General features: G+C 35.9%; 3 protein-coding genes across 3 annotated transcripts; all 3 read left to right on the forward strand.

The window, feature by feature from the left end:
* The first annotated feature begins 7,936 nt into the window (after positions 1–7,936).
* LOC114362867 (carboxypeptidase O) lies at positions 7,937–12,590 on the forward strand. Its single transcript, XM_028318431.1, has 10 exons — positions 7,937–7,991; positions 8,200–8,227; positions 8,449–8,583; positions 9,426–9,578; positions 10,132–10,176; positions 10,259–10,325; positions 10,412–10,777; positions 11,021–11,266; positions 11,484–11,672; positions 12,429–12,590. Exons 1-10 carry the CDS (start codon positions 7,937–7,939, stop codon positions 12,588–12,590), a joined length of 1,446 nt encoding a protein of 481 aa, XP_028174232.1.
* Positions 12,591–17,031: 4,441 nt separating this feature from the next.
* Positions 17,032–25,575, forward strand: LOC114362873 (carboxypeptidase B). The gene is made up of 7 exons (XM_028318441.1): positions 17,032–17,164; positions 21,439–21,493; positions 21,835–22,050; positions 23,788–23,869; positions 24,026–24,176; positions 24,623–24,786; positions 24,914–25,575. Exons 1-7 carry the CDS (start codon positions 17,137–17,139, stop codon positions 25,538–25,540), a joined length of 1,323 nt encoding a protein of 440 aa, XP_028174242.1. The 5' UTR covers positions 17,032–17,136; the 3' UTR covers positions 25,541–25,575.
* A 231-nt stretch (positions 25,576–25,806) lies between these two features.
* On the forward strand, positions 25,807–29,255 carry LOC114362868 (zinc carboxypeptidase A 1). Its single transcript, XM_028318432.1, has 6 exons — positions 25,807–25,814; positions 26,010–26,109; positions 26,187–26,282; positions 26,399–26,614; positions 27,089–27,675; positions 29,216–29,255. The coding sequence occupies exons 1-6, from the start codon at positions 25,807–25,809 to the stop codon at positions 29,253–29,255; spliced, it is 1,047 nt and encodes a 348-aa protein (XP_028174233.1).
* The last annotated feature ends 42,834 nt before the right edge of the window (positions 29,256–72,089 follow it).

Here is a 72,089-nt window from a genome sequence, read left to right on the forward strand (position 1 = left end):
TGGATGTAGATGGAAATAGAAAAGTATGTAGGATGGAAATCTTTCTGAAGAAGGGCTTAGAGTCTGCTATAAACTGTAGGCGTAGGTATTACCGTTTTAAGCACTTACTTAGTACAGTCAGCATGAAAAGCAGAGGGGAAAATTTTATTACAGATGAAGTACATGATACAAGGACAGTTGATAAATTATTGAAAAATCCTGAAGATATTACAGCGTTATATATAAATAACAAGCCTGTATTTATATAGCAATCAGATTTGGATGGATGGAAATGGACATTATGCTCTGTCACTTATACCATTGAATAGATTGTAAACTTTCTATCCCCATCCGGCGCTATGAACTATGGGAATAAGCGAAGTATTTTTAGTTTTTACCATTTGCTATTTTTGCGTTCGGTTCATTCGGTTTTATAGAAACAAAGCATTTGCTGTTTGTATTGGAAAAGGATTAATGTTTAAAATTAGACTAAAGTGGGTTATGATGATTTTTTTGAAGCTAAAGTAACCTAATTTGAATAAAGGTGATAAGTCTACTTACCTAAGTTATCACCAAGTGTAGTTTCTAACAAAAAAACTAAAAATTTTAATTTAACAGAAACTTGACCTGGATTTTCCCAAATCCTGGTTTCCCTACTTGATCATGTGACCGCTGAGGCCATCACGTGTGAGGCCCACGTGACGAGTGACGTCACGGCTCTCACAGGGAGGTCATCCCTCTGGCACTGCGTTACTAAATGAATTTAACGAGGGTTTATTCACATAATCGAGGGTTGGGTTACTGGCCGGTGAAAAGAAGTTTGAAATAAATTGACGCAAAATTGTAAAGAAGTTTAGATAAAGTTCAGTTTGGTAATTTGTTATAAATAGTATTGAATTCGTTTGAAACAATAGATCTATGCCTTGTCTCAGTTTAAAACCTTGGGTAATCGACGGAAGACTCCTATTATGTCATATTGAAAAGTTGAAATAGGTAAATAAAAAAAAGAAATATTACCAACCTAACAATCAGGTACAAGGGCCAAAGCCTTTTTAATTTGACTATTTTGATGATCGATATGTTTATTGTCATCATTTTAATTGTTTATTTCAAAGCTGAACTTAATCAAATCATAATCGAGAACTCGCTGGACTAAGACTAAACGGAGTCGATGGGGCAAGACTTTACAATCGCTGTCATTATCATAAGCGAGGGCAACATCCCTCGGTCCATCGTGGTCGAAGGGGTTTTATTTTAGCTGTCAATTACATTAGAAATCTTACTCCTGCGGGAGATACATTTACATACTCGTTGTAGAGTTGGTTCCGTTGCAATCGAGTGAAATTGGTGATGCAAAATCGTGATGTGTGTGAAGTGCGAATCCAATGGAACGAAAGAGATGCTCGTTTGTTTGAAGTCAAAGTCAAAATTTCTTTATTTGTAAAGACTATTTAAATCCTACTTACAAAATCGCTATTATTATGCTCATAAGGAGCCTACATGTCTCTTAATCTTTTTACCCTACCAGAGCTTCGAGACCAATATATTTTGGCAAGAGCTGAGAAGAAGCAGAGTGGATAATTTGGGATAAAATAAGTCAAATGGTCCAAGAATCCGGTGTGATGTGAGTGCACTGCAGCACTGTGGGGATTCAAAGGAGTGGACAAGTGAACAGAACTATTTAGGTTGATTTGGATTGATGGTGACTGGCTTTCTAGTTAAGGTTTCAAAACTTATGTTTAGTGGCTTAAACATAATAAACAAACAGTAAGCTCGTTTCTGAATTAAATTCACCGAACTAATCGAGTAGGTAATTCGATTTACATACGACATTAAATCGATTACAATTCGATTCAAAAGCCTTTCAACATCACTATTCTCTCAGATACTTGTATCGTACCTATATACCATTGGCGATAAGCGTTTAGCAATGAGATTACATTGGCACTCGGCTGATTACTCAGAGGAGGTCCTGTGCAGGCCCTCGCCCTCACAGCACGAGGTAACAACGTTGGGAAATGCACTCCGCGTGTTTAGAGAAAGGTTGTGTAAGTCCTCCTTTGAGGATACTGATAGAATGTAATGGATTCTTTAGCCCTTAGATCTTACTAACCTATGAAAATATTTATGTGGAGTGAAACATTAAATGTGGTTTTGAATTGATCTATCGAACGCATTGGCGATCCGCCTTACTATGGAATCTCTCCTTGACTTATGAAAAATAAGGCGATACAGTAGCGTCCTAGAAAACTTTACTGAACCGTAAGCATGACAGATTGAATATTCTTCTTCTGCATCGCCTAATCCTATTGCGCGGGGTCAGTTTTTCCAATCATGATGCATGACATGACAGGTTAGATGTAAGCGCAAAAATTGATTTACTTACCTACTCACATAGCATTCGTATTTGGAAGTAGGTACCTACCATTTATGACGTGACACTACCTCTGTACAAGCCTGCATACAAAAAGTACACGATTCTTTCCCTTTTTCCAGCCCACTTGAATCAAAAGTCAATCACTCCATGTCCAGAGACAAAAGCCGGCCGCACTATAAACGCTGCTCAATGAAGTGATGGCGAATGGTTCGCGGAGTCGGTTTTTATGGTCTGCCTGCCATCCAATCTACTAATACGGTCGAACTAAATCTCCTGAGGACGTTTTCGATGGAGTTTCGGCTTTGGAATTAAGTTTTTGATTCATAATATTGGGCGATGAGAAATGACCACGTTGGTGACATTTATTAAGTACAAAAGGAAGGAAACTATGTATTAGAATATCACTTTATTTGATTTTTAACATCACTTGTTCAAATAGGTACCTCATACCAGTTACTTACTCTTATATAGGATCAAGTTTTAAGAATTAATTGCTATTCGCTTAATATTTACTAGCATTTGCCCGCGGCTTCACCCGCGTCAAATTTAGTTTGTCACAGATCGTCATAAATTATAGCCTATATGTTATTCTGGGTTATAAACAATAATACTGTAAAGTTTCATCAAAATCTGTTCAGTAGTTTTTGCGTGAAAGAGTAGGTAACAAACTTCCAGACATCCAAACTTTCGCATTTATAATATTATAGATAGATTAGATAGATTAGTAGGACAAAAGGAAGGAAATTATGCATTTCATATCACTTTATTTGATTTTTAACATCACTTGATCAAATAAGTACCTCATACCAGTTACTTACTCATAGACTGTGGATCAAGTTAAGAATTGCTATTCGTTTAGTATTTATAAATGAAAAAAAATCACACAAATGAGGGCAGCGAGACAGAAAGGTCCAGAAGGTACTAGATTCATCAGTAATTTCTTTTCAGTAGTCATGACAAGGCCCAATGATTTGGTTAGAGATAGGCTACTATCAAATGCGAATTTTAGTACCTACTTACTTACGAGTTCCGTAATCTATGTTCGTGAATCATCTAAATTCCTCTTTAACAGTGATCTTGAGCTGAATAAACATTCGTAATTAGTAAACGAGCAATTCGGGCTAATTATTGTAGTGTCGGACAATAAACTGGGCCGGGCAGTGTAATAAAAACAAACGACACGTGCCTTATCGGCGCATTCTGATCGTGGCCCAAACTGTAATTAATGAATAGGAATGTAAACGTGTTCATTAATAACTTTAAGAAACAGACAAAAATGTAACTATTACACTAGGTACTAGCTTTTGCCTGCGATTTTACCCGCGTGAAATTTAGTTTGTTACATATCGTCATAAATTATAGCATATACCTAATATGATATCATCAAAATCCGTTCAGTAATTTTTGCGTGAAAAAGTAACAAACATGTTAACATCCATACATCTAAACATCCATACAAACTTTCGCATTAAAATTTATAATATAAGTAGGATTAATGTACTGAATCGATTGTTTTTCCTTTTATCTATCTTATTACTACCACGACCACAGATTACTAACGCCCGTATTCACAAACATTACTATGAGGTCTCACAGTGCGCGTGGACGCACACGAACCAATAACAAAGCTCTATTCAACGCTCTGTGCGTTCGATTTGCTGCTTCACTTAAGCAAGCATCGTTTGTGAAAACGGGTGTAATTTTAGTTACTACGTCTACGACAGTTTGCTACGAAGTGTAGAGTCGTAGCTAATCAGCAAGCATTAATTGTTTCGGAGCCTAGCGGTGGGTGGATAATAATTTGTATAATATAGGATTATTTTATCTTATCATTCCTCTATGGTCATAATACATAATTCTTGTATTACCGCGGACATTGTAAATAACGTCTTGTTGAAAAAAACTTGTCTCTCAGATAGTGACTGTCAGTTATGACTACGACGAGTATAATGACGTCACTGGTAGGTGAGCTTATAGCAAAAGAACCAAAGTAGAGTTACTAATGTATGATATCAATCCATTTTGTTAAGTGTAAGTATTTATTTACTTCTTTCGTTACTCAAAAAATTAAAACGTTCATTACGAGATGAAAACATCCAACCAAATCATCCAAAACGTACTGGAATGCGCAAAAGGGTGAACTCACCCCCACTTACTTTATTATTACAATGAGTCGACATTTATTATCAGTTATGAAAATAAATTCTTCCTCGTGAAATAAAGGGAAAAAATGAATTAAGCCGAGTCGACCGAAAAGGGACGAGTTTAACACTTAATTGCGTGATGTATTCAAAGTTAGGGACGTCCTCTACTACTCGTATATCATACTATGCTAAGCTATAAACTAGTACTTACATTGTACATACTTAAATTAGACACTTTATTGTACACCACACAAGACAAGAAAAGAAAAAAAGAAATAAATACAAAAGGGACGGCACAATTTAGGCGGTCTTTTCGTTATGAAACGATTTCTTCTAGACAACCTAGAGGACTTTTCAGAAACTTTGTAATTTGACAATGTGTTACTTGTAGCTAGTGTAATAAGATGCTGTAAATGCTTTATCGCTAAGAGTCAGTTTTTTGATCCATAACTTAAGTAACTCTACTAATTTTGCAAATATGTCGGAGTATGTATTGATGTGCTGTCGCCTGTAGGTACCATATCTTCTTCCAACCCAAAGACTTCAAGGTACGAGTGAATTAAACTTCTTATGGGCTCGCTTCACCATAGACGCATCTGTACCTCTAGTAGGGCGGCTATAATATAGGGGGCGCTGTTTAATTTTTCATACAAAATTTTTCGATGACACTTTGAATACGCAACGAAACGAACTCGAAAGTTTTTCCTACTAGAGGTACTGCACTCAAAAGCTTTCGTTATAAAAAGTTTTTTACCTTGTAGACAGTCGGACTAAAGTCCAACGTTTTGTTGCAGTTTTATGATAATAATTTGTGTCAACGCCCTCGTTTGTAGGGCCATTTGAGCTTAACGATTTGTTTTATTGTACGAACAATTTGATGTTAATGTACTTCTCTGGCTATAGAGGTCTTAATCTACTGCCCTATTAGATATAGGGAAGCGTCACTATTACGTCATACTGACGACGTCATATTATGCTAAACACTGGCGTCTTATGACGTTGAAATAGGTGTAATTTTGCAACAAAAAATATTTTTTAGTGTGCTGGTGACTGTACATTAATTCGTTTTAAATGATGTCATCTTCTTTTACGCTTCTGTTATGAACTTTTAGGTTCTATTTCGTTCCTGCAAAGCAATATCATAGTAACATCATTGACGTCACTTCATGATTCTGTTTTTCAAAAAAGTACCGATACACATGCTCATCATTACTAGCACGAAAGCATGCAACTATTGAGCGCATGTGTATCAAAACATTGCTAATAATAAGCATGCTCATTTCGAGTTTTCGAGCACAGTTTTAAGCATGCTATAATTGCAAATTGACTCGTATTACGGTGGATGTTATTTTATTATCTCTAACTGTTGCTTGCACCCGATGTTAACAAATTCAGTCTAGAGCCATACCTGCCCTATACCATAAATCTAGCAACCTTTTCCCAAAAATTACGAAAATTAATTAAAACAGTGTTATAAAAGTGTTTTAAAACTAGTCCAAATATGATTCCGTGACTGCCAGGCCGTGGTCGGGCTTAACACCTTGTAAATAACGTCATAAAGCAACAGTGTTGCCACACTTCGGACAGCCGGTGTTTACACTATTGCACTTTTGTTTCGTTAGGAAACGAACATTTTATTGGTGTAGGTACAATTTGTTTTATTTGGAGTTAGCCTCTTGTTGCAATGTGTGAAATTAATGAATTACAGTTTTCAGACATGGGAACAGTGGATCTTTAAAAATATGGTAATTTAGTTTATCTATTTTAGCAATTTTTCGATAGCTTTATTGGAGAACAACTCCCAATTGATTTTTGTTAATACAACTAAATGTAGAGTTTTTATAACTTGTTTGCCGTTATTCGTACGAAAATGTTTGTTTTCTTTTTATTTTCCAGGACACTAAACAGTTAAGGATAATGCCATGTTCTAAATGGTAAGTTTAATACGGCGTTTTAAAGGCCAGGCCGATTTACAGCCTGCCTTCGGATAGAGATTGAGTCGGGCCCTAACAGTTTTTTTGTGTAGGTGTAAATCTTGAGGCGCCTTTACGAGGGTGTTCTGTTTGGTATAAAACACAAGATAAAGCGGTAAAAACTGACATTTTGGTAAGTTATCCCTTTGAAACTTCATGTTTGAGGTGAAATAAAAAGAAACAATGCAATTTTTATGTCATCGTCATGATCTAAAGAGTTGAGTCTCCAGTGCAAAGAGCACGATCTGTCCTAATTTGTCAGCTAACCAGCTGCTAGCAGCTTTGTCTGCTGGCCTACGCTCCTCACACTGGATAGACTGGGGAAGCCTGACATTGGCATTTTTGTCCCTTAGTCGCCTTTTACAACATCCACAATCCACATCATATTAAACTCTGCTGACACCCGTGTGCACGAGTAATAATTACACACGATGGATATGTTTTATAACTTCTAATATTCTTTGCGTGCACTTGACATGTGGCGTAAAGTGCACCGTAGTAAACGGATGTCTCTTATCACATTAAAAGGAAAAACTAACTTTTTCTATGTTTGTTTATTTTGTTTATTAGGCTATCTTCCTACACCTTGCGCCACGTCCCTCCCCGCCAAAGCCAGACCTTTGCCATAACAGCCATGAACAGTAAAACAACACTTTTAAGGGGTCGTGAAATTTTTAATGTCCACACGGTCAAGATTTAAGGGTCAGTTCGGCGACGTTCTTTCATGTTTGTTTATTAATTTTTAAATAAATAAATTTTAATAAATTACATTCTAGTTAAATAAGCGAATAGTCATAAAGTGGGTCCAGGACTACTTAGAACCTTAAATACGGACGATGACCTTTATTATTTCAGCTACAGGATGTCCACTGCTGAAACTATGTTCAGCTGAGGCCTATGCCTCCTCCAATGATTTTGTTAGTGACCGATCGGTCAAATCACCTTATTGATTTTCCAAAAAATAGTTTAAATCACAAAGAGTGCACGAACTTTGGACTTTACCTGCCTAGCGCTCACATATCTATAAATAATATTTTCCTGTAATAAGTAAGCGATCTTTCTTTCTAGTTTCTGCCACTTAGAATTAGCTATTTAAAGCAGGAGACAAAAGTGACCCATCCAACTTTAGNTTTTGATTTTTTGATTTTGACTGTTTCTTGGCACCAGCCGATATGTTTCTTCTTCTAACATCCGAAATTTTACTGAGTGTGTGAAATCTTAAGTCGAAAATCAGTTTTGTACGCTGTCAGTTTTTTTAAGATGTACCTTACTAGGTGCGTGAGATTGACTGATGAATGTCTAGTTTCAAAAATAATTTGATGATTGATTTATATTGCTGTGGCCATTATTTCGCAATCTGTACATTGCCATTAAAATAAATACGATTTATGTCGGTTCTTTGATACGGGTCCGATAAGAGGCTGACGTATTTGCAAATCACATTTCGAAACAAATAACAAATAATGTTCGTACACATTTTGCTAGTGATTTATGTGTTTAGCCGTGAAATAGAATTAGGTACTAAACCGTGTGCTGTTAATTAAAAACAATGGGTCATAGTTTTCTTTGTAGCTTATTAAAATTTTGTAACTCTATACTGTAACCGACGGAAATTATTTTATTATTCTGGTTAATCATTTATTTTGATATACAAATATTTTTTATTTTTTATATTTAGTCAGTCATAAAGGGATATGTTATTGACAGGCATTTTTAATATTTTCAGTGAAATCAGCAGATAAATTGGAGTTTTGGTAAGTTACATTTTGATACCTGTGTGAAAAATTACTCAAAAAATATTTTAGAATATTATAGCCAATAAATCAACAAATTAATTATTTGTTATACATTATTTTATAAAATTAAGTGATATATTTTTTTATTATAATTAATTTAAACCAGGCTCAACGTAAAGTTCAGCTTAGGATCTTTTTGCTTTTTGATTAAAAAATTATATAAACTTTCTTATTTTCAGGGAACGAGATCCTCAGTTCGATGCAAGACGAGCAATCGAAGACCCAAAGTACAAGAATCATCCGAATCACGACAGCAGCAAGCCGCCGACTCGATTTACCAAAGTGAAATCGAAAGATAAAGCTCCAATAAAAAGGTAATAATAAATGCTCTTTCGAAATAACTGAACATTTTAATGGACTGATCCTTGCGCATTACTTTCTTCGAGAAAGTTGAGGTTGTCCCAGAAAACCCCAGAAATAATGTACAGATACCATGCAGTAATACGAGTTCCAATCATAATTTTTATTTCAAAATAAAGGTGTTTCTTTACCTTATCTAACTTAAAATACTTCTTATCTTACATAACTTTGACTTAAAATATACTATTTGTCTCTAACCAGATCTGGGCAGAATGGGGAGTGTATGTAAAGTCTTCCATTTTGCCATTGCCGGTGGTTGATTTAAGAGGGTCATGTATATGCAGTAGATACTAAATTAAGTCATCACTATGGTGTCTATGGGCGACGGTAATCACTTACCATCATTAAAAAAAAACAAAGATGACAAATCACTGTCATCATTACCATCAGGTAATGATTATACTTAGTTTAGCGTCGCCACTGAGCGACTATCTAAGTTTATTTTAATACTAACTGACCTGGCGAACTTTGTAGCGCCTATGTTCATTAGAAAATAATCTAATAATAAAAATAATCAGTCCAGTAGTTTGGGAGCTTTTTTAATACAAACAAACAATAAAATCTCTCTTCATAATATTAATGTGACCACGAGCCGGAAGACGTAATGTGGGCAGGTCTCCCACTAGGTAGACCGACGATCTGGTGAAGGTCGCGGGAGGTGCTTGGATGCGGGCGGCGCAGGACCGGTCTTTGTGGAAAACCTTGGGGAAGGCCTTTGTCCAGCAGTGGATGTCTTTCGGGTGAAACGAACGAACGAATTAATATTAGTGTATTGATGATTAAACTATGTTATAAGGACGACAACGGACTACATTACTTCTGAAAAAGAGAAGAAGCCAGCTCCCACAGTCGCGAGGAGTCGCAATCGAGGCCGTAGCGAAGAGACCACAAAATGGCCGAAACTACAGCAGCATCGGTACAAACAGAAACAGAGAAAGGATGAACTTCGGTATATCTATAAACTATTCATAATAGGGATGTTTCCTGGGTAAAAAAGCAACAGTTTTAATTAGTCCCTCAGTTAGCTTATCAAAAACTACTCGACACCTGTTTTTCACTTTTTGAAACTAATGAAAATGTAAAGAGATAAAGCGTGCCAAAGTTCTAAAGAAAAGGCCCGTGACGTCAGTGAGTGCGTAAAAGTGCAGCACTTTGTGACGTCGCGTGGAACTTCAACGCACTATAACTTTATGATTATTTGTTTCATTGACAGTTAAAAATATACGTGTTCAATATTTTTTTATATTAAAATTGGCTGACTAAGAAATTTTTTTAGGAAACAAGCCTAAGCAGTAGGTACAGTCAGCCTCAAATAGTTGGTGGCCAAAAAGTTGATAACACAACAACGTGCGAACTTTTTGGCTACTTTGGGCATTACTAACTATTGGACGCTGACAGTACAATACAGATACGCCAAAATCTTTATTTTATTACACAAGTGATTTACGTCCATGTTTTAGTTCTTTTTAGGAACAGAGTAACTAAATGTTTCATTATTTTAGCTCAACAAGAATCTCGGAGTTGCATTTGCTGCAACAACCAGAAGAGTAAGTTAATGTAATTTAATAAACAAAGATAATAATATGAGGTTTTTTGTGCTGCAGTAAGAGAGTCTTGTATTATTCACAGAGATAGTACCTCCAAATATCAGAAGCTGGAAGAAAACGATAAAGACACTGTCTTAAGTCCCTATAGTGTAAGTCTAAAGTTAAAATACAAATAATTTTACTGCTTGTTAGCGCGGATAAAAACATAATAAATTTGGGGTACATTAAATTCCAGATAAAGCAACAGTTGACTGACTTCGCCAGTAACTTTCAGGAAGCAAATATAACAGTCGAAGTAATCGGTCGCACTGTAGAATACAACGACATCGTCATGCTGAAAGTGACAGAACGGAAAAGTGAACTCGGAAAATATTTCCGAGCCGACGAGAGCAAATACGTGGACGAAGTTCCAGAGAAGAAAATCATATTTATTGTGCACGGCCTAAGTGTTATGGGAATCTCGAATATTCCATGTTTATACTCGATTGCCGATTTGAAAGTTTTGCTCTCCTTTTATTTTGCCCATTTGGACAAGTTTGACATATTTTTGATTCCTATGGCCAATCCTGACGGCTTCGTCTTGAGGGAAAAGGGGGGAAGGGTGCGTGACGATTCAAGTAATATAAATATGTTATAAATTCATTTTATTATCATTCATATTGCATTACATAAATATCTCTAATATTATAAAGAGAAAAGCTCCTAAACTAATGGATCGATTCGAAAATATATTTCACCATTAGAATCCAAAATTATGCCGCACTAGTGTTTTTTTTTAATTGTCAAAAAACTTTCTAAATTAATAAATAACCAGAACCTAAAACGTTTAAAATTCCCAATTCAGAAAAACCTGTGGAACAAAAACATGTCACCACAAGGAGCTTGTCCCGGAGTGGCCCTGGACCGCAACTTCGACGTGTCCTGGAACTCCACTGCATCCGTCAGTTCCTGCAGCCAGCATTTCCCAGGAGTCTCCCCCTTCTCCGAGGCAGAAACAAGGGCAATCCGGGACGTGCTACACCACTACAGCCATAAGATCAATGGCTATATGCATGTGCATTCTGGATCTTATGACTATCAAAGTTTTAAGGTACATATTTGATGGAATCAAATATTCATAAGTACGTAAGAACAGATATTGGAGACTCCAGGATAAGCTTTCTTATTAGATAAGGATTCTCTTCATTTTGCGGCCCTCACCAGAGGCAAATTGAGGATTTGGCTTACTCCATATGCTGGTCAGACAGGTTGAGGAGAATAAACAGTGTTTAAGATTCTTCTTCTTGACTTAATTTTTTTTGGTACAGGGTGACGCAATTCTCTACCCAAAAGGCTACACTGACGTTCAATCAGACGACGACAAATACATAGACTTAAGGGGGGAGATCGACGAAGCGATGAAGAACGCCAGTTTCCAGGTCATATCTGTCACAGTGGACACCCTCCACAATTGGTATGGGAAGATCTCCGGTTCTAGCGTGGACTACGCATCTACAGTGAGTTATTTAAACAAAGAACATAGGCTGAATTGCACCACCCAACTTTGACCGTAACTTTAACGATAACCGTTGTATTTTGAATGGAGTTTGACAGATTTTTGACGTTATCAAAGTTAAAGTAAGATGGTGCAACCCAGCCATAGATAATGTCAGTTTAACAATGACTACATAAGATCAGTGTGCCTACCATGAGTTTACGTTAGGTGAGCTCGCTAGCGACTGCGTAAAAAAATGACATTTAAATGTATGACATATTGTGCAGCGCCCCTAGCGGCTACTTTCAAGAAACAAAATCTTCATAGAGATTTTTGACGTACTCGCTAGCGAGCACACCTGACGTAAACTCATGGTAGGTACACAGTAAAGCACGTTGTGTATATACTAAGTACACATGTATTTGATAATGGGAGTGATGTCGTTTTTGGCAGGCATCGCTAGTTCGAACCCTGTCGAACTCCCAAAAGCCCACTCCTGACTTAAGCTAAAATAGATATTTAGCTCAGCTATAGGACTTAGCAAGAATATCGCTTGCATAAGTTACAAGAATATTATTACTTTAAAAAGGTGTCTACGAATATGGCTCCACGTCTTTTTAATTTTCTTCGGAGCCAGGGCCTTAGATACTTACACTCAGCGTGTTGGGAAGTTTTTGGGTACTTTGTGTGTTACCACAGAATATTAATAAGTAGTGTTAGGAACTATTTGACGCTGATTGTACACATTGTTAAAATTATGCATTGATATTATTTTCAGATATACGGAATTCCATACGCCATGGAGCTGGTAATGCAGCCTTTTCAGGATATGGGCTCGAAGGAAAACTACAGCTGGAATGCACTAAACGAAATCTGGAGGAGGGTCATTGACGTCATCTTCAACAACATCTGGCGGAATACCAAGAACAGCGATACTTAACTTTAACTTAACTTTGCTAATGTTTCCTTAAGTCGGTTTGATTAAAAGTATTCCAAAGAAAAGAAAATAAGACTTTTACTTTGATATGTATTAGTTCGGCTTTGATAAACATTTGTGAAAAATGTATTTATGATACAAATGTGTATCAATACAAGAGTACATGCATAGCATCTGTGGATCAAGAAGTTGTCGTCGTAGTAGAACATGATCACGTAAGTGAAAGATGAAACTTTCAAAATAATCCAATGAGAAAATATGCTATGATAAAAATCCAAATTCTATACAAATTGACATACTAAGGGTAATTTTCTTCGATGAAGATGAGTAATTGATTGTGAAACCAATCAAACGCTATTGGTGCTCCGCAGGAGGCAGCAATATAACTTCAAGTGCTTCTTAATTTAACGGTTGCTCGATGATGCCATCAAGCCTCGAATTGGAGGGAATTGAAAGACATGTAATTATAGACATTGTTTATTTATGTTCATTCTGTAACAATGTAGGTAAATTACGACAGTTCTGATGAAAATATACCTAAGAGTATCTCTAGAGTAAAACATTGATTTTATTTTTTACTAGGTGAAAATCAAGTTCAGAAAGATAAAAGATTTTTAGAATCAAAGTATTAAATCAACTGTAAAAGCAAATAATTTATGTACAAAGTTATTATGAATGCAAAATATAAATATTTGTGAACATTTTTTCTTTTTGAAACTTATGCGAATGAACGTATTTACGAGCATATTATTAGATTCGTTAAATTTTTCTTTACTGCATAACATGTTTATGTCAATTGAAATATTTTAAGTTTAAGTAATAATTGTTTTTGTTTAACAAATAGACACAAATACGCAATACATTCCGATGAAAGATCAAAATAACAAACAAATATTATGGTCACTTTCACCAGGTTTATGACATATGCGTCACAAGCTACCGTATGATATTCCTTGACGCTACATGCGTTTATTTTCCTTAGTTCGCAGTCGATTACTCATTGATCAAAGTCCACAGAGCAGTAGCCTATTCATAAGCGGCAATGTATGCAAATAAATTCGATATTACAGCTGCGCAAGAGTGGCTCCTAAGTGTGTCAGCCCCGTGCCTCCAGTAACGACCGCGCATACAAAGGAAGTTATTAGGAGCGAAGAAAGTGATCGTTTTTGTGGTTTGTTTTAAATTTCCAGACGCATTTTGGGTTATCCTGATTTCTCTGAAGTATTCGGAACAGACCCTTTCATATTTGCTGCACATTCAATAATTATTTACTTTCATAAATGATCTCTTAATCTTTACCTATTGATACAGAGAATAATAATAACGCCCGTGCTCACAAACGATCGTTGCTTATTAAGTGAAGCAGCAAATCGAACGCACAGCGTTGAATAGAGCTAAGTGATTGGTTCGTGTGATACCATTTGCGACCACGCGCACTGTGATACCTCATAGTAATGTTTGTGAATAAGGCGTAAGTCAGGGTGAACAAAAGTTTAAGTTTCCGTAAGTTTAGTGTGAAAGTGACTCCAGCATCGAATATTGTTCGTATGACGAAATAAAATTATGGATGTTCTGACCCCAAAATGTCCCGTAAAGGAATCTAGATTAGCCAGCAGCTTAGCCGTTCGTTACCATAATGACAATGGCAAACAGTCCGTTATGGCGCGTGGGTGGCGCCAGCGCATCTGTGGCTTATGAGAGAACCACTCGATAAGTTTCCACTGCTTCATATTTATTGGTTTTAAATATAATTGGAAAATGAAGCCATCCAAGTCAAAAAGTAATTGGTCACAACATCTAAGAAGAATATTAAGTCTCCTACGTGATTTATTTCAAAGAGCGTTCAGAGATTTAAATCTACCAATCAAGAAACACGAGTGGGCATTTGTGGAAATTTTTACATTGGTAAAAAATATTTCATGTTGCTCTTTGAGCTAGGGCTTCTTCAATCGTGGGTCTTAAGTATGTAAAGCCGATCAGACTTCTATGAATCACTGTGGCCCACTGTGGGCGTCTAAGATGGCTCAATTGGAACGTGATTTCGAGAAATAAGAAATTAGATACCTCCTCAACGATTTTAAGCAATTATATTGAAAGGAAGCTTTAATTTCGCGTGTAATTAGAGAAGACATGATCAATTTGATGTGCTCGTGTCAGAGCCTTTACTAAACAATGTAACACTATCTACGTAGGTAGGTACATAGATTTCGGTTTGAAAGTGTCGCTTAAATCTATAGCTAATAGGCATAGTAAGTGCTTACGATAATTGAGGACATAGCGAAGCCATCTTGATCTCAAATTAAATGTCTTATTTACAGGCGCAAAGCACCATATTATTATGGAACCGTACTGTCTTAATAGCTAAGTTATAGTTAAGTTTGATTACTTTAGTTAGGCTGAGACACCATTCCAGAAGAGTGATAATTACAGACCTAACAATATCTATTGATTCCCAAATTGATCCCCTTCTCCATCAATGTCACCAAGTTCGTTAACCTGAACCGTTTTTGATTGTGTTCTCAGATCACCTTTGATACCTGTACGGTACTTACGAGTATATCAATGGGATGGACTACATATGGATACGCTGCATTTGTCAGCCACTTTCGATTGTGTGTATTGTGAGAGACATGTATTATTTTTTATCAATTGTCATGCTCAAAGCTATGGTATAAAAGGCCATTGCAGTGACTCTCATGACCATTCTTTGTTGGATAAATACAAACTTTAAAAAGTGCAATTCGTTTTAAATTTACATCGTATATTGCATGCCATATCCTAGACACAAACAAAAGACACCATACCATGTCAGGTTAATGTGTGGTGTTTAATTATGTACTATTTTAAGCAACAAAATGCCTCTATTTACTATTACTACTCTCTCTACTTTTTTTCTCTTCTGTGGTGTACGATAAAGTTTTGATATTAAAAAAGAAGCACGTTCGTATTGCCCGAAGTTCGTAATGAATCGATTGTATGAAAGAGGTCTTTTATAAATCTAGGGACTACATAGCCAACAATACTTTCCACCATAGTAATTTAAAGTATCAGAAGTAATCACTAAAACTTTGTCTTTCTTATAAGTAAGGAGAGAAAGAGGATATCCAATCTTCTGTAATTACTGGTGTTCCATAATGATTAAGCGATCAGTAGTACTCGTAATATCCGATCATTGCATTAACGGGACGCATTATACCTACGCTCCGCCGACCAACGAAGTCGACTGTTATGAATTTCAAAACGAATAAAAAAAGCTATCAGAATTTAATTTTGCTAGGTCTTACGCAGAAACAAGTCTGACGCCCGTATTCACAAACGCTATATGAGGTCTCACAGTGCGCGTGGACGCACAGGGGTGACACACGAACTAATCACAGAGCTCTAATATTCAACGCTGTGCGTTCGACTTGCTGCTTCACTTAAGCAAGCATCGTTTGTGAATACGGGCGTGAATAAGATTGTATCTGCCCTAAATGAGAGAAAGCTCGAGACGCATACAAATGGTGGTGGAAATAGGGCTTTTGAATTGCCTAAAGCAGTGCTGGATAAGATACAATCACTTTAAAACTAGAGTTTCTATTCTAGAATATGCAACTTAGAAATTCAACACAGAAATGAATTGTTTCCAATGTTGGACAATTGGATGTGTCACAAAATCTTCTTCTAAATTAATTTAGGTGTGTGCCTATACCAACAGATGTTTGCTTTGAAATATCACTCACTTTTGAGAATAAAGTTGGAAAAAAACTGTTCTAATTTTTGTCGTAAATCTTTTATATGATAGATAATTATATGCATCTTACTGCCAATTAAAAATTTTAAATATTTAGTCCATGACGTAGGTAGTTTATTAAAACTATCTGGTTGTCAGATGCGTTAATCCTTTTTGGTCCGCCCTTATGTACTGCTTTACCTATAACTTATGCTCAACAGCGATAATTTTTTATCATTGGAAGTAATTAAAAATATTCTAAGGCTGGGATGCACCATCTTACTTTAACTTTGGCAAAAGTCAAAAAACTATCAAACTCCATACAAAAACACCGGTTATCATTAAAGTTACGGTCAAAGTTAGGTGGTGTAGCAACTCGGCCTAAAATTCTTGCGTTGTTTCATCTCAGCCCACATTTTCTCCCGAAGCAGTGGTGCATCAGTTAGTGTTAAAAATATTTAGGGACATGTGCTCTTAATTTAAAATATGGTCCTTATACCATTAACATAAGATCTTAATTTCTCACCGCCTAAGGGTGTATTCGACCAAACAAGAGTAAATATTAATCTCAGAATAAACTTGTCATTTGGACAATATATTTCCCATACTGAAACTGTCAATGTGCCAGTTATACCAGGAGTTATTCTCGGATAAAAGTCTGGTCGAATCGGGCCTAAGACGAGTTCGAGATGTGCAGTCCTTTTAGGCACAATATCACGGATTTAGGTCCACCGTTACTCTCCCGCGGCTGGTGGTCGCTCAGTGCGCGAACGACTACCGAGCGCGCACCACTGCGCGCGCGCATCTCGTGAACGTGTTAAGTTTCGTGATTTAAAAATGGTGTCACTGCAGTTACTCGTTTTTGGTAAGGATCACTGTTGATTATTTTTATACTTAGGTGTTAGGATTTTTTAGGCTTCTTTTCTTTTTTTTTGAGTTATAATTTATTCGTCAAAAATCTTCTGGATCTGGAAATCTTAAGTTTTATTTAATGGGTCAGAAGTTTAAAAAATAATTGACACCATTATTTTTTAATTAGTTTTAATACTTTATTATTTTATTCATGCAACATGCTTTTATTAAGCTTTTCAATAATTCTCTAGTCATTATTTTATTAATTGATTAAAAATCAATACTTATCGAGCCATTAACGATTTGCTATAAGTTTTTCTTGGTTGTCATGTTAATATTAAATAGCTTAGCAAAACACGGTTTTAATCGGTTGAGAATTTTTCATTTAATGAAATGCCTGAAAAAACTTCAGAAAGGACTAACAAAAATCTTAGAATGTTGATAAGAAATTGTGATTGATTACAAATGACACGTGTAGTCAATATACTGTGAATGAATGAATAATGTTACTACTACCACAGTTACGTTGTAGACGTATTTTACTGTTAAAATGTTATTTTAAGTGTTACCAACCAGAAAATTATTCATCAGTGATGTGACTGGTGAGTTTACTGCATGATATAACTTTCAAATATTTCTAAAAATAATAAATTCTTTGTACTTATTAATAATTTAATTTTCTATGAAAATTATTATTACGAAAATAATTAAAACAAATGTTAATAAGAAAAAAGTACAATAGAAATAACTTTAGAACTATTCTAACATTATTAGAACAGTGATAAAAATACAGGGATACCAGTGGAAGATTCTTCCAAAAACATAAATGGAATTTAGGTTAATAACACTTTTTAGTAGTTTGTCTGAATATTGGTACATCTAAAAAAATATTCTCTTATTTGTTGAAAACCATAATAGCAGAATTAAAAACTAGTACACACATCAATCAATCTACACGGAAACGGAACCGAACGATAGCAGAATGTTATGTATCAGAAAATATTTTTGTTTAAAAATAGCATTTATTACAATTACATAGAGCACGTCGTTTTACAACTTGATGTGCCGTCGTCCATTCGTGAAGAGTCAATAAAAAATGATTTCAACTTTTGACTTAAATTTTCAGGGAACATTATTGCTATCCGCTTTCGGGACAGTGATCCGAGTTCATATGATGTGAGAGCTTAAAAAAGCATTCGAAATCATTATTCTTAGTAATTAGCTCTTAATTAGTCCCAAACTAATTTTTTAACATAAACCACTGCTTCGGGACATTTATGTGGGCCAGTGCTGAGAAAAAGTAGTGTCAGAAATTCTCATCACTGTTGTCAGCTTTCTTTTCAANCTTTTCAATTTTTTACATGATTTACTTAAGTTACTAATGATGAGAGGTAGATAGTGTTAAATCCACTTTTTTCCTTACACCCTGTTTGTTTGTCATGAGAAAATGGAGGAAATAATTGGTTTTATCTTCCGTAGTTAATAAATATTGTGTAACTCTTATGATTTTCAGCGATAATTTCCTTGTAACAATTAGTGAGTGGGAAAAGCGTTTTCTATTGTACGCATTTCTTCTTAGGCTTGAGTTAGTGACAGAATTTTAATTAAATTTCTTGTGTTTATATCGATATTCAATACAATCACGATAGCATCAATACTTATTGTGATTGTAAAGTTAATAAAGGCTTACCAGTAAGTATTATGATTTATGTATTATTTTACCAACTCAAATATAAATAGGTGGTAGTTTAGGAACAAAGTAGAGATTGTGAGAGACAACTATTTACATAGATAAAGAGCAATAAATATACAGGAGTAAGGGTATTTTTTAATGCAGAAAAAATCAGGCATTTGATCGCAATCGCACCTGATGTTAAGTGAGTTGCGATTATACCTAAAGGTAATTATTATTATACCGAAAGGTAAGGTATTCTGGTTAATGTACATATTTGTTACACTATCTAATTACAAATACATATCTAATATATTAATTTTAAGAGTGACAACTTAGATTTCAGCCCATGCTCGAAGGATTTTGCTTGCTGCTGGTATATAGTCAAGAAGCCATAAAGGCAAGGCAATACGCAATCTCATTAATCAAAAAATTCTGAAAATACGTTTCAGTAGGCTTATATCATCAATTGGCCAAATCAGCAGTTAATTTATTACCTAATTCTGAGTATAGAATCCAATTTGAGTAATTGCCAAATTTCTCGGCTTAGACGCAGTACAAATGCAGACAATCAAGGCGTTTTGAACGGACCATCATCAAATGAAGCACTCAAAGAATATCCGATCAAAGAGCGTAATATGCAGCAATTTAGGCAGAAAACATTCTGATTTATTAAATTAAAATTATCAAAGGCGCCCAATGACATCGATTGCTCGATATTGGTCCGGTGAAGCCTTCCAAAGCTCAATTAGGTGAAGCCAGATACATCATGTTACAAATTAAAGAAATGTACAGCAAATAAATAATAAATGGTTAGTTCGGACGCAGACGGACGACTTGACATTTTGAACTATTATTTGATTGCAATTAAATAATCGCAAGCTAAAAGCAAATGCTTTTAGTTACGAATCGTGTGTCAAATTTTACAGTTTAATTAATATACAATACAAATCAGAAACAATCAATTATTTCGAATGAATTAAATGAATAAAATTAGCTTTATTTCAAAGTAGTCGACACAACTTTATACTCGTACCTATTTTGCTATAGTTTTTGTAAAGGAATACGACTCTATCATATTAAATTCCTTGTTCGCTAATTATTTCAAGGGGATTTTAAACATTATATTATTACACTTAATTCAAAACTAATTGGGTGTTCAAGACTAAAATAACTAATTTAGAGAACTAGGACCTTGGAAGCAGGGGTCGATCTTGAGTAAAATTTTCGTTAAGTGGTGAAATTGTATTTGTTTTAATTGACTCTCTATTGAATCTCTTATCGTTTGGGGCTTAATAATTAGGTTTTACTTTGTTCAGTGTCCATGTACAAGTACTAAAGGTACTTAATACTCAATTTTCATTCATCTAGATTCTAGGTTTTGTCGCGGTAATGGTTTAGGACAAAGTAATTTTTAATTTGTCAGTATAGATTTTATTGGCTTTAACTTTTTGGTTAGACACCTCGCAGAGTACAAACTATTAGTCGGCACAAGAAAATAGAAGAGTATTAAATGAACGTGTATGTTGGTATTGGCCGATTCTTCATACAAATTAAAAGCCGACCCAACTATAGGCCGACTAAAAGTCTACGGTCTGCGGAATGTCTAAGTCTGAAATCTGTAACTCATCAGATGAATAATATATAATCATTTCAATCACTAATAACTGCCAGTCTAAGCTCATCAAAGGGAAGGAATATTTTCAATTGAGACCTTTTATGTTAAGAATAATTTGCGTAAGATACCATAAAATGTAGCTTCTTACATTTTATTGAAATAAAAATGAGATAGCAATGGAAAATTCTAGAAAAATCCAATTAATTTCAATCATTTTTCCACTTTGTGAGCTTAGGGCGTTTTCAGCAATCATTTAATCTTATTGAAATAGTAATGTAACATCAAGTGTATGTATTAAACAGTGTGACATATTTCATCTATTATTATAGAAATTAAGGTCCTTTAAAAGACGAAACTTAGTTACACTAACTAAAGTCAAGTGAGTTTGGTCTAAATATTTAAATTCAACAATAAAGCATGACAGACATGTGGGATATATCTACTGCCTATATTACCTGATATATTATATGTAATAAACAGGTGTGGTTACATGACAATAAATCCGGTTAAAGTACGAAAACATATAAACAACGGTAAAAGCTAGTTGGTGATCAAGTAAAAGTGCGATGATTCAGTAGTAGCGGCATTTTCCACCTCTGACTCGACGAACAAAGCGAAAGTGTGTTATTATGGTATACCACTAATAGTTATGGTTTTTTCTTTTGTATAAATTACAATATTGTAGACAACTGTTAGATGTATGAGATTTTTAAATGGTTACCTCAAAAAAACGAATGTTCGTAGTTCGTAGAAGCTAGAGCTGTCACCCTGCAAGCGAAAGGTTGTGGGTTCGATTCCCATCGGAGGCAAGTCGATTTTATCAGGTTTTTAAACATTTAGGTATACACGAACCTTACATAACCTTCATACACGATGTGATTTTATAAACCCGAAATCTCTGAGACAAGAATTTCTATAACATCTGAAGGATCTACTTAAAAATAAATGAATAATCGTGTTAGTTAGAAATTACTAAAGTTCTTTTTTCTTGTTACAGGTATAACCACATTACTACTACAAGTTGGATGTGGGGAACACAACAAATATGACGAGTAAGTACCATCTAATTGAGTTGATAGAGATAGTTGATAGTTTTCTACGGAAAAATGTGATAATTACATTAATTAAGCGTATGTTTAACCTCAAACAATGAACAAAACACGGAAAAGAGAGTTTCTGAAATCATACTTATAGAATAAATGTAAAAGTGTTTGTGTACTCTTATAATTATATTTAATTATCAATACTATCATTTCAAATTAAAATTAATATATGTGTATTTCGGAGAAGTAAATTGTTTTATCCCCATGGGATTCAAACTAGCAGCCTCTAAAACGCGAACCATTAGCCTACGATTTCTATTACAATATTAATTTTGTAATAATTGTTACAGATACACCCTTATCAGTCTCTACCCTACCAACCCCCAGCAAGTAGAAGCGGCGAGGCACTTCTATGACCCTGAAAATAGAGTCGAAATTCTGAAGAGTTCTCGTGGAGTGAACGATAGCCTGGACGTACTGGTGCCTCCAGATAGAGTGGCCATCTTGCAGAAGTATGCACGGTCCAATGAACTGCAATTCCAGGTTAAGGAGACCGAGTATGGAAGGTAGGAGCAGCCATATAAATTATGTTAATGTTAAAATAGGTGTAGTTGTAATATACAGGATGTCATAAAATTAGCATGTCACACTGACATGGAAATAGATGGGCATCGGATAATCCTAACAATGTTTTTCGAAGAGTTTTGAGTTTAAATATTAGTTAAGTATAAGTATATTAAAATGGTCATATTAGACTTTAGGGCATTTAGCATCTTTAGGGCTACCAGAATCACCGAGGCTTTTGATAGGAACATACATAGGGGTGCTTCGGGCAGCCCCTGTGATACTCTACCTTTGGGCTTCGGTTTAACACATTTTTGGGACATCCTATACAGGGTGTNTAGTAAAACCTAGTTTTTGGTAGGTAAGTCTTAGGTCATTAGAAAAGGCAAACATTTGTTACCAATATTAAATAGCACCTTAAGTAATTATGAAGCGCCTCTTAAAGATTTTTGAGAACATTTTCTCTTCATAGTTTACTCGTAATTAACTAAGATTGCAGGTTTGAGATATTTCTCGTTGAATTTTATTTTATAAAAACTAAGGAATCTTTGCTATGAAGAGGTTTTTCTCTTTAATTAAGTTAGGAATTTTCTTTGTCTTCATTATAGGGTTATTCCTCATTATACCCTTATTATCAATTTTAATTTTACGAACGCGAATTGTGAAATGATATCGTATTTTTATGATAGGTACAGGANTTTTTTTTTATTATAGGTACAGGATACGGAATATTTATTAGATAGATACCCTAACGCCCGCATTCACAAACATTCATCTCACAGAGCGTGTGGACGCACAGGGTGACACACGAACCAATCACAGAGCTCTATTCAACGCTGTGTGTTCTATTTGCTGCTTCACTTAAGCAAGCATCGTTTGTGAATACGGGCGCGTTAGTCTTAGGCAAAAGCCACTTGAATATGTATTAAGATTAGGTATTAAACATAATGTTTACATACTCGTAGAAGAAAATATTTCGTTACATTGTATTGTATAATACTATGGACTTCAGGTGAATATAAGTAGGTTTAGATAGTCTACTATAGTTTGGATGGCAACTCAGCATGGTGTCGGGATTTTTTCATAAGGGATAGTTTTGTTATACTACAAATAAAAAAAACATGTTTTTAGAGTTCTTTCCATTTTTGACGACTTTCAGAATATTCTAAAACTGTTTCAAATTAGTGGTTTTAGTATTCAATAATCGATCATATCATATGTTTAGATATAACTTCGTTTACTTGTACGATACGATACGAGTATACACAGTCACGTGCGTAAGTCATAAAGAGCATGGATATAATTAATTAGCGTTGCAACCGATCGGTACGGTTAATTAAATGACATTTTGTGACTAATTGCGATGGTGATTGTTTTCAATTAACATTAGGAAAGAAAAACCTAAAAATCTTTGGTTTAAAACAATCCTAGACTGCAACTCACTTAACACCAGGTGAGATTGCGATTGCGGTTAAATACCTGCCTTGTTATGCATAAAAAAGTTTCTCAAATTCTTTGGGAAATTGTATCAAAACTGCAACAGCGACAACAATACCAAATATCATTATGGCGATTATACTGCTACCAAAACGTGGACCTCATTCGTATTAATAAGGTCGAAAACGAATGAAAATTTTCAACATCCCTACTGTGACTTACTAATATTTTATTAACCCGTTTAAATCAATATATTTTTTCCCAAGATCCTTATATTTACTAACTCCATATTTTTTTATCAGGAAATTCGAGTTTGTGGAACGAGTGCCGAGGCGTAGAGTGCTACGGCCTTTCAATGTCTACGACTACAATTCCTTTGGTTCGGTTAGTATGAATTACCCTTTATTGACAAATACATAATAACAGTAACCTTATAATTTGATCCTCTTAATATCCTTGTAAATATTACTCTTAAAATATGAGTTTACTTGCTCTAGTTTTTAAAATTATAACTCAATCAATTTACCTTTCGATACCCAGATTCAAGAATACCTAGACACCGTGGCTACGAGGCATCCAGACCTGGTCACCCTCCAAAACTTAGGCAGCAGCTACCAGGGTCGCCGGATGAAGCTGGTCAAAATCTCCGCTGATCCTAACGCCGGCAACCCTATCATTTTCATTGATGCAGGTAATTATGATGTTTACATACCTACTGTATTAATATTTAACTATAATGAATCATACGTCATTTCCACGATAGATTCCCAAAAATGGGGTGTAAAAGAACCATTAGAGTGGTGGTCTAGTGGTAGTTATAAAATTATTATCACTATCTCTAATTTATTTTAAATATGTATATGTGACTCTGTCTAATTGCATTTTCACACCTGGCTTAAACTGCTAAATAAAATATTTGTTGTAAGATAGGTTTGACCTTGGAAAAGAAGAGCCAGAAGAATCTCCTGAAATTCTAAATTAATCATTAAAAAAATATCACTTGGTGCTATGTTTTATTGGTTTTATTTAAAGCAGAATTGTAACGTGAGTGATTATAAAAATAATACCTAAATAATATCTAATCTAATCTAATAATATCTAAAATAATATCTCTTAAAATTAAAACTTTTTCACCAGGTATCCATGCTAGAGAATGGGTGGCCCCTGCAATGGCTTTGTACCTCATTCACCGTTTGACCAACGACCCCGATGCTAGACGCAACGAACTCAACGGTGTCGACTGGTACATCCTCCCAGTGGTCAACCCCGATGGATATGAATACACCCGATCTAGTAAAGCTGTAAGTACCTTTTTTAAAACCTATCTCAAACGTTAAAAACATTAATGTCATAAGTAAATTATTCTTGAGAAATGACTGCAATTAAAAAAAAATAGGGACACAAAACTGCAACAAAGATGATTTTCAGAATCGACTCTGGAGGAAAACAAGATCAAAGAGTGTGAGCAACTGCTATGGTGTCGATGGAAATAGGAACTACGGTTTCAAGTGGGCTGTCAGTGGAGTGTCAAGTAACCCATGCGATAAAGAGACTTACGCAGGTCCCAAGCCATTCTCAGAACCAGAAACGCTGATGGTCAGGAATGTGATGATGGAAAACGCGAAACGCCTGAAGCTGTACGTATCTGTTCACTCATACGGGCAGTACCTGGTGTACCCGTGGGGATTTACTGGAGATTTCTTGCCCAAGACCTGGAAAAAGTTGGATAGCTTAGCTAGATCAGTATCAGATGCAGTTCAGCGAGCAGGAGGGAAACCATTCAAGGTCATGAGTGCTGGAAAGTGGTACCCTGCTGCTGGTGGCAGCGACGATTACGCCTTTGGAGCTGTCGGTGTTCCTTACTCATACACGATGGAGCTCACAAACGGATATGAATTCATTTTTCCCAAAGATCTTCTACGCACAGTCTTACCACAATTCTACGAGGGATTCAAAGTTTTTGGAGCCCAAATCAGAAAGGAATTCAGGCCACTCGAATATAAAGCAAAGACTTACACTAGTAGTTCAGCAGAAAATTCTTCTGAAGAAGACTGACTAAAACTAAGACTTCAGTGAGTTTTGACAAACTTAGTAATAATGTAATTTAAAATAAACTTTTCTTAACTCTACAAGTGCATTTTCAGTCAGCATATCGCTGATTTTATGACTTACAATACAATAACCTATAAAACATAGCGTACACTTTTCGATAATTGTATGCAATAGGCTCGACCTAAATGTAGCTGAAATTGAATTTATATTTAATAATGATGGATTTATATTTATTAAAAACATTCATATTAGTTTCAGTATTTCATGGTATGTCAAGGTTAATACATAAAACATCAATATAAATTATTTTCCATTATGTCGTTACTTTATACGTTTCGCTTAATTTAAAATTCCAGTGTTTATCAACCAAAGTAATGCATCAAATTGTGGGTAAGTTCATTTGGTAAAAAATATGACATGTACCTAACCATCAATGTACCTACAGTTATTGAAGAAAAACATGTTCTTGTAGATGCAAAGTCCTAAGGCCTTGCTACAAAGAAATGGTAGAAACATTGAGGGATGGTGATGAAGCTGCTTGTATAGAAGATGCATCCATCGGAGCTAGTACTGTACGTGCCTAAAATTAGGACTTCTCTAGTTTAATTTTAAAGTTGACAAAAGTAACGTAATTCTAAATATTCTTTAGGTAACAATATTTTTGAAAGCAATCAAACAATTTTGTGGGAATTTAACTCAAGTTTTCAATGACAAAGTAACGTATGAAGGACGACATCTGTATGAAGTAAGTGTTTTGTTCATTACTATGATCATTGTTTTTTTTGGTCTGTCTAACGTTTAATTGTTTCTAAAGACAATTTTAGAGTATATTCCGAAGCAAAATATCCTAAACATTCGTAGGTGCATATAAGTGAACCTAGTGAAGAATACAAGGAAGAAGAGAAGCCAATAATCTTGATAGAGGCAGGTCAAGAGGCAGGCACAGAGCCGATCTCACTCGCCCTATATTTGATAGAACAGCTGGTGTCATGCCAGGAGAACCATGAAATGATCCAGAAGGCCCGATGGGTGATACTCCCGTGCACAAACCCAGATGGCCAGGAGTATTCCAGATTTGTAAGTTTTTATGTTGATGAATCTATGTGACCTTTATTGCAACTTGACCTAGATATCAAATCGATTTACTCATTATTTTATAAAAAAAATAGTTTCATTAATGTGGAAACCTTACAGTCACAACAATGTACTTAATGATAATGTCAATTAGGTTAATCGGTGTGATCTAATTTAAATATGTAACTAAATTATTTAAGATCTATAATAATGCTCGTATGTTAAACACATTTTGGATTTCAATAGGTGTATTTATATCCTTTGTCCTATCCCTTGCGTATTATTGTAATAGAAATGTGTTCTGAGAATTTATGAATGAGATATTGTACAAATTAATATTAGGTTAATGGGTTATAATCTCTAGCGATTTATCGACGTTTAAAATAATATACTCTTACATGAACTATATGATTTGTCAAGCACAACGTCATTCTAATGGAAGTAGGAAGTTAAATGCATGTTACTTAAAATTTTCAGAATCGTCTCCAATGGCGGAAAAACTTAAGACCATCTGACGACAACCTTAGCTACGGAGTGGACATTAGCAGAAACTTTGAAGGAGATTGGAAGTCATGTCCAATAGTTTCAACAGGCTTCTCATCCATATACCCCGGGCCGGCGGCGGGTTCCGAAAACGAGACGGCATTTGTACAGGGCGTTCTAAGCAAATACAGAAAGGAGATAAAAGGGTACTTGTCGATTCGGAGAGACGGCCACTCGATAAGTTACTCGTACGGTTACGACGTCGCGGGACCACCGGCCACACCGCAGCTAGAAAAAGCAGCCGCTGCCATTACCGCAAGGGTCAACCAAAGAGCTGGAGGCGTTCACCTCTTCAAGAACCAAAGCATTTTCGAACTCAATGGAAAGGCTCGATGCGGTCACAGCGTAGACTACGCTCACCAGCTCTTGACAATATTGTACTCTTTCGAGATGCGGGTGTTCCTAGGATCCGACAGCCGTATAATGGCCAAATTCCAGAACCTACCCCGCGGCTATGAGGCTACATTGCGAAGCGGGTATTACAGCGGAATCAAAGAACTTTACAACATTATAACTAAGGAGAAAACTCACAGATTTTACTAGATTTTTTTCTTCAAAAGTTATTCCTCTACAATAAAACGACGCAATACAACTCAGTTATTAAAAGTACTTCTCTGAGTTTACGTAACGATTCCAAGTAACATTAACCATTAGAGAAGTTTATCTCAGGGTGGGGGTCTATCGTTTCGAGGCTCTGCCGTTTGACTCCTAACAATGTTATGCTTCAAATCGTGCATGAAAAATCTTTGCCGAAGTCAAATTATGTACTCGAGGCAGCATCTATTACGTTACAATATTTATTTAGTATATAATGGTATATCTACGTTGGAGGAGTCACTTTTCCACTTTTCGGTAGGATTCGGTCATGCGCGGAGCTGGCGGTCTACCGCGCGTGCGCTAGGGGTGGGGCCGGTGGTCGGTCGGCCCGCTATCATTCTGTAGTCAGCCGCGGCAGTGGGCTCGCGTCTTCCCGACTAGCTCTCCCGACCTCACCGGCTCAAGAACTAAACTCTAATTCTCGAACTCTGCCGCCGCTCGCGCACAAACTCGATTTTCATTTACGTTCTTTTATTTCCGTTTGAAAATATGATTTACAGTAGAACTTTATTTGGAGTGTTCTGATTTTATTCGTTGTATTTTTTGAAAAATATAAAAAAAATGATAAAAAAATATTTTGATTGTTTTCCGTAATTACTTTTGTGGTAAAAAATGCTGCTGTTTGCTGGGGGCGATCATCGATCCAAGGTACGTTCCGTAGTATTTTTTTCAGGAGTATTTTAAGTTGGGATAGCAGTACTTTGGCCAGGCTGTGCGGTGATGGGCGGAAGGCGGTGCTAGGGCAACAGGTTGCTGGGCGCTGTCTGCGATCCGCCCGCCGACCTCATTCTATTAATTGCTAATAAACCGAGCAGCTTTCGCTCTAATTACCAACCAGGGTCTTATGAAATTTAATTTTCACTTTGTTCAGCGAAAATTCAGCTTAAAACACGTAATTTATTCACCACGAAACGAGCGCGGTGTAAATTGTACGAGACGGGTATTTAAACTCGCTAAAAACTCGTAAATTCATTATTATTAACGAAATCGGGTGAAGGTAATTTTTATTGCATCACTGGCTATGAAAATAATGTTACTTTGGACAGTAAAAACCTCGAAATTGCGTTTACAATTGACCCGTAATTATAACGAAGAAGAAAATGAGTCGTAGAACTCTTATTTTCTCTCTATTTTCTAGTTAAACATTTATTTCTTATTAAAACTTGATTATCTTGTGAGCGAAATCACCAAAAACAAAAATAAGTGATTTTCTTGTAAGAAANCGTAAAAAAAGACATTTCTAACTCGACTTTGCCGGAAAAATGATTGTATCTTGTAATGGGAACCTCAGAGGTATTTATAATACTGTTGCTGTTAATAAATCACTACCAAAAGAACAAGTAATGTAGAAAACCATCAATTTATGGGAAAACTATGTTAATTACTCATATTATGTTATTATGATACCAAAATAATATAATTTCATGAAGAACTAACTAAATAAAACGATGAAGTTCAGAAAATAAACAGGAATAAATCATTTTTGCAAACAAATCAAGAATGAATAATTTTTAGTGTTAAAATCTGGTTTTAGCACGAGAAAAGTAAGCAAAAACTTTAATATTTGATCTACATTGTTAAAAAGTAAGATAATATTGTCTACTCAAATCTAAATGAAAATGCAACTGCTGAAAACTATAAAATAATGACGGTTGCTTTTTCCTAATTAAAGAATATTAGAAGAATATTGTTTTAAAGAATATTAGAAGAATGTTGTTATAATGAATAGGAAAACATTTCCAAAGTACAAAAAATTAAGTTAATAATGATAGCTTCTGGTAAAACACTATTATATTATTAGGTTTAGGAAATAAACTGAACAATTATTTTGCTGTTGTGTGATCAGTTTAATAAGTATCATAAAACATTGCACATAAAATTAGTTTCACTGGATTATTCGTAAAATGTTAGTATTTGATACGAAGATAATTAAAATATAGTTCTGATTACGAAAATATTACTTTTAAAAGTCGCAATGATCAAGTCACGTGTTGAAACACCTACGGAATATGGAAAATTATTAAAATAGGAACATGGAAAATTATGAATACGGAAAGTTATTAAATTCTTTGTACTTTTTTAAGCATTTCAAATAAATAAATTGCTACAACTCCAAGTTTGTAAAATATAGTGTATAGACAGTTACAACCGTCATCACCGCACAGAACGTCGGCCAATCAGCACAAACTTCGACGGCGCTCCGTGAAAATGAGTTTTATCTACAGGAAAATACCTTATTTTGCATAAATATGTTTCATGTTTCTAATTTTAGGAATCGACGATATTTTTCTTGTTATTTCACTTCCATGTATTATACAAGACAATGGACGGCACTAAATGGAAATAAATCCGGAGCCTTAAAGTTTTTAAACAATCTCCATAGCAAAGTCTTCTGCAAGTTTAATCACGTAAATTGAAACGTAATTATTACTAAGTAGCTTTCCACCCGCGGCTTCGCGCGTGGACTACATTATCTACATATTTTACGGAACCCTATTTTTTTCCAAAATAAAATTTTGCCTATGTTACTCGTGGATAATGTAGCTTTCGTATGGTGAAAGAAATTTTAAAAACGGTCCAGTAGTTTTTGAGCCTAATCATTACAACCAAACAAACAAAGTTTTCCTCTTTATAATATTAAAATAATGTAGATAATGCTATAATAAATTAATTAAATCACCATGAAAATAAAAATAAGTGACATATCGAAGTAATTTTACTTATATTGTCGTTTCTGGAAAACGCAATTAGGTAAAGTTTCTGAGCTCGATAAATACTCGGAAAATGTCCAGTCGCGGACTAAGTTCGGAAAATTTAATTATTCTAAAAGCCTTTCTTGTTTTGCTAGTCGTTGATTATCTTGAAGTTTAGTTTAATATTCCTCTTTCCATATTTCGTTCAAAAATACGAAATGAGAAAGATTATTCCGGACAGAATTGAATCGAAAAGAGTTGCTGTAAGATTGTCTCATTGATCAATTTCAGTTTCGAAAAATTGTTCTATAATTTTCTGTATTTAATTCTTCCATACTATTCGAAGTTTGATTTGCGACATTAGTTTGACCGTGTGTTGCATGTATGGTACATACTCGTACATACGACAAGAAAAAGATTTCGTGCTTTCGAAGACACAGGATGAGTAGTAAAAATCTATGGTTTTCAGGTTTAAATCCCAACGATATTTGACCTAGTAAGTCATAAAAAATACTGTCATACTTCTTTCGATGTAGAAGAAGAAGAAGTCTGTTATGCTGAGATGTATTCCTTTGTCCCCAAAATTTTTTCAAACTAACGGCACTGAAAAAAAACAACAAAATAAGGGGTTACGTTCCCGGACCTAGTACATCATATCGATTGACAGATACCAAGTTCGCGTATCACCCGCGGTCCAATTCCGTTAATCTGGGGGACACTCGTAATTCTCATAACTAAGTTTTCGAGTGGTGATAACGGTATCGACCGCTCGCATTATGGAGTCGGGACGCGTGTCGGTGATAACAACATGCGGGCGCCCCCATGCGGATGGTTCTTGCACTTAGTATTTTTGAATACTAATGAATAGTAAAGGTTTGAGTCAGGGTGACTGATGCGGCATTTGCGGTATTTGGATCGGACAATTAATTGATAAGCGATACGTGGTAATGATGACGAATCAAAAATGAACTCTAACTTTAGTAGACCATGTTGGTAACTACTCAGACAAGGGGTGGGCAAAGTAGAATCCGTCCATATCATTAAGTCTATGACTCTCAAAAAAAAAATACTAGGACTTGCTGTTCAACATTTTGACGTTCCCGCCTAAAACCAACCTTACATTCTTTCTGAAGACTGTTAAAGAACATTTGAGTCAGTCAGTCTTTTGAGGAAGATCATCAGATCAGACCATGAGAGGTTATCAAGTAGACTGGTAGTGATTTTAAAATACCTAACTGAAGAACATCTAAGCCATTTATTTAATACATCGTCTTTAAGCAGAACTCGCAGGGAGACCTATTGGTCTGAAAGGTTCCCAGAAGACTGGATGAGGCACCAGCCTACCTAATTCTGGAGGCTATTGAACAATTTGATCAGGGTCTTCACGTCGTGTCTGTCATATATTAAAGATAAGTCATAGGGACTAGAGGTTACCAGTAGACTAAGACAAGAAATTAACTTATCTACTTCTGAAGACTATTGCCCAATAGTCTTTTTCAGGTAGACTCATCTTGCGGAAAGGTTAAGAGTAGACTTCAGACCAAATACCAAATTACCTAATTCTGAGGACAGTTAAACAACATCTTAGCCAGACATTTTGTCATAGTGTTCAAGTGGAACTTCTTAAAAGACAGTAATAGAGTTGGCTGGTTTCCAGTAGACCGTGGACCACTCAAGTAGACCTGCTCATTAATGAGACTTGGAATATCTTATTTAGTCATCTTGAGATAACATCGTGATCAAGAGGGACTTTTTCAGGTAGACTGTTGGCGTTGAAGAAAGTTTAGTAGACTACGGATCAGAGACCAACCTATCCAGTTCTGGAGTTAACCAACCAATCTAGCTTATCATCTTGAAATTAAGCTCAAGCGAGACTTTCTGGAAGACTTTTAGCTATTCTATTCATGAATAGAAATGAAGACATACTTTAGTTGGCGCCTAACATGGTACTAATCAAGGAAAGGATAAAAATTATCCTGATACCAGAGCTACCTGAGATTTACTGCAGAATTCGGCAGTAGCCCTAAATTAACGGAACATTTATAAAATATGAGCTTAGAAAGAGCACAAATTAATACTAACCCAATGTTAAATGTTGGTAATTAATTTCCACAACTTACAATGAATGGTTAATTTCCGATCCCTTCTCCAGGTACTTCAAAGGGTTTGGTATTTTCAATATAGGGTCGCTTGATAGATATGGCCGCAGATTGATACGCAAAATATCTGATTACTAATGAACGAGCAAAGTTTTAAAACAAATTAGGTCAAAGGTAACTTTAGTTTAGATTCCTCTCACAAAGGTATTAAAATTTGTATATTTTATTCAGTGGTCCTTTTTCCTTCCTTTTTCAATGGTGGACATTAGTTAATTTTCGAGTTTGAAAGTAGATACTTAACATTTCAGTTCACACATTTTAGACATTAATAGAACTGCCAAACTTGTGTCTGGAAGGGCCATGGGAAGGACAATCCTAGACCGTTTAAAAAAGTCGAAACTCTATACGTATTTACTTGTGACCAAAATCTAGTTAGTTTGTTGTACTTAATGAGTAATATTTGAACAAGAAATGATATAAAAATAATAAATTCATAACACATAATTAGAAAATAATCAATTTCATGCGCAACGCAATATAATATTTTAATAATCTATTTATATTATTTAATTTCGATATGCGTGTGCGTATGTTATTATAAATTATTATTTAATTTCGATATGCGTGTGCGCATGTTATTATAAATTACGTTTTAAAAATATTTCACACTAGCTTTCCGCCCGCGGCTTCGCCCGCGTGGAATTTTGTCTGTCACAGAAAAACAATATCGCGCGCGTGCCTATTTGCTCACCGTTTAGACCTACCCTGGACTACGACAAACATTTTAAAACAAAAATCAGCTCAATCGGCCCAGCCGTTCTCGAGTTTTAATCAGACTAACGAACATCAATTCATTTTTATTTATATAGAAGATTTACACACTATTTAAAGTCTCACAATAGAATGTATTGATTGACGATAGATCACATCTCTCAAAAAGATAAACTGCAAAACTGAATGAGCTAAAATATCAATCCCACATAACAATGCTCAACGAGACACAGCAATAGTAGTTTTTCTTCACATTACTTAGTCAGATTTATAGCCACTTTTAACAATAAAATTAAAATCATAAATAAGTACTTAATTAAATTTTAAAGCTTTATAAGAAATTTCTAAAAATCACATAGGTACTAAACACATTACTCCTCAAATATATAATCGACCCTACATCAATAACGCAAACCTACAACAGACTTAATATGAAAACAGTTCAAAAGCCAGACAAACACGGAGTTCATTTAAAATGAAGTTAGAGAGGATATTGGATTTCTAACTCCTCACCTACGAATTCCATACGGCCAATTTAGTATAAAGCTGGTCCGCGGCGAACCGTGCGGGGGTATTAAAATTTGAAGCGTTCAACTTGCCTCCTTTTAGTGTTCATTATGGTGGAAAGTTGGCGAAAATTCATACAAGTCCAAGTTCTAATGAACACGTAAAGTTGGCCGGTGTAGCGAGTAGCGATCGCTTACGGGCGCGCGCGTCTTTTTGCGCCCGCTTTGTTTTCTGTGGAGCGGTTAAGAATTTTAAAATTTACGCTTTTGGCGTTTTGACGCAGTTGCTGTTTTGGATAAGCACGTCTACTAACTTCATAACAGTTAAAAAGATAGTTCAGATTTAACAATTACTAAGAAAATAAGTTAGAATATAGAACTTGGTTTCTTTTATGAATCCAATCAATTACACTTAATCCTGATAGGATTAAGTTTTAGGTTACTCTATACTTATTTTGATTCTCTTACCACAAAATGTGTTTTGCCTAACGATTGACTTCGAAAGAATGCTCCCTTGAAGTCCCTTAATTATAACGGTATTTATTGAGACATTAAATTAGAACTACTCAAACTACACACAGCGTTATTACTGACACCTTAAACCCAAAGTTATAAACAAATATCTAATGACAGCAAAAGACTAGCAACCAAAAATAAAACAAAACGCACATTTGTCTTCAGCTTCATTCATACGTGCCAAACAAAACAGAGCTATGATAAGTTTCCAAGAAAACAACACGCTTCGGATGACGAATTTAAATCCAATTAAAGTCTTTTCAGACTCCACGCAAAGTTCTGAATCGACTGTGGGATGTGTGCTCGCTCCAAAACGTCTAGCACCCACGGGACAACTTGCCAACTCGGAACCACTCAAAACTAATTTCACTCAAAATCCTGGGGAGATTTCGTTTTCGGCAAACATTTCAATGAAAACTTCAAGTTTAAGATAGAGTTACTATCGCAAAAATGATTAAGTGAGAGGAAAGTTGGGTGTTAACTCAAGAGCAGATGTTCGAACTCTAATCCAGTAATAACACTTCCAACTCTTTGTGAGATCATCAAACTATTGAAACTGTTATTTACGATGAGAAATAAGAGCCTGCGATAACTTCAAATCAAACATTATCTAAGAAAATTCATCTTAGCGAATTGATCATAGGTATGAGTAGGAAAATATTCTTAGCAGTTAAATAACTTTTACAATAAACTGAGAATAAACTAACCATAAAACAAAGTAGCTTTAAATCCCAATATACGCAAAACTTGAGCACCGCAAAATTGCGTTCATAAAGTTTACCAAAAAGTGGCATTACTTTCCCCTCAGTAGGTATAAATTGGTATAAAATCCCCACGACACAAGACAATAAGAAACGGAGGTTCACCCGCGGTAGACATTAGCCCTGTTGTTATTCTAAGTGGATTAAGGCCAGCGCATTTCAGATCTGGTTAAGCCTGAATTCAACATTAAGTCTGACAGAAAGCTTACGGGAGGTGGTTGCACTTTGTAACCTCAATTGGACCGTCTTGAGATTGCTTTGGATAAGTAAGATTATGGATTGTTTATTTACAATTTAAAAAGTAGGAGCAAGTAACGTGCCTTGCGTGACACCCTAACTTTAACAAGTCAAGGGATGTCTAAGCATGTCAATAATTAATAAAGTAAAGCCAGCCGGAGTTCAACACGTAAGGATCAAAATGTATTAAAGGAAAACAGCTCGCCGTAATATTTCACTCGGTTCCACCCGATTAAGTCATCAAGAGCTGTCGAAGTATCGGACCCCACCTTGCAAACATAAGCTGGGGCGTGTTCGAAGCAAACTCATTAGATAAATGAAAGAGTTCACAAAACATGATCGGTTCGCGGGCGTCTGTCCGGCGAGGATGATTGATCGTCTCCGACACCGGGGGGAAGTTGCTCATAAGAAAATATCGCACAGGAGTGTCGAATTACCCATTTAGTCTCTTAAGTCGAGTGTGTTTGAGTTGCGACGCGATATCACCGATCGTAATAAATTAGGTAAGGAGTGCCGTGGAGTGGCGTGTAACGTTGGATTGCCGACGTTTTCCGATTTCATGAACGGGAAATTCGCGTGATAGGTTTATATTACGGGAGAGATATTGTTAAACTCTTAAAGGCGATGAAGATCTTATAATAAAACGGATCGATATTGACGATCATTTTCGTATACAACGCCATGTTGACTTTTTAAAATTATTTGTGACTTTGCCAAAATAATTTAGTTATGGAAGGTAATAAATTAATAAATCCATGTATGTACCTACGCTTCCAGATGATTCGAGTTCATATTTTTTATTATTATCAATTACTAGCTGACCCGGCGAACTTCGTACCGCCTTAGCGTAGAGATTTTCTTAATATTTTTTTCCGTAAGAACCATCCTTGGACTTCCACAAACATTTAAAAAAAAGAATTATCGAAATCGGTTCAGCCGTTCACACGTGATGCCGTGACAACGCGAAACGGGTTTCATTTTTATATATATAGATTACAAGAAAAGAATTAAACAAAATTAGTATTCATGAGCTGACGATATTTCAGCTATTCGAATATTAACATTGTCTATAATAATATGACATCCAATTTATAGATCGACCCTTTGAAAAAACACGGCCAACTTCCTGAAAACATCATTCCATATTCATATTTGTCCCTTTTTGTGTTTACGTTTAGGTACGGGCCCGAATTGTGCTTCATGTCAAATTACCTACTTCCCTACTGCCCTCAGGCTGAAGGTACCTGAGGGTTTTTCCTTTACTGGATATGAACTCCACTCAACATGGTACCATATTAGGGTCAATTCTTACATTACGAATGAGTAGTGTAGGTGAATTTCCTTAGGAGCCCGTATTATGTAGATAAGGTTAATAAAACTGTATCTATTCAATGAATGACTGGACTGATGATGAAGCAAATATTTCTAAATAGATGTTTTTTTCATTTAGCGACTTTGTAGAAGCGAATAAAAATACGAGTTGCAAAAAGCATTTTTACAAGTTCCTGAAGAAAACTAGCCAATTATTTCCGTGTTCTATCCAAATAACCTAATATGTCGTACACACAATAGTTGTAGTAAAGATGATTTTTTTTACTGAACCACATTTCTTTATTCGGTTTTTGAGAATCTTTTTATTACCATTGTAATACGAGTACCGACCCAATTATTTAAATAATGATCAGCGTATCCCTAAGACTATGAATGGGATGATTCCAATAAGGCTGGGAAAAATGTTGCGTTAAAGTAGGGTAAAACTAGTTGAAGTGCGCGACCTGGTTCTGCCCTCTCCAGCTGTATTCGCGAACTACTCAAAAGCAAAGTCAACAAGCATAAAAATCTATTTCGTGTGTTCCGTGGCCCTTTGTGGTTTTGTGTACGTGACGTATACGGGTCGCGTTTTGAGGACAAGAATAGATGATCTTATACGTAGACGACGTATCGTTAACATTGCGGGGAGTTTGCGATAGGCGCTGCAGATTTTAGAAGTCATTTTCTTTAAACATCAAAGTCTTATGAATACCTTTCCAACCAAAGTCCTTTCTCCAAAAACAAAACCTGTTAACTTTAATTTAACAGGTTGTTCAATTGACTTTGGTACTATTATAAATCTAAATAATGGACAAAGAGAAAATAGAAGAAATGGAAGAAAATATCTAAAAGATCAAAATAATAGCACCTATTACGGTAATATTATTTTACCAACAAGTAATATAAGGCTTTCTCAAATGTGATAACATTAACAATTTCCAAATGTTATTATTCGTCCTCTCCGGAAGTATTAAAAGACGATTTCAATAACCATGACGCTTGTTTGACAAATGAGAGAGCTTGTTGGTGAACAACCAACAAAAGAATGAATATTAAACCATTTTGATCTTTATGTCAAAGCCGTAAAGGAAATATAACAAGCAACTTAGGATGTTGACTGTACAAGGGACAACGGGAAATAGGGTTCGGGCGGGCGGAAATCGGAAGCTGTTCCCAACTCAGGACAAGTGTTTGAGTTTCAATATTCCACGGATTTTCTACGGAAAATAGATTTTAGCGAAGAAATAAGGATGCATTTTGTTAGAATAAATAGCTAAATCAAAACATAAAGTTTAAGTCAAATATGACCATTCCTGGAATAAGAATATATAAATTACGTGTATTTGGGGTAATACAAGTGAAGACAAATTTTAAACACAAACATTTTCCAAACATGTAACATGACAAATAAAGCAACAACGTCACTTTAGTTAGAACATACAGCAAACTTTTACTAAACGGAAAAGACTAAACGAACAATCCAAATCCCTAAGGCAAAAGCTGAACATCAGTAACAGAGAGCTTCGATTGAGACTTACTTAAAAATACACGCTTGCAGCTCATAAAAGAGCAAACGGCAATCTGCACGCCCTCACAGGAGTTTAACAGCCGTGAAATAATTCAAAAGAGCGTTAAAACAGACAGAATTTAACCGCAAGCTTTATCACCTGAACTCAGCTGGTTTATGGCAGATCCACGAGATGCGCCGGCGTCGTAAAATTCGCATTCATAAACGCGCACTTTTGCTGACATGGAAAATAGTTTACAGACACTCTATGCACGTTACAGACACTGTTTATCCCCACTTTACTGCAAGATAGCACCCGTCTCCTCTAATCTGGCAAATAAAAGTTTATATCCCATTTTTAGGGGGCGTTTTACGGTTAACAGTTTGTAGAATTAAACTTTAAATGGTTAATGAGTTGTTTGTGAAAGCTGCGATTAAAAGTTTTAAGATCTTTTTGGGACGGCGCCATTGCCCTCCGAGTCAATTAAAAAGCTTAAAACATGTTAGTCGTAAATTAATAATGCGTACGAAATTGTACAATGTTTACGAATTATCGGGGGTACCTCAGGGGTCGATAATTGGACCAGTTCTCAATAAAATTTAAAGTGTTGCTTATCTAGACAGTATTGCGAAGTCAATGCTACTTATGGCTATAATGAACTGGAAATAAGTACCCGTTGCGAGCTCACATGAGTTGAATTGCGAAGAAGCAATATCGCAGGTAAGAGTTGGTTCGCCCTCGGAACTCAATAATCGCAGTTTCTAAGTCACTTAACGTGAAAGTCTCGGATGTTGCGGTGCGCGACACTAGACTTGCTCCATCAGATTCGAACGATACCGAATAAACGTTCGATATAAGCAATATCGTCGACGTAAACGCTCCCCTGTCGCTGGAGAAACTCTTATTGTACAATAAAAATGTTATGAGGTAACTCTTTTCAATGAACTCGTCTGTTATTGAAATCGGCGTTTCGGTTAAAGTAGCCTTTCTTGTGAAACCGGGAATAATAAACAGCGGGGGTTGCGCCTGTATCGAATCCTTTATTGCCCTCTGATTGCTTCCTCCGATTTCTTTGGAACCACAATGCGCGATTACCCTTATCATACATTTTTCGGGGCGACCTTAAATATTTAGGTATTCATTTCAAATTTAGCCCACAAATGAAAATATTATTGAAATGTTAACTGGAGGATATGTTTTAAAAGATAAGCTAATTTAATAAGAACCTAATTAATGAGCAAAATAAATGCCAAGTAGGTAACTAAAAGAAAGCTATTATTGGCTCTACTACTTCAGTCTGTACAAGATTGCTAAAATGAATGAAAAATTCACAAAAGTGGAAAGCAAATGCAGAAACAGAATCAACATAACAACCTAAAATCCTCTTAGAAAAATATGGTTGGTTTCTGTTGGAGAGAAATTCAAACTGGCTGAAATTCCCTGTAGGATGCGTGCCGCTATATCCCCGTCTGTGGCGAGTCAATACGTCGCAGGAGATGAGTTATTTTCCATAATTCTGGGAGCGTGCGGAATTCCCAAATAAATAATAAATATACGTCGCTCCGGCAGCTAAAGTTGACTACAGTGAGGCTTCCATTTCTCTAGTTTTAAAGAGAAGTATGATGTGTTTCAATTTCAACAGCGTTCAGTTTTATTAAAATCATGCTGCGAAATTTCACGTTTTTAAAGTAGCAAATTCAAATTCAAATATTTATTTGCACAATCGAAGCAGTTTCAAAGTAGAAGGTTTAATATTTGCCGTGATAGTTTGTGGTACCATACACACCAATAAAGTTTAGTAATTAACCAGAGTTTCTGTTTTAATTAGTACACCATAGTATAATGAAAATAATAATGATGGGACTAGTCATTGATGGGAATATCCAGATTTTGACATTACTCGTACTTCTATTGTGTATAGTTCTGCTGGATCTTAAACTGTCGTTGACTTTAAGACCAAGAAAACAAATGACAACATTACCCGTATATTTCCCAATTTTGAATGTCACCTGTATATTATAAGCACGAGGGATTTCGAAAAGTTTGGACGAGGATCCAGTCTGATCGGCGCGTCTACCGGGACCGCGTTGCGTTCGGGAACTTCCACATTTTAAGACACTTTAGTTTCGCCGCGAACCCCACGGCGGACGTCTGTAAATTATTAAATTTCCGAACGAACTCAAACAACGTTTAATAATAGAGCAGCGTTGAATGCACTGACGTGTCGGGTACGTGCTGGTAAAATATTACGTGGGAAAGTATTGGTTTTGGGTTTGAAAGTTTGTAATTTGTTCACGAAAGGGACTATGTTTTGTCACGGAAGCTTTATGATAAACACGTCATTATTTTTAATGGCACAAGTTAATAGGGTAGTTGAAGAATACTTTTTATGAGCCGTTAACAATTGATATTGTATAGCAAATCCAACTTAAAACGTCACTTTTTCGGTAAATTCTTCACTTTTTACATTTCATTGCTACCAGTGGGTTTTCAGTTAGTGAAACTTTTGGACTGATTGGTTTATGGTGATATCTAGAGACTGTTTATATCTTTCACTGTAAAATTGTAAATTCCGTCAGATTATAATCTGACGTAGTTAAATTACAATCTAACCTAACCTAACCCACTGTTAGTTTACAATCTAACGCGTTATATTATAAACTGACAGAGTTCACAATTTCACGTTGACATATCCATATCAATAGTAGAGAAGATAATTAAAATTAAAATGATATAACCCAGAAATTTCTCTTTTACTATTAGATTATTTTTCATAATCCGAAAACTAACTATAATGATGCCTCACACGACAGACTGTTCTAACAAAAGGAATAGTTTGGCATTCATATGACCCAAAATAGCGGACAAAATTTCACGCGCGAGCATTTAATTAAACCTAGCGGGTATTCTGCGAAATGTTTTGCTGCGTGTTTAGTCCGGTCACGTGATCTAGAGTCAGGTCAGTTCAACACCATTGAAAATCAAGCTGAATTTGCCTGCATTTTGAACAGAATGAATTTTATATTTTAACTAGTGGCCGTCCGCGGCTTCGTACGCGTGGATCCCGTTTTACCTTCTTAGGGGTGGAGTAAAATTCTTTCTTAGCAGATGCCTACGTCAACATCATAACATTTACCTGCATGCTAAATATTTAGAATATATTTAGAAGATAGCGTTGATAAAACAATATGACCCAATTAAAGAAATCATACATGGCTTGTACAGGGTGAAATTGAAAATATGGCATTCTTTTCAAATATGACTACTAAGAATGTATTGTATTCTCCAAATATGAGCCAAATCTATTGAATTAAAATGGAAATAACTAAAAACTTTATGAGATCTTCTCAGGTCCTATAGAGACCTTAATGTAGCATAAATATATCGGATTTTCATTTGGACTGTCACCTACTATTTGAGGTTAAAGATTAATAGATATTTTATCTACACCACAACTGCCAACTCTAGGTAAATAATTTAAAAAATCACACTAAAACTATCACATCCAGCATCACAACCGTTGTTATATTTCAAATGTTAGTCACAATGACCTGTATACAAAGCCTCCCTGAATGGGCCGCTAAGTCGAATAAATCCCGACTAATGGTCATTGTCCGCTTTGAGTTGTACGGGTTCCGTGGTATTGTGTATCGAAATAATTTCGACCCTGGAGCTTTAGTTAAAAGTATTTTAACCATGGGTCTTAGTAACTAACTATAAGAATTTTCGTTTATAACTCAAAGGTGACTGACAGTGATCTATCAACGCACAGCCCAAACCACTGGCCATCCAGTGACGGCAATTTGGCATGCAGGTAGATGTTATGACGTAGGCATCCGCTAAGAAAGGATTTTACGAAACTTTACCCCTAAGGGGGTAAAACGGCATCCACGCGTACGAAGTCGCGGGCGGCCGCTAGTTATCCTATAAAATTGTTTCATGGACTAACGGACTAACGCTTGAAACAAATAGTAAAATAATATTAAGTCATAGCTTTACAAAAAAAACCACATAATTTTACCCTAAAACTCAATTTATTTTCAAAAAAGCTTCCATTAAATAGAGTTACCATTGCTCTATTGGATTTGATTGCATCATTACCAATCTACCGTAAGGACGAGACAAGCAATCGTCTACGGTGATTTGACCATGCATTGAATTCGAATCTCCTGAAAATAATGGCCGACTGCATGGATTCACGGTTAAAATACTCTTGTTGCAGATTTAATGATCGTACTTTCAATTGTAACGTCGTCAAGACAAGTGAAATGCATTCAAAACAAAGAACAAGTAAGCAGTGGATCACTCGTGGCATCATACGTTGCTTGAAGAATAGGGATAGTCTACACAAAAAACTAAAACAAGACCCCAACAATGAAACGTTGAAGCTAACCTACAAACGCTACAGAAATTTCTGTAAATCTATTTTAAAAAAGGCCCGGAGAGATCATGATAAGAACCTGATTGAGGCAACTACTGGAAATAAAAGGAGATTATGGGAAAGTATTAAAACTGTCGCTAATATAAAAAAAGCTCCGGACTACTCTACTTGCCTTATTTCCCCTTCGGACCCCCAAGGTAGCATCAACAAGGTCAATCACTTCTTTGCCAATGTCGGGAGGAATCTCGCAGAGAAAAACCCTAAGTCCATGAATTTACCATCATCCATAGGTATCACTGACGGTAACTCTCCCTGTAACTCCTTTGCCATGCTCCCCACTGATGAGGTTGAAATCATCCAAATAATACATGGACTAAAAACCAAGTGTGCGGTCGGCGTTGACTCAAGGTCCAGTTTTCTAGATACATAACTGCTGTCTACAAAATACAAAAAGAAATGAGATCCCATCAAAAACAATACTTGTCAAAAAAACCAAGTCTCGCAACTCAGTTGTTCTACGGTAAAAAGTTGTGAGATCCATGTAATACCAAGTCCAGGCCAGGAAATCTTTAACGTTTTACATAAATATATTGACTTGGCCATCGCATGAAAACACGTGTAAATTAAATTATTTAGTGCGATGGCCAAGTCAATAATTTATGTAAAACGTTAAAGATTTCCTGGCCTGGACTTGGTATTACATGGATCTCACAACTTTTTACCGTAGAACAACTGAGTTGCGAGACTTGGTTTTTTTGACAAGTCGTATTGTTTTTGATGGGATGATATTATACTGTACTTCTATCTGAAATCATGTTATATAAATATTTGATACACACAAATAATTTTCATAATGCTCAAATCCTCGTACTTTAACCACGAAACTTGTACAAAATCTTCCATGTCCATTGTCCCTACATAACTCTACAAAACACCCAAGGCTCTCAGAAATGTGCAAATTACGTCCGTCGGACCATTTGCTCGTAATTTGGGTTTTGTCCGACTACCCGCATTCAGCGGCCTACAATTTNTTATTTATTTATTAGAACTAGGTTGTAATTCAAATACATTTAGGTACATTAGATTTTTTTTTTAATTTGACCGATTAATCATGTTATACTGTACTTCAATCTGAAATCATGTTAAGTATTTGATACACACAAATAATTTTCACAATGCTCAAATCTTCGCACTTTAACCATGAAACTTGTACAAAATCTTCCACGTCCCTACATAACTCTACAAAACACCCAAGGCTCTCAGCAATGTGCAAATTACGTCCGTCGGACCATTTGCTCGTAATTTGGGTTTTGTCCGACTACCCGCATTCAGCGGTCTACAATTTGCGCAGTCGTGAACGAGCGGTTGGCCTGGCAACACGTGTACTTTAGCGTCGTGCGTTTTATGCTTAATAGCTGGCTCGTCTGTAGCGTTTGGTCAGTCTTTATTTTAATGGGCTGGACAGGGGTTGCAGTGTGCATTTTATTGTTAGTTTCATCCAAAATTAGGCAATGCATTTAGGCATGTGTAAGTACACATGCAGCCTTATGTAGGGCGTCTATTGGTTAAGTAGGCGTTAGGCAGTGACGTAATAAGAATTTTACTTACTTTCTGGAAACTTATTTATTTCATTTCTCGACGCATCAAAACAAGGGGTGGCCCGGAGGGAGACGTCATTTTTATTAAGAGGCGGCCTCTATCAGACGGAGGGAATTAAAGATTGTCAACAGATTTATTACTCGCTCCAGTGAACCCGCAGCCGGGTTCCCGAGGGAACCCTGCTTATTAAGCAATGGTATTCTTGTGTGTTTGAAGGACTGTTTGGAATTGTTTAGTACGGCACTCTGAAACGTAAGCAGTTGAGGTGAAAATTCCAATAAGTTTCATGATCAATGATTAAATTTAAAGAGATCCTACTTAATGAATGTTCCATACGAGTAAGTATAGTACTTTTTAACTGTTTATAATCGAAGTAACGTCAAAAATCATATGGAAATAAACAGCGACACAAAAGAGTCTTACCTCTATTAATAAATTTTAAATCACTGGTCTCTACATTCCTTTAAAGAATAATAATTTATGTCTCAATAAAAATTTTATAGATTTTTCTTTCTATTTAGCTCCTACGAAATTCCTTACGTCTACTTGTGTCTCAAATCATTCATGTCTTACAAGCATAACGTTCATTAAAATTCAAACCGATTTAGCGTAAACGTCCTAAATTCATAAGTCAAGATACACAATTCGTCTCGTTCGTCAGTCGTGTGCGTCGTAATAGGGTATTATGAAGTTCTGGTAAGAACTCAAGGGTCCTCGAGGGCCGAGGGGGGAGGGATCCGAGGTATCTCTCAAGGAGGAGATTACAGATGGCAAGATAAGCCCCGAATTAGAAACAACGAATTTTGTATGAAGTTCTAAAGATATTAAGCGTAGAATCTTTGCTTTCAGAATATAATATAAGGTGTGTTTTACATCTTCTGAAAGGTTTATTTATTGTTCTTAAATGAATACTACTTGTAATATTTACATGTGTTCTTTGATTTTAAAATGTTTTTGAAACAATAGAGATAACTTGATTTTCTACCTGCTCAGCCTAGTGGTTTGCGTACATGCTCTATAAATAAGTACTACTACTACTAAGTTCTTAGGGTGTGAGAGAGAGAGAAGAGAGATAAATACAATTGTATTATGAACAGTAATTTGTATCTTATTAAGTAGGCATATGTAGTCTACGTTTCTAGCTTTGCTTCTTTCGGTTTGGGTAGTTCGCTAAGTAGGCATCAGCACAAGTTTAGCTAAATGCCTAACTATGCTGGTTGTCTCTCCTCATTTTTATAATAGGTTGAACAACAAACTTTATTATTTTACATACTTTCAAATAAAAACAAGCCAACAAAAGTGTTCTTTTAAAAATAACATAGAAATTGTTTACGGTTCGCGTTCCACGAAGGGCTTGTGAAACAAAGCGATGTAGCTGAAAGTTGTTTGGCTCGTACCTGAGGCGGTGGGAAAGAAACCCCAAAAATGTTTCTTGAAAACAATTACGACGTTTTTATCGTGGGTTGAGCAATGACCTTTGTACTGTAGGCAATAAGTAACTGTAGTTTTTTTTAACGACACCCAAATGTCAGCGTCAATCAAATAAATAAAAATATATCTTTGGACATTTTAGACAACGTGACTCTAGCCCCAAACTATGTGAACAATGTTTTCTCTACTTCCTGAAAATATCGCTCATAAAAGTTATTTGTGACTTGACATAGAAACAATACAATATGACGTCGGATCCGACATGGGTATATTTAACTGTAATATTTCGACACAGTTTCTAAAAATGAACTAACATTTATGATGTAAAACATTCAACTGACCATGTAAGGCTAAGACGTATGTTAAAGTTAAAATAAGATGGTGCAACTCAGCCTAAGTATGTCTACATTTTCTATGGAGAACAAAGAAGTACCTACCTTCTCGTTCGACAAATCGCAAATAGTTGTCAATTTATTGGATCTTCATTAAAGTACACGACAATATTTCTGTAATTATGTATAACCTACTGACACACAGACTTCGCTTCATAAAGCATTAAACATCTGAATTATAAAGAGGCTTGCTCAATTACTGATACCGTCTCGCCAGAGGCAGCGCCGCAAAAACAACTACCCCAAGATGTTCTTAAATCTCTATTAAGGTTAAAACACTGTCTCGGGGCTTACTAAATTAAATTAATGGGACCACATATTGCGGGCTCGTCCCCAGATTAATTAGTTCTTTTTCGGTCTTTCTCTTGTTCAGGTTAAATGTTTTAGTGCGTTTATTTATTTAGAGGCGGCAGAATTACTTCTGTAATCATTATGCATTGCGGGCTTAGCGATACATTTGTAGATGTCTATTACGTGCTGGCTGCAATGAAGATGGATGCGGATTGTGACTTGGTTTTTAAGCGAGGGATAAGCGTTGGGTTCGAATTGAAAAGTTCATTAACTAAAAGACTAAAACCATGCACTTAATAAGAGATGCAACTTTAGTGCAAGTACAATCAATAAATGCACTTACGTACGTACTACTTAATAAGCTTTTTAGCTGTAGCTTAAAAATAGGAAACGGACTTATGATCTTTACGGGTCATTCCATAAAAATCTGTATATTTTGGACGTCATTTTGTCCGTAACTTTTTTAAGATGCTTTTGAATACTTTATTAGTGTAAATTATTGTTTATTAATTAATTATGTTATGTCTAAAAGGGCCAGTCACTTTATGCTTTATTTTAGGAGAAATTATAATTTTCAATTTTTTCATACTACATTACTCCTATGTGACTTCTAATAAAGTATAAAACTTTTAACCTTAACATTTATAGATAAGTTAATACACATAATGTAGTTGTTTTGTTATTATCACTATATAAAAAACATCATTCCTTAACTAGTAATTTAGTCCCAAGTGCCATTTAAAGCTAGGGCCTGACGCTCTAGGGACTGACGATTTGGAGTAAAACTTAACACAAATGCAGATTAACTTTATATTATAAGATGCTTAATACGATGTGCCGAAAATAGCCAAAAAACCACACGTAAATACTATTAAATTATATACAATTTCCTATTATAATCAATAAAGCTACTCAACTAGGGACTGACGAAGTGACTGGATTAACACATGTTTCGGTAACAACTGGCACGTTTGCACTAATTCAAAAAACGGCTACCGCAAAGCCAGTATGGTCTGAGGATAACTTCGTATCGTACTTTAAACTCAACTAAATGTCATTCACTCTAAATACATATTAAAGCGCAAAATTATAAAATCAGTGCGTGGCGAGGGAATGACGCTAAAAACTGTAGACTCTTTTTCAACTAAAGAAAATCAAATTATTGTTTATTGAAACCGCAAAATATTAATAGAATTTGGTGTAATATACATTTAAATAGATTATTCGTTAATTAAAACAAAGGATAAAGTTGATGTTTTTATAAATGTGGGTCCCAAAACACAAACTTTTGGAGTACGGACATGCCTAGGGAATGACGTTTTGGGTCATTCAAAAGGAATTTAAGATGTTTTAAAAATAGTTTCAAAAAATATAAATGGGTGATGAATAAAGCACATTGCGAGCTGTTATTTAACAATTTTGGAATAAAATATTAACAAATATTTCATGTGAAATGTGGCGCGGACTAAGAGTTGACATATTTTTGTGGAATGACCCTTACTTACTCAAGCTTTCATTTTTATAATAAAATTGCTTTATTTGCTAAAAATAAAAACCAAATCATAATATTTCTTTTGGAGTTATTAAATAAATCAGAAAATACAATTTGTACCAATACAATAATTGCAAAACAAATTAGAGTGTTTACGTAATACCGTAAGTAATAATAAGTTTTGGAAGCATCTCGGTTTAAATCAAGTTGTGAACTCTTGCTGACGTTACAAAATCACTTTATAACGCAATATACCGCGGCAGGGTTGCTACTCTATGAAATATTAATCAAAACAAATAAACTAAATAATAAAGAGTGTGAAATGCAATCGTTGTAGAGATTTTGCTTTATATGAAAGATCTTATAATGCCACACTATTTTCAGGAGGTATAGGACATTTTTGTAATAAATTATTGCTATTAATGAGGCAAGTAGGTATGATGATTATCTACTGAGAATAGTTTGAAGCCCGTGATTGATCTCATTATTGAAATTCAACTAAATTCAAGCTTGAATTACCTAATAAATCTAGTTGAGTTTATATTTAACAAAACGAGCAGGCCTACTAACTGTTCCCTAATGATGTGCCTTGAAAGGGGCCTACTTAATAAACATGTTAAAATTGAATCTGTAACTGGATCTTACAGATTCCAGTTCTTTCTGTATTTCTGGCAGCCCTGGCCCACAAGTAGCAAACTCCAACTATTTACCTAGTGTACAAGTTTCACGTGCCTCAAATGCCGCGAGCGTGTTCCCTACATTAAAATACAGGATAATCTGTGCTCCGACGCATTCCCGCCAAATCCCAGCAAGCCGGCGTTGCCATGACAACCCTCTCAACGAAATAATGACAAGTTGAAATATACGGGGGTGTCTTGGCGAAATAAAAACTATTTTTTGGGAGCTTAAGTTTCTTTCTTCGGTCTTGAGGCTGTGTTATTGTCGAGTTTGGGGTTAAGTGTATTAGAATCGACCCTGTTAGCCGGCAAGTTTAACCTACTTATCTATGGATTGCATTTGACATTTTTTCGGAACTTTTGGTTAGAAATAATATAGAACCTACCTACTTAGGAACCTCCATAGATCCTATATAGAGAACTTCCTAAAAGTTATTATAAGTTACACTGTCAAGATATTACTGAGTGGGTGACCTTTTTTGGCAACTTAGTAATATTTTTTTTTTTATGTAATGTCTTTATTGCCTGAATCTGTGGTTGTCAAAATAAAATTATTTTCTTTCTTTCTTTCTATTATGACTGTAATATTCATCTAGTCTGATCGGCTATTGATATGCCGAATTTCAATGGTATGTATTCCAGTATTTCCAGTATGGAATACTTAGTTAATATCATGCAGAGATTCGAATAGATTTGTGACACATTTCGCACATTCCAGGCGAATTCCTTGCCAATCAGATAATTATACCTAACAGATATTAATTAATATTACTACATTGATTGACGACTTAAGCTATATTTTGGGATTTGGGTTATACTTATTTGTTTTATTATCTTTAAACCCTACAATATTTTTTAGAAAAGAATACCCTAATAAAAATAATTGGACTATTTGAATCTAACGATTTTAGTGCACTAAAATATTTTAACGGATAAAGTTATTTGCTTATGAAATTACATTTAATACATTATTTTAAAAAGGACTCGATTATTTATAACGAGTAGATAAATATTCGGTTTTCATACATTTTCATAAAGAATTGCGCATTTTAAAAGCCTTATTACAGGTGTCAACGGTGATAAACGAGATAGTACAGTCTCATCCAAATATCATTGGTTAAGAATGACTTTCAAAACTATTTTTTATTACTTTTGGATATGTTTTCTAGTATTTTAGGTAGAAAATATTGGGATCGGGTCAACTCTACAAAGTTGGGTTTTTTTTCCTTTTCTCTCACGTCTCTAGCTATAATCTGATTATTCGATAAGAAGACTGATTCAGTGATTCAGAGGGAAAGTTAATCCGTATCGATTAGATTGATTCCAAATGATTCAGGTGGTAGCACCTAAAGTTTGGCTTTATGGTTGTTTGTAGCCTATTTAATGAGAGGAGGAGCCAAATAATTCTTATTTTGCCGTACTGTATGAGTTTGAGTACTTTGCATTTGATCTTGAAATTGATTGTATTGACTGATAAAGTTTCTAGTTCGTTTCGTAGCAAAAATCGACGATTCAAAAATATAATAATGCTATTTTAGTTATTAGACCAAAATTGGTCTTAAAAGACTTAAAAGATTTTGCGCAATAACTGATTTCGACCTGGAAAATTCACCCGGGATATGTTAAAGGACACTCTACCATAGAGGTCTGAGTTCAATTTGTCTCATACTTGGTAACCGCTTGGCACTTTGCGTATTTGCCACTCCACTCCACCGAAGGGTTCCAAGTAGTGCACTCCACTCAAATAACTCGGTGATACGAATTGACGTCCAAAATCGATGTTGCATCGATTTTTTGTATTCGGACTGTACAGACCTACTTCCCTGTGTCATCGATTTACATTTTGCTGAGGGATGTTTTATCTGTGACAGCATTATTTGCTATCAATATCGGACGGGCACTTTATGATAATGCGTGATCGAGTTCTCGGCTGGAATCGATTTTTGTGTTTCAAATAACAATCGTTCGTTCGTTCGTTTCAGCCGAAAGACGTCCACTGCTGGACAAAGGCCTCCCCCAAGGATTTCCACAAAGACCGGTCCTGCGCCGCTTGCATCCAGGTACTTCCCGCGACCTAATAAATAACAATAATGGAATGAAATAATATGTATTTGTATATGCTACCTAGGTTTTGAAAATGAGTCGTACTTATTCATTGTAGAGTTTTACACAGGCACTTCAAAAGAGGTAGAAGGAAAGTAAAATAAAAAACATATTTCTTATTCATTCTCAGGAGGTCCCTACAGCAAAACGATTAATTAAACAAGCATAACTCGTTTTATTCTTCTTTATAGGTTGTAAACCAGAACGCTGTGCCGTTGACAGCGCATCTTGAAAGATACATTTCTGAGTTTGTAAGAATGATTTTTATTGCGCACTCATTGGCTTACGTGCCGATATTGTGTTCGCGACAATAAATAAGACGTAAAGTTTTATTTTTACAGCTGTAAAGGACGGACGTAACGAAATTACATTCAATTATGTGGAGGCGCCCGCGGCATTCCTGCGCGGCTATAAAGGCGGTTTGCGTTCCTCTCGTATATTTTTCGGACGTAAAACTCTGTAAAAGTGAACTTAGTGAGATGTACAGCGCAATAAATGTTTATAGCGGGAGTTGCTGATAGCTGAGGGCCTGAGGTTGCGGGACTGGTAATTTGCAGCATTGTTGCAGATGCTCTGATTTTTGTCTTCTTAATTGTGGAGATAGTCGTACAACATTGTACACAAGCTGAGTAGAGGTTTCTGGATCATGGAGTTAGGTATATAAATTCTTTTTATCAAAAAAATTAACTCACTCTTTAACTTCCAAATACATCAACGATGTCTAGACGGTTGAAATCTAAAGGCGTTATTTAACTTGACTTGATCTCACTGCCCACTATAACTTATAGCTAAAATGTTGTTGAATGATTTTAGCAATGGTGGTGGTTTACTCTGGCTGATAGAAGTAATTTTGTATTGAGACAAATTCAAATTCAAACGTTTATTGCATGTCACATTACAATTTATATGTTGTTGCAAAATAGAGGTATACATTTCATTCCATGAAATATTTAATATTTTCGTCTTATTTCTTATAAATTAGACATACTTACTTACATAAATGAGATTAACTATAATGAATCCATAATGCGACAAACAAACACTGATTGTCTGCTTCAAATGATTCAACATGTTCGATTCACCCAAGAAATTCCACTGCAGCCACTCAATTAAGTTTCGGCGAAGAAAAATAAAAAGCTCTCGCAGAAGTACCTCATTCGTAGAACAAACACGAATGAGGTAAATTAAGTGGGCAAAATAAGGTTCCCTTAAATTAGGTCACGCAACCAAAGTGCGAGGCAAGGGTCCTTGCATCTTGAAGTACAGATGGCACTTCAAGCTTTACACTGTGAGGTCTTTTGTTATTGGAATAAGGTTGATTTTGCAACAAGAACGTCTGCAGGGAGAATGTGCCTATCACGGGCCGCGTAATGTAATTAAATTTTGAATTTTTAAATTTTGCGGTTGACTTTTGTTACTTGTTAAGAGCGTAACTCATTTAGGGTCCCTTTGTGAACGTTTTTCGGCTTTCGCCGAAATGCGCCGGCGAGACGCATCTTAATTATCGCGGAGAAGTTTTAATTTTACTAATTTTGCGGGTTCCGCATAGTGATATAATGGAGTGGAAGGTTGACTTTATAGGGACATTTTGTTATGTAAAATTGGAGTCGCTGTTAACTATGCAGTACAGGGAAAAGTTTTAGTCAGAGATGTTCATTAAGTTATAACTTAAAGCTTATCTATAAATAGAATCTTGCTCCTAAAAACAACTAAAGTTATAATAAGTAAATAATTTTAGACAGCCATCCATTTTCAGATAAGTTCATAGTAATATTTTGAAGCGTTTATATTACTTCTACTTAAACTCTGACATCAAATTCTCACCTCCCCACCCTAAGCACCTAAAACTTTCTTAATTACATCCAAAAATAAAACGTGTCCGGACTAATCCAATGTAATTCACATTTATCTCTGTATCCAAAATTACCCTTACATAACCAATTTTCTTACCTTTGACAAAATCACGCTTCCCGGCTGCCTATTACGTAACATTACCCAAAGGACGCACGCGGCGCGAATACCCTAAACATGTGTCGTGTCACTTTTGTGGGTTTTGAATCATATTAATATGTGCTAAAGTACATTTTCGAGTGCCGATGGGGCAGCAAGAGGCACGCGGCTAAGACGATTCATAAGGCACTCCGGGGGAATGACGTTAGGCCTATAATGGGCCCTCCGTTAAAGGGAGACTGAAAAGATACGGCGAATATTTGTCAGTTGACGCATGTATTCCAATAATCTTGGGTTTGTTACAAACATCAGTCAAAATCTTCAAATTTAAAGCATTTTTTTTTATTCATGACTAACGATTTAAGTAATTTATTGTAAAGATTATAAAAATTACTTATGTACGACCTACTGTTGCTAAACAACGTACGAAAATTACCAACGTACGAAGTAGGTACACCAAACAATACAATTTTCATGAAATGTCACTATACCTATTCAGTTTTATTGTTCGTCATATTATTATGTAAAAAAGTAAATTCATAAAAGAAGAAGAATAGTCTACTTCTAGACGATAACAAAATGCGCAATTTTAGTCTCTTCCCCAAAAATTTTCACACCTCACACTCGGATATCAAACACTCCAATGTATCTTTTAAAACACGGAAAAAACTTCAAAGGCCACGCATACCTAACCTCAGTATCCCACTTAACGTTGTACCCACGCTGCGGTTCGGAGAGCGGAGCGGAGCGAGCGAGCAAATTAGAAAATCTTTCGGCGAATAATTTAAGACGCGGAGTTAACTTTGTTCCAGGGGACTGACTGTATAGGGCGATCAAAGTCTGCTAAATGCTCATTCCTCTGTAATTTGCGGGTGCAGTCGCGTTGCAAATTGACAGGAGTTAGAAGTTTGCCGGCGGTTTCGGTTTAAGGTCAGGTATTCGTGAACTTTGTGGTTTGGGGCCTTGGGATTTTGACCACACATTTAACTGCATTTTTGAACTTTGTTCAGATGACAGCACATTAAGCTAAGCACTGCGGCGTCTTTTGCAGTTGTTTTACTAGTAGGATATTTTTGCAACAATAACTATTTTGATGTGTTGTAAAGAATAGTAAATGATTTACCAAGCACTGCATACATAGACGATAATTTATGTCACCTAATATCACTCACGATCTTATTCANTAATAACAGAGACATTAGTTTACAATCCCACAAAATTCTCCATTTAAAACAAGTACGATCTTCATATGCACATGATTCAAAGTTTCAAATTATCAATGCGTTTCAGAAACACCCTGTGCACCTGCGCCTGGGGCGTGTGTCGGCCCCAATTTCTTTGTCTTACAAAACACCCTTAACATATTTAATTAACCTCAGTCCCTGAACGCACACTCCGGAACATGTAAACACCGTGTTCAGGTGCAGGGGACTGAGATTTTAATTGCTGAAACGTCTTCGGGATTGGAAACAAATTACTAATTGAACAAATGTCATATGTGATTATTTTAACACAGTTGTATTTTGCTTATAAATAACTGTTAAAACGAAAAGATAAAAATGTATGTTAGGTATGATTAAGAAGTCATTTAGGAAGATTTTGTCTAGGATCAAAAAAAGGAAATACATAATGATAAGGTGAATAGCAAAAAACTGTTCTATGTCACCTTTCTTCATAACAATGAAGAGAAAACCATGTTAAATTTCTAGCACTTAATCTCCCGTTAACCAAGCTGCAGTACTGTAATATCTAGACATACTTACTTAGTCCAAACATAGCTTAGTTTGATACTGATGTTATCAAACTACCCGCACCTAGATAATGTCAATAATTCGGTTGGTGCAAGTTTAATCAACAAGGCTCGAGTGAATGAGCAATCTCATTTGCACCTCATAATTTCGGCTGAAATTGAAATTAAGAGCAAGTCCATCGGATATTACAAAATGATTTTCAGCTCGCCGTAACTTTAAAACTTTTCCAACGTATTTAATTTTTTCCTTAATATCATCACGGGCTTCCAGTAACGGTAGTTGAGTATCAAGAGAGTTTACGGAGATGATCGAAGGCTCGATTGCTGATGCAAATATTTATGTATAAAGAGTATGTCATATACTTATATACCTCAAACTAAGCAGAGCTTATCATTAGTAACAAGATAACTACGTGTGATAGAGCAACTAATTTTAATTCTTCAACAGAATCTTTGCAAATCTAAAAACAACTGGCAAATACTAGTGTTTAAAAATACTTATACCTACATAAAGTATTACCACGGCACTGAATCAGAACGCCTTACACGAACGCGTTAAAACAATATCATAACAAAACCAAGAGATACACAATCCCGCATCGACACTGTCTAAACATTCAAACACAGGCGAAACTCTGTCTTGGAAACTTTTCCTCGGATCGTATTTTCATATTTTTCTAAGAGAACAAGTGAGGCGCGTGCTACGTACCGAGAAATGTATTCCATAAATCACGATACACTTACTAAATTTCACCAAAAACGGGTAAAAGGAGAACAATAATACTTACTTAAGAAACTTGCTGAAGAAGACGGTTCTCGTACTCATTATGTTATAAAGAACATCCAAAACGCTTTGAATTATGCAAATTAGTTGAAGAATTCTGCGGCAGAGTCAAAAACTTTAAGAGGTTAATAAGATCTTTTAAATTCGAGACGCTGATTAATTACCCGACTAGGTACAAATGTAAAGAATTTAGTATCGAATAGAATTCAATTCAATATAAGAAACGGACACACTAATATTGCTAATAGCACAGAGTAATAATAACTCCAAGTTGGTGGTATAGTACCACTAACTTGGATTTATAATGAGACTAGTTTATGTAGCGAAATATTTATTTCCACCTAGTTTAAGTAGTATCATTAGTAGAAGGCTGTGCTAAAGAAAAAAGTGTAGATATAGGTAGCAAAGACTATTTGAAAAAAGGCATAAAGTGTAAAATTAATAAAGTTTATATCAGTTTGAGGACGCGAAGCCGTCGCGTACCCATCAGCTATCCTACTAAAATATTGACACAAATCCCTTAACTTATAAAATGTTGGTCCCCTACGAGGCAATATGGCATTTCCGTCATTTTGATGTAGGCCCCGGGCTGGGCGGGCATCCCCGGATGAGAACTGTTTGCCCAGGTAGGGACTCCAGTATTAACGGGAATTCCGGACTGGATGAGGCGAAACTTTCGCGTTGTTTGGGCAATAAGTACCGCATATTGTAGGTACTGCTTTATGTTTCAGATTTGGGCATACGATTTTTAATTAATGACTGAATTTAAAATTGTAGACACTTATCAAAAAGTAAGCTTTGTCATTTCAGTTACCGCAGTTACAAAAAAAAAGTGTTTAATTAATATAATAATTATGGTATTACATCTTTTATGATTGTAATAGGCAAAATTTTGACATGAACATTACGTGAGTAATTGTCTAAGATATATTTTATTCCACAATGATGACAAATTCGATTCGCATTGGGTCGAATTGCGAAAAAGTCAGGTTACAATACATTTTTGAAAACTAATGATAAAATGTCCCAGAGGTCTCAAAATCAATTAGCTATTAGGCGAGCAAGAAAAGTCAATTAACAGTAGTGTAGTAGTCCCACTTGAAAGAAAATAGAGGTGTCCCTACCGTATCGAGTGGACACCTGACAGGTTTTAGGGGCTCTGAGCTGTTTGCTGATCGATACACTCCTATTTTTGTGGGACAAATGGGAAATGAAAAGAAAATGAAATGTGCACTAGCCAATAAAGATTTAGATGACAGGATATTTTATTATTAGACAATGGGATAGTCATTTTCAGAAGCAATCAAGTGTTAGTAGAGAATACTTCCCAAAAAAATTAGTAATCGTATCTTAAGTAATTAATGTGTTTATTGCAATTAGGCTTAAAAAGTACTTGTGCAGTTCCTATTAATATCACAGCTTTAGAACAAATACATTAAAAAATTAAAAAACCCCCGATACAAAAAATAAACTGTAAGAACTAACAAATAAAACGGTCCTCAGTATTATTGACATACAGAAATAAATATCTAAACAAAAAAGACAAAGCCACTCCACAAATCGACACTACTTATCGTACACCGATACATCGCAAAAAACGTTCACCCAGACGTACAAATTGCCATAAGTCCATTCGTAACCGAACTAAACCGTACCAATAACCATCAAAAAACCTTCCAGGGCTTTGGGCACATTGCTCTTAATCCTCCATTTGCAGGGGCGAGTGGAAATGGAAAATGGAAAAATATTTGTCTGGCATCTGCCGCAGGGGTGACAATAGTGCAACTTACGGTAAACCTGATTTAGGGCACACATGCTTCGCAGGGGCAGGAGATTTGTGTGAGAATACAGTCGGATTTTGCTGCGATATTCAGTAAGATCTCATGATCTTTTGTGAAGGATAGGAAATTCTGAAATATGAAAGATAGTCTTATTCATTATTTGTAAATCGAGAGCGGCACTGGTATATTAAAATATATATTAATGGTAAATTAAGATATGTACCATCCTAGACTACATCTCACTTAATATCAGGTGCGATTGCGGTCAAATACCTGCCTTGTTTTGCATAAAAAAAAACGATTTTATTGTATTCATGAAGGGTATTTAGGCTATAAACTTTTCTTCGATCTTACGAACTGTGAGAGCTCCTAGCATCAGACTCTAATAGATACCAGAAAATAATGTTTATAGAAGCATGCTACATCGTTATCAAACCACTATACTCTATACTAATATTTGTTTCTTGGCCCACATAGGAATCAAACCATTTGCCTCACGATAATAGCAGAGGAAATTTCAAAACCAATAGGTATTTATTGCCAAAACAATTCTCATTGGACAATTGGACAACCCTGATATTAGGTAGGTCTAGCGCAGACAATGGCACGTGCCCGCTCGCAAGACAACTGCTGTCGGCGCCACTGCTCTATTTATTTGCACGTCTCGTTTACGTGACAACTGCCACTACACTTAAACTGGCTGAATTGGACCAACTTCGTTCGTTCGTTTCAGCCAAATGACGTCCACTGCTGGACAAAGGCCTCCCCCAAGGTTTTCCATAAAGGTAAGGAATGAACGGGGTCCTGCGCTGCCCGCATCCAGGCTCTTCCCGCTACCAACTACTTTAACCGTAATTACATTTTTTTAAATTAAAAAGGTTTATATGATCAGTACTTTTTTATGGACTAGGCAGATTTTTGACGTTGGTTAAAGTTCTCATTGGACACCCCTGATGTTAGGTCTAGCGCAGACAGTGGCACGTGCCCGCTCGCAAGACAACTGCTGTCGGCGCCACTGCTCTATTTATTTGCACGTCTCGTTTACGTGACAATTGCTCCACTACACTCAAACTGGCTGTTGGTAGTTTTAAAATAATGAAAAGTTAATCAGTAAGACTGAATTGGACCAATTTAACCGTAAGTAACAATAACCAGTGCTTTTTGTATGGAATTAGACAGATTTTTGACGTTTGTTAATGTTAAAGTAAGAAAATGCGACTCAACCTTAATGTAGGATTTTAAATAGAGATTGGTACCTACTCTTTATTGCACATCAGACTAAACTGACAAAATTGCAAATTATAAAAGTTCAGTTCACAAATAAGTTGTATTTGTATTTTTAAAGGTAGGTACGACAGTTCAGTTCAGTACAGTTTAGTTTCAGTTCGTTTACAAATTGTATTTATTAAATAAATGACTCTAAAATAATGCAAATGACTTCACACGTCAAAATATCTTCTCACAAACACAGGGAATCCATCCAATCAACAACTTTACTTCAAGAAAGTGGACTTAGAAGCAATTAAAACATAATAGCTATTTGTATGTAAAGGAAAAGCCGTTATTCATAAACAGAGCCAGACTATCGGCCTTCCTTTTTCACCCCCTCGATGGAGAAAGTTTGTCACTTAACCGCCAAACCGCAAATTTTAAACTATTCTAATCTTTCCATAATTACAGCGACGCCGACGAACTTTAAGTTACGCTATTGATGCAGCTCGGTAGGCGGAATTAAGATAGGGATAATATACCGTGATGTGGCGTGTCGTGTCGTGGCGTCAACACCATAGGATCTAGACAGATATTAATTTAGAGTCGACCTATTAAGTATAATATGTCAAATCAGACTTCAAATCTAGACTTCATATTATCTAGAATCCATATCGACAGTAAAAGAGATTCTTAAAAGCGTACTTGCTAAAAAAAATAACTTGAATTTAGACTACATGCTGCAAGATACTAATTATTGTTTGTTGCAAAAAACACCTACTATAATCATACATATTGGATCCACAGTCGCTTGTTTTGCTGTCACCTGTAATAAAGAAGTCTGCAGCTTGCAGCTGCTTTTAATGCAGAGCAGGCATGTATTTGACCGCAATGGCATCTGATGTTAAGTGATATGCTGTCTACGATGGTACATATCTTCAAATTATTTTTACATTTTCGGCAGACCAAGAGCTTTCCTGTTGTGGACAAATCCGTAAAATGTTGTATAGAAGTCACATTTTATTTTTAAACACGTGACAAGGTCTTCACCAAAGCACAACACCGCAGACAGATATGAATCCGGCTGTGCAACTTTGCGCGTTTTCGATATCGCTTCACGGCGGGTGTCAGGGTGCCATTATGCTAACCGACCGGGCCGTGATATTATTGGGATATTATACATAACGGTTGTCTCGTACGGTCGAGTATGGTTTAAAAAAGAAGGCGATATAAATGCCACAGTAGTTACAAGAATAACTCTACCATTAATCGATAAGCTATTTATAAGAAATACGCGTAGATTTCCTGGGGACTTACTTCTAGGAGAGTACGGCTCTTTGGATTGAAGTTAAACTTATTATAAATATTTAAACTTTATTGCATATAGAACAGGGTACAAAAGAAGAACTTAATGGTATATGGAATTTCTCTCAAAACCTTTGGGCCAACTAGAATGTTAGGATACTGCCAATTAATAATGTTCAAGCCACTCGTTTATTTATTTTCTAAAAGTCCACACATTTTCCTGGTTCCAAGAGGTATTTTCTAGGTAGGATATGTGGTGGCGGTCACTCTTTACTCTCCACTTGCCCTCTATCAAATCAAAAGTGATAGACGATCCGAGGGTATAGCATTTCACCCGCCACCTACCCTCCCTTGGACCGTCCGCCACAGACGGCTTAATGCCAGTTTTACGCTTGTCCCGGTTGAGCCAGCTCAAGCAACGCACTCGATTCAGATGCACTCGTTAATGCTCATCGCTTTACTCCGATGGCTATGCACTTGCGATCGTAAACGCGGTCAGTATTCGTCCAGGGTTTGTTTCTGTTCTGTCTGGTAATGCTTTGGTAGTTTGATGAACTGCTCTACCTGCCTAATAGCTTTTCTTTTAAGTTAATGGTCAGGAATCAAAATCAAATACGGTGACGAATGAATAAGAAAAGATCTTACACTTTCGCGGTTCATTTCAACTAACATAGCAAGACACGGGTTTTAACGCGACGTTACAAGCAGTCTGCTTGTGACCACGGCTGCAGCATAGCAGCAAACGTCAAGTCGTCAGTACGTTAAGTTTCAATCGATAGAATCAATTATCATTTCCCACAATTGTTAGCAAAAATCTCAGCCACCTCTCTAAAATGGTATCATTATCAAGTTAAGTGTAATGCCAGTGCCAGCGAAAGCACTCGTATCGCCAGCCTCAAATCCAGCGCAAAGTGGCTCCAAGTTCCGTAGCTCGGAGCAGTGCCCGAGACGTGTCAAGATTTAAGTAGTTTACGGGCAGTGTTTGGACGCGGAACTGCTAACTCGATAGCGCCAACTTGTCGCGGAACATTTATTAGTTTTCTGCAGCAACAAGTTGGTATTCTCAGCTTTTCGGATGTCTTTTGTTTCGTGTTCCGCTCTGAAATCTTTGTTTTGTGGCTGCGAGTGCTCTCTGACTGCACAGTGCATGTTCACTGGATTTAATAAGACTTTTTTAGTTATTTTTGAATTTGAAAGGACGGTTAAATAAAAGTTAATATTCCGGGTAGAGTTGGTGAAGGATGACAACTATAATATGAAGATTAAAATTAAATTATTAATTTCTATGTTTTACAATAAATAATTTTGAATTTGAATTTATGAAAGTCGATATGATTGTAGATAATTTATAGGAACTTTCCAAAAGATATGTTTTTTTTTTGCATTTTCATTTTCATTTTCATTGCCAATGAATATGCAACGTGATATGCAAGCTGTACAATAGGATTACGTACCGATACATGTATCAGGCCTAGCTTTACAGTTGTTTATGGACACGGTTCACCGCAGCTTTTAACTGAGCGGGCTTTAAAAGCTTCTCAATTGAGCTTTTGTTATAATTTTTACCATAGTAAAAATCTCTATCTATTGTAATATTTAGATGATGTAGCAGGTTTTAGTAAAATTCATTCTTTTAATAAACAATTGAATTAGTGTGAAACCTAGCCCGTTTTTATCACAGGTTTTCTTTCACGCTAATTAAATTGAATCTTTGGCCACAGATTATTAAATGAATTTGACATAAAAGTTAAATGTTACGTCAAAACGAGAACAGTTTAAAGGAAAGGTAGGCTAGATAATAATGTCTGTTAAATCTACTTCAATGACAGTCCACAATGAGCTAAATTGCTTCAACTATAAAGGTTTATGCATTGCAATGAACAAAATACACGTTGTCTTCGCCGTGCAGCTATTATCTATGCCCAATTAAGTTGAAATGCAGATTGGAGAAATGGTTCGGACGCCATGCGGAACGACTATTTATTTAAAGCTACTTTTATAGTGCTTTTATAGATGCTGTGTAAAACAAAAGAGTGATTGCATAAATGTAGTAAAATCCTGAAGCAAACGTAGGTAACTGCACAAGATTTCTTTGAAACAAATTATAACTAACATTTCTGCATTCAGCAAAACAAAGTCGCAAAGCGCGCGCCAAATGAAATTTCACAAAATTATCTCTCAAAAGGTCATTTCATTATACAAGAGAGAATTCAGTGCTAAGTCCACGGGTTGGTACGGACTGCTTCTATAAAGCTACTATACAGCAATTACATTTAAATTGATAAAAGGACCCACCTGTTGGTTCTGTTCAAAGGAATGCTCCTGAAAAAGGTTTTATTGGTGGAAAATGTTGGCTTTCCCCGACAGATGTTCTGCGGGAGATTTGCTTTCGTCTGTGCCAGAGGTTCTCAATTTTTGGTGCTTTTAAAAAGACATTGATGGTAAATAGTTTGGTCATGTTAGTTATAAATTGCTGTATTTGATTGACAAAGAGGTGACGAAGGTGACTGAATTTCTTCCGCCACTTCTTCTCAGCACCAGCCCATATGTTGTCCCGAAGTGATGGTAAGGAAACCTAATATGTGGGACGTGTATCGTATAGTTTGCCCTGGATAGGGCCTATGTACTGAATAAATTATTTCATTAGATTTGAACATTGCAGAGGTCTCCATTTGAGGACTTTTTTCAACTTTAATTAGATGCCATTTTGATGCAAAAGCAAAGCGTAAATTGGCAAAAGTAAAAAGACGAATTTAAAATTGAATCTGGAGTCTAGCTGGACACCTTATTTAGATTTTTTACTTACAATTTTTGCGAGTTGTTATCGAGCATAACAATATACGAATTTTTTTTTACAAAACTCTGTATCAGTCGAAAAGAATTATANTAGGAAATTCTGAAATATGAAAGATAGTCTTATTCGTTATTTGGAATTCAAAAGAGGCAATGGTAAATTAAAATAATTGCATTCACAGAGGGTATTTTGTATATTTTATGTGAATATTTTGGTTATTGAAATTTTCTTCGATCTTGCAATTCCTAGCATTAAAGGCGGTTGAAGCGGACTTTACCGTCAGACTAGAAGCCACTCTACAAATTTTATACACTTGTTAAAGTATGCTTATTGATGAAGAAAGTCAACCCTGTACTACCTCCTACACTTTGAAATCGGAATCAAATTACTTGACTCGCCATAATTTTTATTTATTTAAAATTTTAATGGCAAAATAAATTTGTACATAATGGCAGCAGACATTTCAAAACCAATATTTTCCAAAACAATTCCCACTATTGGACATCCCTGATATTAGGTCTAGCGAAGACAATGGCACGTGCCCGCTCGCAAGACAACTGCTGTCGGCGCCATTGCTCTATTTATTTGCACGTCTCGTTTATGTGACAACTGCCACTACACTTAAACTGGCTGAATTGGACCAACTACTTTAACCGTAATTACATTTTTTTTAAATTAAAAGGTTTGTTACATGTCACAACAATGATCAGTGCTTTTTATGGACTTAGACAGATTTTTGACGTTGGTTAAAGTTCTCATTGGACACCCCTGATATTAGGTCTCGCGCAGACAATGGCACGTGCCCGCTCGCAAGACAACTGCTGTCGGCGCCACTGCTCTATTTATTTGCACGTCTCGTTTACGTGACAACTGCTCCACTACACTTAAACTGGCTGTTAGTAGTTTTAAAATAATGAAAAGTTAATCAGTAAGACTGAATTGGACCAATTTAACCGTAAGTAACAATAACCAGTGCTTTTTGTATGGAATTAGACCGATTTTTGACGTTTGTTAATGTTAAAGTAAGAAAATGCGACTCAACCTTAATGTAGGATTTTAAATAGAGATTGGTACCTACTCTTTATTGCACATCAGACTAAACTGACAAAATTGCAAATTATAAACGTTCAGTACGACAGTTCAGTTCAGTACAGTTCAGTTTCAGTTCGTTTAAATGACTCAAAAATAATGCAAATGACTTTAGACATCAAAATATCTTCTCACAAACACAGGGAATCCATCCAATCAACAACTTTACTTCAAGAAACCTAGAAGCAATCAAAACATAAAAGCTATTTGCATGTAAAGGAAAAGCCGTTATTTATAAACAGAGCCAGACTATCGGCCTTCCTTTTTCACCCCCTCGATGGAGAAAGTTTGTCCTTTAACCGCCAAACCGCAAATTTTAAACTATTCTAATCTTTCCATAATTACAGCGACGCCGACGAACTTTAAGTTACGCTATTGATGCAGCTCTGTAGGCGGAATTAAGATAGGGATAATATACCGTGATGTGGCGTGTCGTGTCGTGCCACCATCGTTTCTACAGATATTGTTTTAGGGTCGACATAATATCAGACTTCAATTTCAATTGAGAATTCATATTGAGTAAAAGAGGTTTTGTTGCAAAAAATCACCTATTGTAATCACATTGGATCCATAGTAGCTTGTGTCACCTGTAATAAAGAAGTCTGAAGTTTGAAGTAGGTACCTATATGATTTTTATGCAGAGCTAGGCACTTGCCTTTTTGAGCGCAATCGCACCTGAAGTTAAGTGAGATGCTGTCTACGATGGTACATATCTTCAAATTATTTTTCCATTTTAGGCCTTTTAATTAGTTTCCATCACGTCAGATGCAGACCCAGAGCTTTCCTGTTGTGGAAAACTCCATGATCATTTAAAAATGTTGTACTTATAGACATTCTATTAACACGTGGCAAGAACTTCGACAAGGCACAACACCCCAGACAGATATAAATCCGGCTTTGCAACTTTGCGCGTTTTCGATATCGCCTCACGGCGGGTGTCAGGATGCCATTATGCTAACCGACCGGGCCGTGATATTATTGGGATATTATACATAACGGTTGTCTCGTACTGTCGGGTATAGTTTAAAAAAGACGGCGATATAAGCTGCAGTAGTTGTAAGGATATTTTTGCTCTACAATAAAAAGCTTATATTTTATGATATACGCGCAGATTTCCTGAAGACTTACAGTTGGGAGAGTACGGCTCTTTGATATGCCTAGATCGAAGTTAAAACTTTTCATATTAATTAAAACTTTATTGCAAATAGAACAAGATACAAAAAAGGACTTAATTACACATGGAATTTCTCTCCCAACCTTTGGGCCAACTAGAATGTTAGGATACTGCCAATTAATAATGTTCAAGCCACTCGTTTATTTATTTTCTAAAAGTCGACACATTTTCTGGTTCCAAGAGGTATTTTCCAGGTAGGATATGTGGTGGCGGTCACTCTTTACTCTCCACTTACCCTCTATCAAATCAAAAGTGATATACGATTTGAGGGTATAGTATTTCACCCGCCACCTACCCTCCCTTGAACCGTCGGCCGCAGACGGCTTAATGCCAGTTTTACGCTTGTCCCGATTGAGCCAGCTCAAGCAACGCACTCGATTCAGATGTACTTGTTTTAATGCTCTTCGCTTTACACCGATGGCTATGCACTTGCATCGTAAACGCGGTCAGTATTCGTCCAGGGTTTGTTTCTGTTCTGTCTGGTAATGCTTTAGTAGTATAGCTTTTCTTTTAAGTTAATGGTCAGGAATCAAAATCAAATACGGTGACGAATAAATAAGAAAAGATCTTAAACTTTCGCGGTTCATTTCAACTAAAATAGCAAGGCACGGGTTTTAACGCGACGTTACAAGCAGTCTGCTTGTGACCACGGCTGCAGCATAGCAGCAAACGTCAAGTCGTCAGTACGTTAAGTTTCAATCGATAGAATCAATTATCATTTCCCACAAGTGTTAGCAAAAATCTCAGCCACCTCTCTAAAATGGTATCATTATCAAGTTAAGTGTAATGCCAGTGCCAGCGAAAGCACTCGTATCGCCTGCCTCAAATCCAGCGCAAAGTGGCTCCAAGTTCCGTAGCTCGGAGCAGTGCCCGAGACGTGTCAAGATTTAAGTAGTTTACGGGCAGTGTTTGGACGCGGAACTGCTAACTCGATAGCGCCAACTTGTCGCGGAACATTTATTAGTTTTCTGCAGCAACAAGTTGGTATTCTCAGCTTTTCGGATGTCTTTTGTTTCGTGTTCCGCTCTGAAATCATTGTTTTGTGGCTGCGAGTGCTCTCTGACTGCACTGTGCATGTTCACTGGATTTAATAAGACTTTTTTAGTTGTTTTTAAATTCGAAAGGACGGTTAAATACAAGAATATTGCGGGTAGAGCTGGTGAAGAATGACAACTACATCTCCACCATTAATGGTTAAAATTTAACTATAAAAGTCGATATGATTGTAGATATTTTATAGGAACTTTCCAAAAAATATGTTCTTTTTTCTTTCATTGCCAATAAATATGCAACGTGATATGCAAGCTGTACAAGCTTACGTACCGATACATGTTTTAGGCCTAGCTTTACAGTTGTTTATGGACATGGCTCACCGCAGCTTTTAACTGAGCGGACTTTAAAAGCTTCTCAATTGAGCTTTTGTTGTAATTTTTTACCATAGTAAAAATCTCTATCTATTGTAATACTTAGATGATGTAGCAGGTTAGTAAAATTCATTCTTTTAAAAAACAATTTGAATTAGTGTAAAACCTAGCCCGTTTTTATCACAGGTTTTCTTTCACGCTAATTAAATTGAATCTTTGGCCACAGATTATTTAATGAATTCGACATAAAAGTTAAATGTTACGTCATAACGAGAACAGTTAAATATACTTCAATGACAGTCCACAATGAGCTAAATTGCTTCAACTATAAAGGTTTATGCATTGCAATGAACAAAATACACTTTGTCTTCGCCGTGCAGCTATTATCTATGCCCGATTAAGTTGAAATGTAGATTGGAGAAATGGTTCGGACGCCAAGCGGAACGACTATTTATTTAAAGCTACTTTTATAGTGCTTTTATAGATGCTGTGTAAAACAAAAGAGTGATGATTGCATAAATATAGTAAAATCCTAAAGTAAACGTAGTATCTGCACAAGATTTCTTTGAAACATAAATTATAACTAACATTTCTGCATTCAGCAAAACAAAGTCGCAAAGCGCGCGCCAAATGAAATTTCTCAAAATTATCTCTCAAAAGGTCATTTCATTATACAAGAGAGAATTCAGTGCTAAGTCCACGGGTTGGTACGGACTGCTTCTATAAAGCTACTATACAGCAATTACATTTAAATTGATAAAAGGACCCACCTGTTGGTTCTGTTCAAAGGAATGCTCCTGAAAAAGGTTTTATTGGTGGAAAATGTTGGCTTTCCCCGACAGATGTTCTGCGGGAGATTTGCTTTCGTCTGTGCCAGTGGTTCTCAATTTTTGGTGCTTTTATAAATACTCCTAATTTGGTAACATTGGTTTGGTCATATAAGTAAAAAATTCTGTGTTTGATTGACTAAAAGGCTGACAAAGGTGACTGAGTTTCTTTCGCCACTTCTTCTCAGCACCAGCCCATATGTTGTCCCGAAGTGATGGTAAGGAAACTTATATTTAGGACGTGCCCTGGAAAGGGCCTATGTACTGAATAAATTATTTTATTTGATTTGAACATTGCAGAGGTTTCCATTTGAGGAATTTTTTCAACTTTAATTAGATGCCATTTTGATGCAAAAGCAAAGCGTAAATTGGCAAAAGTAAAAAGACGAATTTCAAATTGAATCTGGAGTCTAGCTGGACACCTTATTTAGATTTTTCACTTACAATTTTTGCGAGTTGTTATCGAGCATAACAATATACGAATTTTTTTTTACAAAACTCTGTATCAGTCGAAATGAATTATAAATTGAAAAAAGTTAAATGAAACTGACTTTCTGATGAATCCGACGATAAAAAGTAATGCATATTTCGTTAAATGGGGTTTTTTCGCAAACTTTGGGAACCCTTGTCCACGAAAGTTCTGTTTGAGAACGCTTTTTAACTTCTGCTGAATACTGTTTTATAGTCTATGAGACCGGGATTATTTTCTGTGGACGTTAAACTTTCACTTAAACGGCTTTTAAAGGAATATGGCAACGTTTTACGGAGTAACTTCTTGCTGTTGATACGAACTTTTTTGGTATTTGTACCGGGACGACTGTTGGATGTTTACCTAGTACTTTTTTGTACAGAATATGCAGATTTGTGAAATGAGAAAAGTATTTTGAGTACGTTATATGATTTGGTTTTCAGATGAAATATGAAAGGTGTGAAAGACAGTTAATAATAGGCCGCATGATTCTTCTTACAATTGATAATGTAGCAACTCTACGTGTATTCTCAAGCAATAATTCATTCTGTAAGGTACATGTAGGTATGTAAAGTTACTGTTTTATAGCCCACTTAACCTAACAATTTGAAGGTTTGTACCTACAATAACATAAGATGTCGCATTGCTTAGTTTTGTCTACTTAGGTATATCTTAATCTCAAATGTTAGGTACATGATCCCACTGTGTGTCGAATGTCGATGCCTGCAATTCATGTGACAGTTCAAAAAAGAGTTAAAAAAGAATGAAATACAGAATAATGAGTAACTGTAAAACAACTCTGCTCCTTATTTTTGTAGAGTTAAAGTTGATTTTACATTTGCAGACAAAGGTTAAAAGAAGCGGAAATAAAGGAATGACATTTAAGTTCAACACGGAGGGGTACATACAAATGTGTACAGATTTGTAACGCGTTTAGCACTGATTTGTGAATATTTGCGAGTGTAAAGCGATTTTATTAACCATTTCACGGTTAAGGCAGTGAGAGGGCTCTGTGAAGTGTTAAAAGATCTAAACTGGGGGTACCTATTATTTGAAAATGGAAGAGTTCTTCGTCCAGGAGGAGTGAGATTGGAGAGAAGTGAATTGAGAGTGTAGTGAGAAGAAGAGATGCATTTGACACTTTTTTATTGAGATTGCAGATACTAAACAAAAAATATTGTTTTAAACTCACAGTGATAGAACGCAAAGGGTACAAAATAAAGATCTTTTAAAAGAAAAATACACAATAACAATAAAGTAAGTAGGTATATAGAGACTGCGTGAGTTTGCCGCGTGTTATGATATATGGCTCTACATTTCAGCAATCACTTACGTAACACTTACATAAGTGCAAACATTTAAAAAATTACAAAACCAATCTACTCCCACGTATTCACGGCAAAATTTACAACCGACGAAAAACACTAATTAAAACTTTTATTGTTATTAAGCCGAAAACTCATAACGTCGTAAATTGATATGTGTACAAAAAGTCGAGTAAAGCCGCGGGCTGGGGCGGCACACACGGTCCAATTAGGGCAAGCACACACCACTTAGTTCGAATTTGTAATGAAAACTGAGTTTGGGTGCGCCTTATCGCCTATCTACGGCTTATTGCCCGTTCATTAACGTGTGGCGTTTCCGTGTGCTGTCGGTTGTTTTAATGTTGGGTGAGGTCTGGCCGCGTAAATAGAAATAAAAAATATCCGATGGATTTCAAGGGTTCATTTACAAAATCAATGAAAGCGTTAAAAGTTAGATATTTTCCAATCGGAATAACTCAGGAACTTTTAACCCGTGGCTAGATAATTTTGAATTGATATAGGTACTTAACATATTTTGATATTGTTTTAATTATTTACAATCAATTTGGTATGTTAGTTAAGTTAGTAGTATGCTCATATTATTTATTATGCTGATATTAAGATCAAATACTAATAATATTTTATAATCACTCATGAAAAATTTACTCGTACTCGTACATAGGTTTAGCGTTTAGGAAGTCTCAATAATGAATTAAATGAGTTAGTGAGTGAGTTAGAATACAGAAAATAGTATGTCTAAATGTTGTTTAAAGAAAGAAAAATTTGAAAAAATCACGTTTATTGGTTTTTAGGCGGTTAAAACGCCACAATACAAAATTCCCAGCCTCCACTTCCAGCACCGATGTAATCAACCTTCCAATTAATTTACCTTGACATTTAAGTCATGTTTACCAAACTCATTCCGGACACAATAACTAAAATTAAGTGAAGCCGCAAACAGATGTAGGGGCGGCGAAACAATTTATGCCGCGTGCCCTGTAGGGGAGACCGAGGTGAGTTGTAACATAGAGAGTTGTGACAAAGTCGATTTTTTTTAACTTATTAACTACTAGCTGCCGACCTTGTACGCGTGGATCTTATTTTACCCCCATAATCTTAGTGAGCGCCTACGTTCTAAAAGGAACCCCCATGCAAAATTTGAGACTCCTACCTCCTACTTGTAGTTTCTGAGATTTCGTGATAAGTGACTTAGTGAGTAACCTTTCGCTTTTATATTGTGGCACTAGCGAGCTCATAACAGTGCGAGTTTTTTAGTTCAAGTTTCAAGCTAACAAATACGCGCTGTTGTGAATTATATGCGTCACAACTCTCCTCTGTTACAACTCTCCTCGGTCTCCCCTATCGATGTCGTTTGCATCTGAAATCTTGCGAGGCGACCGTATTAGAGGGGGAATTGGCTGGGCTCTTAATTTATTGAAGTTTTTATGGTTTAATTAACGGAATTCACTTAGCCGAGGCGGGGCGACGGCCGGGGATAGTACGGCCAGCGCATCCTCTTTTTAATGCTTTGTTTTAGTATTTTTATTTAATTTAACGCGAGAATGTGTTCGTTGTTAACGGATAACAGTTTTGGTTGGTCAACAAAATATTCTAAGCGAATCACTTCATATAGACCGTTTAGAAACCAGCCTCAAAATTTTATTGCTATTTTCAAAGCTAAAAGCTACCTACTTTGAAGACAGTACGAACAGTACGAATATATATGTCCTTCTCTCTTTAATTTTTGTCGTGCCCGACAGCCTAGTCTTCTTCCCTAGCCGTTCTTACTAAGCTACGTTATGGCGTAGTCTCTTTATTTTATGCTATTTTATAGTAATAGATGTCTTGCACCCGCCATAATTATCGCCAGCACGCCATTGAAAGTTTTAATTGAAAAGCCTTTGTGCAGTTTTATAGAAGACAATTTTAGAGCGTGTTTCACACCTTCGGTTTTAAATAAGATGCGGCTACTGCTTTACAGTGGCTCTTTTTTTGTTTTAATCAATCAAACAGTCCATTAAAGTCTTCTAAATAAGGCTACAACAAACTATATTGGAGTAGAGCTTGAGAGAAATTAATTTTAGAATCGTTTTTGTTTGGTTTTTTTTTCTTAGTTCACTGGTTTTTCCCTCTGTGAGACATCTATCTATACTTCTCCTGATTACGACAAGTGTACTGTTGTTGGTTGTCCTTTAATAAGTAAATTACTTAAGAATGCCGTAACTTATCCCAACTATATAATATTATAAATGCGAAAGTAACTCTGTCTGTCTGTCTGTCTGTCTGTCTGTTACGCTTTCCCGCTTAAACCTCGCAACCGATTCTGATGAAATTTGGCATAGAGATAGTTTGAGTCCCGGGAAAGAACATAGGATAGTTTTTATCCCGGTTTTTGAAACAGGGACGCGCGCGATAAAGTTTTTCTGTGACAGACAAAATTCCACGCGGGCGAAGCCGCAGGCGGAAAGCTAGTAACGTTATAAAACTATAACTTACATTAACTAGTACTTATTCTGTGCTCTAACTAAATTTTACATATAAAGAACTGTCCAAAAGTAGGAATATAGCTTTATATTCTGAAGTATACCTAATATCGAAATGGGGTTCCATCAATGGATATTTAATAACCGACTGAATAGCTACATAAAACCTATCGAATCAGGAGTTGCGAACTTTCCATTGTATTATTATTAGAGACTTGTTAAAATTAATTCACCCTTCCGAAATTTTGTATTCAAAACTGTAAAGTAGCCTCTTGGCCCAATTATTACAACGTTATTCTTTATGGGATAAACAGATCCGTATTTATTAGGGTTCATTATGAGAATTAATTTGTTTATGTTATACTGTGGGCGGGCCGCAGTATTGCAGGTGGGATCAGTAGTCTCATTCCCTACCTAAGTTGTTAAATTGTAATTTGAATGAATAAATAAATTGTCACCTATAGACCTAGAAAACTGGAATTTGATCGACACGTACGGAGAGTCTCTGTACAAGTTGCATTTACAGGTATTCCTGATTTTAGAAATTGCTTTACAAAGCATTCATAATTATCCTATGTTCTTGTCTGAATGACTCCAGGACCATTAATTCTTTATGAATTCGTAAGATCAAGACAACGCGATTTTGAGAACATAATATTTTTTCTTTGGTAACGTCCCCTGTTTTTTTATAATTTGCAGGCAGTAGGTAGTGACTGGTTCTAATTTAATGCGGTCCGCGAATTGTTAAAGAATAACACAGAAAATAAAAAATGTGTTGAGAAAAGGTCCTCTTATCTTAATAAGTATCAGGGTGTCGACATAACAACGGTTTTAAGTCTGTCCACTGGGCTCTGGAAGTGCAATAATTGAAAGCTTATAATGAGGGCTATCGTTTTAGCGCTCACCAGTTAGCGCCACTGTAGAGTAAGGTCCTGTCACTTGCTAGTAGCGAAGACAGTGGCACCAACTGGTGAGCGCTAAAGTGGTAGGAGGACTATCGCATTTGCACTCATCAAGATGGCGCCACTGTAGAGTAAAGTCCTGTCAATCGCCAGGGGTGCCAACTGTTAAGTATGAAAACGATAGCCCTCATTGGAACAATAGCAAAGGATCTACTACCTCTATACATGTTGTAGGGTCACGGAGCAACCGACCGTGAGCACTGTTTTGATATTTAAATGAGGGTCGGAGCTTGATTGTAGCTTTTCAGCCTCCCAGGGCTGACAAAAATACTTTCTGTTGTTGTAACACTGAACAACAACACGAATTAACCTCAGGTATTCTGGA

The sequence above is a fragment of the Ostrinia furnacalis genome, unplaced genomic scaffold (assembly GCF_004193835.3).
Source record: "Ostrinia furnacalis isolate ACB-3 unplaced genomic scaffold, ASM419383v2 OfSCF6844, whole genome shotgun sequence".
Classification (NCBI taxonomy): domain Eukaryota; kingdom Metazoa; phylum Arthropoda; class Insecta; order Lepidoptera; family Crambidae; genus Ostrinia; species Ostrinia furnacalis.

Excerpts from the sequence above, each read along its gene's own strand:
- LOC114362867 (XM_028318431.1), top strand. The coding sequence starts at position 7,937 with ATGTTCGTACACATTTTGCTAGTGATTTATGTGTTTAGCCGTGAAATA. Across the intron at positions 8,584-9,425 it reads GATAAAGCTCCAATAAAAAG|GACGACAACGGACTACATTA; the intron begins GTAATAATAAAT and ends CTATGTTATAAG. Across the intron at positions 10,778-11,020 it reads TGAGGGAAAAGGGGGGAAGG|AAAAACCTGTGGAACAAAAA; the intron begins GTGCGTGACGAT and ends TTCCCAATTCAG.
- LOC114362873 (XM_028318441.1), top strand. The coding sequence starts at position 17,137 with ATGGTGTCACTGCAGTTACTCGTTTTTG. Across the intron at positions 24,177-24,622 it reads TATCATTTTCATTGATGCAG|GTATCCATGCTAGAGAATGG; the intron begins GTAATTATGATG and ends CTTTTTCACCAG. Across the intron at positions 24,787-24,913 it reads ACACCCGATCTAGTAAAGCT|AATCGACTCTGGAGGAAAAC; the intron begins GTAAGTACCTTT and ends GATGATTTTCAG.
- LOC114362868 (XM_028318432.1), top strand. Across the intron at positions 26,110-26,186 it reads CATCCATCGGAGCTAGTACT|GTAACAATATTTTTGAAAGC; the intron begins GTACGTGCCTAA and ends AATATTCTTTAG. Across the intron at positions 27,676-29,215 it reads TACAACATTATAACTAAGGA|AAACAGGAATAAATCATTTT; the intron begins GAAAACTCACAG and ends AGTTCAGAAAAT.